Raw genomic sequence first — 72089 nt, forward strand, 5'->3', positions numbered from 1 at the left:
CACTTGGCAAGATACAGATGTCTTGGAATCTATAAGCAAGACCCTCAGCCCACTACTGCAATTCACAGCAGAAGAGTATGTCAGTGTGTCATACATCAATCCCGTTCTCCATCTTTTCAACAACACTGTTCTTGCTGCAGCTGATGATAGTAAATGGACTCCATCTGCATCAGACGCTCAAAGCGCTTTACCGTAATGCCTCACATTCACACCGATATCAGGGTGCTGCCACACAAGGTGCCCACTACACACCAGGAGCAACTAGGGGATTAAGAACCTTGCCCAAGGACCCTTACTGATTTTCCGGTCAGGCTGGGATTTGAACTGAGGATCCTCTGGTCTCAAGCTTAACCAATGCTTAACCACTAGACCATCACCTCCCCTTATGATACAGAGATGACCAAGAACATGAAAAAAGTAATCCTAAAATACTTAAATGAGAAGTACTCAGACCCAGAAACGACTGACCTGATGGATATGACCTTTCTCAACCCACGGTTTAAAGATACTTGTATATAGCTGATGACCACCAGGAGTTCATCAAGACCAGAGTGGCAGCAAAACTTCACTCACTGTTGGAGGTGCAAGATGAAACGATCACAGAGCCACACACGAGCACAGAAGCTGATGGTGCTGAAGTAGCTGTTGAGAAGCAATCCAAGAGGGTGAAACAGATCCGGGGAAGCTTTTTCAAAAAGGCCTCCGATGGCACAGCTGCTCTCACTGACAAAGAGGCCATCGAAGTGGAGCTAAAAAGTTACCTCCAGACAATGCAGGCTGATGGAGAGACTGGTCCACTGGACTGGTGGCTGTTGTACCAAGCTAATTTTCCATGGCTGGCAAGACTGGCCCAAAAATATCTCTGTATGCCAGCTACAAATGCTACTTCAGAAAGAGCATTTAGCAATGGTGACAACATTGTTACATGCCACCGGGCAAACATTTATACTTGAAACATTCTCTTTAGTTGACATGTGCCTTATACTGGAAGTATTTTCTTGATTCAAAACATTTATTGTGCTTTCATTTTGCACTTTATTATGTTTTCATTCAACGTATCTGTGCACTACACTTGGATGAATTTTCTTTATTTATCTATTATTGAATTTTCTGTTTATTTAAAATAAAATAGTAATATTTTAAATAAAGCCTGATACTAGAAGTATTTTCCAAAATCACAGTATCCATTCCTTTATTAACAAAACACCACTTTTCATTTCATTAAGAGAACAAAATGTTTAAAACCAAATGCGTTACATTAGGCTGCAGGTAAGAAACTTTATGTTTTTTTGTTTTTTTAAGTAACAGTGCATTACACAAAATAATTTTCTTTGCCTAATACTGAAAGTATTTTCAGTACAGTGTCTGCTCCTTAACTTAATAAACACCAGTTTTTCCCTTTTCTCTGCATCTTGGATGGCATTTAAGAACCAAAGACTTAAACTAAGTGTAGTGCCTTTTAGAAAGGTTTGTACTTACGGAAAGAAACACAGTATTTTAAGCTTTTTCTTTGTTAAAGTCTCTGCAGCTAGTGTACTTGAATTTTATTCTTCTGCAACATTAAGTTGTGTAATTACAGTTTTGCACAATAAATGTTAAATACATACTACATTTCTTTCTTTATAAAAAATACATTTAGCAGTTTGGCTTTCCTTAGGATCTATATGTAGCCTGTTCTGAAATGGTTCTATTATAATTTCTATATCATGATACACATCATTATCGCAAGAGGCTGCAATGTGTATCGCAATATGGATTTTAGGCCATATCGCTCTAGTCTATCCCTAGTTGGCTCATCCACCAATCCAGTGTCATTCGCTAAATCTCAGCAAGATTACAAAGGTGCTGAAACAGCTAACAGCAGGTAAAGCTACAGGGATCTGTTTTATCAGAGCTGAACTTCTTCAGGTGCATTGAGATGTTTTTCTCAGAACATAGCAAGCAAATTTTGCTTCCATTTGAGAGACAAGTATCATCTTGACAGCCGGGAAGAAAGGTCTTCTCTGGAAATGGTAATCACCAAGATTGGAACAACTACTGGAGTATCGCACTGTGCAGTGCAAAGTACTTGTACTTGCAGGGGTCATTCTCAAATAGCATTCAGTGTTAGCCACATGCTGATCAGTAACCACAGCGGTCAGGTTTTAGTGTCAGTATCTTTGAAGAAGTAGAAAGATCCAACTAATCAGGGCAATGGTGCTTTGGTATGGTTGTGAGGCTGGTATTCTCACCAGTCACTGAAGATGACAACTGGATGTTTTTGGTACCAGATCTCTCCAGAGAATCCTTACATACTGCTGGAGTAACTCTATGTCAAATGAAAATTTGTTTAGAGAAATATACTATTTGTATTGTGAGGGAACATAACCTACATTACAACCATTTGGCATGCTTTCCTCAGCATGATGTAGCATGAAGGTGCTTCATTCGTGAGAACCCCAGCATGTGGAAAAGGTCAAGGTGATGTCCACCTGTCATCTAGATCTGGTAAATAAACTACTTTTGGGAGTAGTTTTGAGAATAGACTGGGGGAAGTCCACTTGAATGGTTGCCAGCCAGGACCCAGGTATATATATGGTGTACTGGATGTTGCAACATCCGGCACCAGCGCTGGCAGACCCAACCTTACCCGTTTTCCACTAAGGTTGGAGTATGGAATTAAGCACCACAGTACATGTTGACAAGCAACTGCTTGCAACAGCCTGAACCAGCATTGTGGAGCATTACCGCTCACACTGCCTCCGATGTTACCATTGCGGGGTACGGATGCGGGACCCACAGAGAATCCACGTCATTAAAAAGATACAAACCTCTCTCAGTGGCCACGGAGCTCTGCAGGTGCGGTTACCGAAACCCTCTGGTGCCTCAGATTTTTCCACAAAAAGTCTATCCTTGCAAGCTGCCGGAGTGCTCTGCATCAAAACAGAAAGTGTTTCCATGGTTGCTCGTGTGGAGTATACGTCATTTCCCTTAACACGGGCTCAAAGGTTAGTGGCAGAGCATCAGTTGGCTCATTTCCAACAATGGATGACGAAAGACTCATCCACGAGGTTGAGAACCATAGTATTCTTTATGATACTTCACATCCTAACTACAAGGATAACACAAAAAAGAAAAGGCATGGAAAGAAATAGCAGCTGCTATGGGAGAGGATGGTGAGTATTTGTTAAAATATTGTAATTGTTATATTGTAATATATATTAAATATACTCAACAAAAATATAAACGCAACACTTTTGGTTTTGCTCCCATTTTGTATGAGATGAACTCAAAGATCTAAAACTTTTTCCACATACACAATATCACCATTTCCCTCAAATATTGTTCACAAACCAGTCTAAATCTGTGATAGTGAGCACTTCTCCTTTGCTGAGATAATCCATCCCACCTCACAGGTGTGCCATATCAAGATGCTGATTAGACACCATGATTAGTGCACAGGTGTGCCTTAGACTGCCCACAATAAAAGGCCACTCTGAAAGGTGCAGTTTTGTTTTATTGGGGGGGGATACCAGTCAGTATCTGGTGTGACCACCATTTGCCTCATGCAGTGCAACACATCTCCTTCACATCATCCGTGAAGAGAACACCTCTCCAACGTGCCAAACGCCAGGGAATGTGAGCATTTGCCCACTCAAGTCGGTTACAACGACGAACTGGAGTCAGGTCGAGACCCCGATGAGGAGGACGAACATGCAGATGAGCTTCCCTGAGACGGTTTCTGATAGTTTGTGCAGAAATTCTTTGGTTATGCAAACCGATTGTTTCAGCAGCTGTCCGAGTGGCTGGTCTCAGACGATCTTGGAGGTGAACATGCTGGATGTGGAGGTCCTGGGCTGGTGTGGTTACACGTGGTCTGCGGTTGTGAGGCTGGTTAGATGTACTGCCAAATTCTCTGAAATGCCTTTGGAGACGGCTTATGGTAGAGAAATGAACATTCAATACACGAGCAAGAGCTCTGGTTGACTTTCCTGCTGTCAGCATGCCAATTGTACGCTCCCTCAAATCTTGCGACATCTGTGGCATTGTGCTGTGTGATAAAACTGCACCTTTCAGAGTGGCCTTTTATTGTGGACAGTCTAAGGCACACCTGTGCACTAATCATGGTGTCTAATCAGCATCTTGGTATGGCACACCTGTGAGGTGGGATGGATTATCTCAGCAAAGGAGAAGTGCTCACTATCACAGATTTAGACTGGTTTGTGAACAATATTTGAGGGAAATGGTGATATTGTGTATGTGGAAAAAGTTTTAGATCTTTGAGTTCATCTCATACAAAATGGGAGCAAAACCAAAAGTGTTGCGTTTATATTTTTGTTGAGTATATTTAGAATATTGTAACTATTTTATTGTCAGTGCATTTTTTTTTCGTTTTAAGTTTTGTTTGTTGTTGTTCTGGTGTGTGTGTGTGCGTGTGTGCGTGCGTGTGCACGCTGCTGAATAAATTCATTCATTCATTCATAAAATAATAACATATTAATTATTACCTGAATTCACAAGTCAGTGTGTATGAAAAGACACGGTTGCTCTTGAACCATAGTGACCAGACAGAACACGTTTCAACCTTTTTTATTAAAAACACACTTTTTAATCAAATCAAAAAATATATACAATATATACAATGATATTTTAGTTTTTTACAGTTTATGACCCACACCCTATATCATCTTATCCTGCTAGGGCACACTTCCAATTGGACTGTTAAAATATGTAGTGTATACCTGCCTGTTCTCATATGCCAGCCTTGCAGCCCTGTGCCCTCCGATGTTCCGGGCCTGTGGCAACTGCCATCCTCTCTCTTCAGCCTCATCTATGAACCTTTGGTTCTCTGATGGGGCTAGCAGGTAGTTGTGGTGGATGATGGTGGCACAACCAGTGTGTCCACATGTTTGGGTCTAAATTAATGTCTCTGAGAATAACTCTCCACCTTACAGTGAGGATTCCAAATGCACACTCCACAACCATGCGAGCACGTGACAGTCTGTAATTAAAAATCCTCTTGTCATGGTCCAGAACTGCAGCAGGGTAGGGCCTCAGCATGTAGGTCTTAAGTGGGAAGGCAGCATCTCCCACCAAGACATGTGGCAGTGGACTGAGTTCTGGTGCACCAGGCAAAGGTGCACTTGGGGGCACGTGACGTTCTCCAGATTTCATGCGGAAAACACACCCCCGTCACTCATCCTCCCAAAGTCTCGAACTTGAGTGGCCCTAAACCTGTGCTCATGGTCCACCACAGCCAAAAGCACAATAGAAAATGTTTTTTTATAGTTAAAGTACTGTGATCCAGAATGAGCTGGTGTGTGTATGTTAATGTGTTTGCCATCAATTGCACCCAGGCAGTTGGGAAAGTTCCATTTTTCCCAGAAGCCACGTGCCACATCAGTCCAGATCTCTTCAGTCAGGCTGGGCAGGAACTCCTCCATCATGTGTTTCTCTATCGCTTCATAGACCATGTGGACTGAACTGACCACTGTGGAGTGGCCTAGCCGATAGCTGAACGCGAGGCTCATTAGGGAGTCACCGGAAGCCAAATATCTGTTGGACATATAAACATTAGTTAATGTTTTTATATTAATATTTTTTTCCCCTCTAGTGCATGCATGAACAGATGGAGGCTACTGAGGGACAGCTTCGTGACGAATGAAAAAAAAAAAAATAGCAAGCGGGGCTGGTTCTGACTGTCCCTCCCCCATATAAATACGCTGAAGTTATGTCCTTCCTACGGCCTCACGTTCAGCACAGAAGGTTTGTAATATAAAATATTAATGCATGTAAAGCCATTGTCATCAATATTGTATTTCAGTTGATTTTTGTATATATGAAATAATACAAAATAACTAATCCAATAACCAATCTTGTTTTTTGCATCCTCTTCTGGCTTTGTATAGCGGCAAATCAAATGTGCGGATCTACAAACCATCCAGCACACCAGCTTGCACACCTGCTAGTGTCATAACATCTTCTGCCACAGCAACTGCCTCGACAGATGTGCATTCAGAACCTGAAGCACGGACCCCCTCATCACTCAGCTCTTCAATTTCTCCTGTTCCCCCTATTCCGGGGACTTCTATTTCAAGTGAAGTGGAAAGGCCTGAGCGGTCCCGAAGCTCCAAGGACACTACACGGCCCACACAGGACACCAGCAGGAGGAAGAAGAGTCCAGATCCACGTGCAGACTTTCAAGACAGACTCTTGAATGTTCTGCAAGAACCACCGCCAAAACCACCAGTTCCAGATGACATAAAGGATGAGGCCTATCACTTGACCCTAAGTTTAGTGCCAATGATGCTCAGGCTGAGCACAAATGGGTTTAGGAAAGCTAATGGGTTTTGGAAAGCTTGAAAATACTCAACGAAATAGAGGACCAGGACAGAGCAGCTCAAGACAGCATCAGGCCATCACCTATAGTATTCCACCCACCACCACTAATGCCAAGTACCTCGACAAGAGTACGGCCACACACCCAACAACTGCAGGAACCTAGGCCATTCGGCACATTCTCAGAGATACTGCATGACACTTCTCTTGTGTTTCAAGACTCACAACAATTCGAGGACCATTAGCACCTTTAAATTTTGTTTGTTTGGTATATTGTGTGAATAGTTTTATTTTATTGATTTTATATACATACGAGGTCTGTGAGAAAAGTATCTGACCTTTTAATTTTATGCAAAAAATATATGGATTTGATTCATATGTTTTTACGTCAGCCAAGCTTGAACCTTCGTGCGCATGCGTGAGTTTTTTCACGCCTGTCGGTTGCGTCATTCGCCTGTGGGCAGGCTTTGAGTGAGCACTGCTCCACCCCTCTCATCGTTGTTTCATTGCGAGGAAATGGCGGAATGATTTGGGCTTTGTTCCATCAGAATTTTTTCAGAAACTGTTAGAGACAGGCAGCTGGAAACCATTCGGAAAATTCACATGGCTTTCGGTGAAAATTTTATGGGCTTCACAGAAATTAAGGAGTGTTACTACCGCTTTAAGGACGGCCCACAATGGCGCATGGCGCGCCGCGATCGACAGGCAGAAACCACCAGATCATTTCTAAACGGATGGCTGTGTCGATCCGGGACCGTCGTGTGCAATTTCTCTGGTTATCACAAGAGCTGGACATCAGCCATTTTCCGGCAGATTTCACTTTTAACAAGAGATTTTGTCATGGAAAGCCGCGCGGAGGCTTCGCGCGTCACGACGAATTTGCTGATGGAGCGAGACAAAGAACACCTCCGTTTTGCTGGCAGTAAGCGCCTTTCTTCTGCTAGCTGAAAGACAAAATGGAGAATGTCAAAGATATTATTTAATGATAAATAAGGTGTAGAAATGTTCGAGCAAAAATAGCATGCATTACAGAGATTAGTCATTTATCTACTGGGTTGTGGTTAATCTTGCACAACTATGTACAAATGTGTTGTTATTATAAAGTCACTATTTCATACTTACTCATGGTAGAAAGCCAAATAGACACCAAAAACAGAGAAGTACAAAACGGGCGTTGCACCTCCAAAAGCGGTCTTTGTTTACAAGGCACTTCCTTATTATTGGCCTTGTTATTGCAAGAAGCAACGTGAACCCATGTGAACTTCTGCTCTCGCAAGCATAGTCTCTGGAACTGCTGCCAGAGTCAGCCGCAGCTCCACACAGCAGACAGAGGGGCGGTGTGAGTGGCCTGCTGTGGCGATTACCGAGCCCGCATACTCGGTAAGCGCACCGGAGGCAGTGTGAGCAAGGGGTTAATGGAGTCTGACGACCTCACCGGGTCATTGTAAATAGAAACCTTTTCAAGAATGAACATAACAATATTAACCAGTTACCATTATTTTAAATAAACGGTTCTGTTCCGGAACATAAAAAATACGTAGATTCTGGTTTTGTTTTTTGTTCCTAGCAAAATACCAAAAGTTTCTGGCTTTTGTTTTTGTCCAACAAACCGGTTGAGCACCTTGCTTGTAACTAGCCAAGTCTCATGTTATTTTTCATGCCACTGTCACGAAAAGTGCCTGTTTTTCGTGACGTTTTTTTTTATTTTGATATTCATAATCTTTCCCTTCTCTTAACTTAACCATAGCATAAGTGTGTACCCTCCCCAAATGTTAACCATGGCCATCCCAGATGCCCCGTTTCATCCCAGATTTTGTGTCCCGATGAATTTGTGCCCCATTACGAAAAATGCCCCATTTTCGTACCCCCGTCACGAACCCATTGATTAATGTACTTTTCGTAACCCAGTCCCACAAACTGCCGTGAGACTGGGTTGGTGTAACAGATGGAGATCAAGGTGCTTTTTGATGAGGTCACAAGCTGCTGTTTAGTTCACACACAGGGGTCTTTTGTAGGTGTTGACACAAATGAAACTACATATCTAACTAACTAGACATAATTACTAACTGTGTACTTTTTAATTTGAGGAAATCAAGAACATATGTGGATGAGGTTGCATGCTGCGACGGCATCGCTTTTGTAGTTGTAGTTTCTCTGTTCTACCACTAGATGCTGTGCATATATTTCCACACATTTATAAGTAGAAGTTGTTAAATTTCAAACTTTGCAAAGAAGTGTTCATACTCAGCATATGCGCAAATCTGTATATACAAATGGTTGACAAATGAGGGCCCTGGTCTGTCGCTATGTTCCAACTGAACCCAACAAATAAATACAAAAAAAAAAAAAAAAAATCTGGTACCGCCAGTGTTGTGGTGTTTGTATTTATTAGTATTATGCAAATCTAGTTCAAGAAACAAGTGTATGACTGTGAGGTGATAAGGCTGTGACTTTACAGTGTGGTAAAATTTAGTTTAGTTGTGTCAGTGGAATTGGATCGGACATTCTGTGGATGGTAAAAGGTTGACTTTTCCTAAGCTGCTCTTGTGGTTGACTCAACTGGGATTTAGAAATGGTTAAAATCCAAGAAAAACTACACCAAATAGTCTGTGTTCAACATTTTTTGGAGTGAACCAGAATCTTTTTACTGTATATCATGGATATTTAAATTTATGTTCAATTTGGAAGAGTATGCACCTTCTGCCAAACTTCATGTAACATTTTATAAATTAAATTGCATTTACATCTTTTTGTTTTTACACACAATAAGCCAGTCTGCACAGACTTTTATAATCCATTATTGTGTCTTGTTTCTCCAGCCGGTTTTCACAAGCATCAATCTTCAAATATTATATACTGCCTGTACGACATCAAGTGGAGCAAATTAAATGAGCTCATTCTGAAAATGTGAGCGTTGACGATTAAAGAGTGAGCTTTGATCATTTTTCAGAGGCCATGACTGTTATGCTTAAAGAGGCACTCTCTATGATTCTTGGCCCAAGCCTTATTTTCTGTATAAATTACATACAAAGAAAGCTTAAGAGGTTTTTCTCAAGGGCTCAACATTTTTTACGCTTATTGGCAAATTCAGTATGGAAAACCTGCACTATACTGCAAGTGCTGTGTTTAGTGTGGTCGGAGCTGAGGTGGGAATCAATTGCTTGGTTTCTGCAGCAGCATCCGAGAAAGCCTCAGAGGAATCTACTGAAGGGCAGACAGGGAGCCACACTGCCACCTCAAACCACTGTCACCAGGGCAGCGTGAGACCGGCGGTGGTCAAATCTGTGCATGTGAGGGTGTGATTTTGTGCCACATAACTCTTCCTAATATTACCCCAGGAAGAAAGTGGTGGCTGTCATTTTTAGTGCCTGGTCTAATTCTACTACTTGCTCATGTTGACATGAAAACCTCAAACAGCTTGAACCATATTTCTGTTCTGTTGAATGCTGCCCTCTACTGTTGCAAAGGCAGATTTCACCTAAACAGCCTGTAACATTAACATTGTAACGTTATGTTAAAAAAAAAAAAAAAAAAACCTTAAAGGGGAACTCCAGAACTTTCAACCTGGACTCTATTTTTAAGTATTTTGGGGTTAATCTTTTCATACAGGATAAAAACATTTGGGTAAGTATAACTTTAGAACAGCGACACCATCACTGGCTAAACAGTGACATAAAACACAGTAAACTGCTTCTGGGCCCCATATAAATATTCTACTGAACAGCAGTTTTTGTTAACGTCTAAGACAGACAAAGCCACAACTATAGACTGTACGGTGCATCTGGAAAGTATTCACACCGCTTCTTTTTTCCACATTTTGTTATGTTACCTTATTCCAAAATGAATGAAATTATTTTTTTCCCTCGAAATTCTACACACAAAACCCCATAATGACAATGTGAAAAGTTTTTTTTTTTTGACATGTTGTAAATTCATTAAAAACTAGCCAAGTTACCTGTTCTACACACAGGTAATAGAGATTAATTTTAGCCATGTCATTGTATATTTCATGTCACTTTAGTTAAGGTGTAATAAGTTGCATTGCATTGTGTGTACGTTGTCGTCATTCATTTTCATACAGCAATTTGTGACATTCATGAGACTCATAGTTGGGTCATCTATAGCAGCTCCGTCACCGTGGAGAGTGAAGGTTCTTTTCTCACTGGATTTGTCCTCTAGAAAGGTTAAATAAAAAATTCAGCTGAGGTGCCCTTCGCAAAAACGTGGGGAAATTTTGTGAGAGCCCTAAATCCAAAATGGCTACTGTCAGCCAAGCTGGAAATTATCTTTTTAATGGTTTGGCCCACAGTGTTGCATAACACATGGTTTTCTGAGAGTATTTGGGTCAATAAATTTATAAATGATGTAGATTTATTAATCTGACTTTTTTTTTACCTTTAAATTCAAGATGGCCACCAATTTTTGGCTCTTTAAATGTCAGTTTTTCAAAGTCGTCATAGAGCCTCAATATTAGGCTGAAATGAAAACAAAACGTGCACCAAACATGACCATAATGTTCATAAAAAAAAGCATGGCGTAAATGGTTAATCATGATTCTAGTTTTACTAGGCTTATCAATGGAATTTAAAAGCTGATATATAGTTTGAAGTCCATACTTTCAACATACATTCAAACACAGACTCAGACTGTGGTGTATTTGATGGCACGTAATCTTAATTTGGTCATGTGACTTTGATGCATTGCCATGTCAGTCAACTCCAGAGGGTTACATACCACAAGAACTTTACTCATTGTGAATATTGCAGCAGAGATGTCTTGGGATGTTTCTCCACACAACAAGCCATATTATCAGGTGTTTGTAAGTCCTGGAATAATATAACTCCATATGTACATGAAACAGACAACCTCCACAACAACTAGTAGCTGCTGCCAGCAGACAATGAGTTATGGTGAGATGATACAAGAGGCAGGGATGCTCAGCTGAGCTGCTGTCACTCAAACCAACCATGCTCTTAATTATACAGAACTTTATGGCTTAAAACTTCTTAAACTGGGAAGTCAGGGAGGGAACACTCTCAGTACAAATGTCATGGAGGAAGAAATTATCTATTGACTCCAAAACTGTTTTTGTACCAGCCTGTAAACATGTTTGGACATTTTAACGTGGACTCCTATAGGACTGTGCTCTGTTTTGGAGCCAGCCTCAAGCACTCAGTCAAAGAACTGCAACTTCTTCTAACAGTAGAGCTTCATCTGAGGCCATCGAAGTTTACTGTTTGACCACAACACACAGATACATAATCAGTTGAAAGAGGCCTAACAAGATATTGACAGCTGATTGTGTTATGTTTACCTCACTATATGGTTAAGAAAGAATTTTTTTTTACTTTTCAAACAACCCATCATACAGTTATCCACTAACATTAGTCTCCTGCCTAGTTGTTAAAATTGTGAATTTGAGCGGGGTTTTATTGTTATTGTGAAACTGAGAATAACAAACAAGAGAGGAAAAAAAAATCACTGACAAAGGCTGTTGCATTCACATTTATTACAATTACTAAAAGAATCCAGATTAGTTACATGAAATATAACAACAATGAAACATAGTAATCGCAATTACTTTTGCAAATTGAACTTGTTCCCATAATTTATTTGCAAAAAAAAACCCTCGGACTTTTGTCAGTTATGTTCAAAATCCATTATATGTATGTAACGAATTAGTTACAGCCAGGAGACACCATACGATATACAGGGAATCCCCAGCACCATATTAGGCTTTTCCTTGTTTAAAAGCCTGACCTTGAATCGTGACTTGCGTCATTTAATGACCGGGTCAAAACTTCAGCTGAAAAAAAGAGACGCCTGCCTTAAATAAGCGCCGGTGTCGCAGACCGAACAGTCCGCCCCTAAAAATCAACCCACCTTTTGCATCTGCACATGCATCGTTTCAGACCACAGCAGCTCGTCTGAGATGGAGTCTCTTCACCCAAAGCAATCAAATGGATTAATGGGATTATTAACCATCAGATGATAAAGGTAAAACCTCTTAAATCATTCTAAAGTCAGTTTTAAGCAGAAATGAGGCAGTTTTAAGCAGAAATCAGGCAAAATTCCGTGATGCTTTGAAATGTCTGATGCGCAGTGAATGCATCAGCAAGCAGCTCGTTTAGCCATGGGGCTCTGATCACTCCCGCCGCCTTTTATGATGAAATAATGCTGAATTTATGTGGAAATGATTGTTGTACAAAAGCTTCAGATATCTGTCGCTGAGATAGATGATGACTGGAGTGCAGTTTGAAGCAGAAATGAGGTGATAATCTGTGAACCGCGTCATCGGGGGAACGATTTTTAGGGGGACCGTTCGGTCTCCGACACCGGATATTATGTGCATTAAAAAGATTACATTTGGGCACTCTTTGCTGAGTTGAACCTTAAAATCCTAAACCCTGATGTATGCTTCTCCAACTCTGTGGCCATGCAATGACGTTGACGTGCGTGTGACCACGGGAACAGTGGCTTTTTCTGGATTAATTTCAGAGTTCTCCCCAGAAATTTGTAGTATAGCGGTGCTGTTGGGAACTATCACCGCGCGCAATGTTTCCACTCGGGGTCCTCTCTGACCTTGCGTTCTGAAGCCCTAAGACAAAAATGAAAATCTTTTAGTACTGTTTCTGGTCTGATTCTGTGCTGAACTGTTGATTAGTTAAATTAATCTAAAATGTTTCTGTTTCATTGACACACTGTATGTTACAAATGTGCAATAAACTTATTTGAAACAAAAAAAAAAGAATGTACAGAAAAACTATTTAAAATGTGGGAGATTCTAGACTTTTTTTCACACATTTCCCCTGCATAATTTTCAATTTGAAAACTATGAATTCCCAAGTCACAATATCACAAGGCTGGGGGCATTCGCTGTGAAAATCTCACCTTGTCCTTGTGATTCAGATTTTGACACCCGTCTATACTGTCAAAGGGTCCCTGTGTGCCCTGATAATAAACATAAATATTGAGGAAAACTGACCAATAATTTTAATCTTTAAATTAAGGACATTTGTACATTAAAAGGAAATAAAAAATAAAAATACTTGCTGGGGACTGTGTGGATGCCTTGAAGCAAACCATTTTCACATATTTTGGTCCTGTGCATCATTGGTTCCATTTTGGCAGAAAGTATATAAAGTTTTGCAAAGTGTTTTTCAGTTGGACATCAAATTTAAATTTGAGTCATTATACTTGGGGGCCATTACAACAGAAAATGCTTCCTCTAATGTCAAATACTTATTTCAGATCCTAAGTGCTGCTAGCAGAAAAGCTCTTACCAGAAGGTAGTTAAAACCTGAAATACCTACTGCAGAAGAATGGATCGACATAACCTATGATATGTTTAAGATGGAGAGGATTACCTTTTCTTTAAGACTACAACAAGAAAGTTTTTTGAAAAGATGGGAAAGATGAATAATGTATGTCACGCCAATATGACCATCGCTTGTTTAAAAGTGGATCTTTCAGTCCTTTTTCTGCTTTATTTTATATTCCCCTGTAGAGGGCTTTATGTGTCATTGTGGTTTATCCCAACATTTTACACATTTGTTTGTTTATCAATATTTTTGTTCTTATGTTATGTTAAAAAATGGTTATAGGTAGAAATTAATAGATGTCTGAATGCCTAATGGGTCCCTACTTGTTTTTGTACTGCTTATGAAGTCTAGGACATTTTACTATAGGCTACAGTGATACAATTACAGATGACTAAATGATGAGTATGTTATGCATATTCATGGACTGTATGGACTGTATGTACCCATTGCCACTAATGCTGTCAACCCAGAGGTTCAACTCTTCCCACTCACGTCTGTACATTTGCAAACGTTTTTTGCTTCTTTGGATGTGGTGGGGTTTCGGGTGTAGACATGCCAGGCAACCAGCAACCTGTGACAGGACCAGAAAGGTGGGCACACGGAGATGCAGATGTGAATGTGTGAGGTCTATCAGCTGTACCTCGCGGATCCTCGCTACAGACCCAAGGCGAGGTACAGAGATGACATTGGCAACCCTTAATATTTCCTGTGTTTTATTTTGTTCATTATTCAGTTTTGATGAGTGTGTGTTTGTGGGGCATTTATGAAAATATGGAACAATTTGCGTCCCGTATTGAATCAATATGGCACGCAACAATTAACTGCCAAAAAATGGACAATTCTGTATTTTAAGGGATGGGTAGCAACCCTACCCACACCAGACAGGTTTGATCGAGTTGGCTGTGCACCTGCCTCCGTACATTTGGAGCTGGCATGCATCCTCCCCAGACGGCGCGGCGATTGCTGCGCCCTGCATGGGCTGTGGTCCTGCCAAGAGGAAACAAAAAATGCAGAGATCATCCTCTGATCATGTGGCTTCTTGTAACGCTTGCATTTTGTCATGGTTTGTGTCATCTGGATGTATACAGGATAAAATAAAGAGCTGAAATTTATGTGAAATTTCCCGCAAAAGCGGGTTTGCATGTTGTTAAGTTTCCCCCTAAAACATCATGAGATGACACCACACTATAGCGGTGCTAGATGGCAGTAAAACAGAGTGGCGCCGTTGTTCCATTGTCTGGGGAGAACCCTGAATTTGTACCTCATAGAGCGCCACTTCTTTACACAATCATCAGCCTCCAAACCAAGGATATGGTATGTACAATTTCCTCTATGAATTGGTCATTTGAGCGTCTTTTTCCATCTCCATGTTGTAAAGTTGGTCAAATTTGCCGACTTTTCTGCGAAATGTATTTGATCCATGATCGAAATGTAACTGGCGGGCACACTGCATCTCACGCACAGCTGATCACACTGAGTTTTCTATTTTCATATGTCACACCTCTGTGGATCAAAGCTGTTCACATGTGAATGTCCACTGCTGCTGGAGGTTTTTTCCACACTTGGCTCAAAGTCCCGCTTCTGTAAACTGCCGCCTGGACGACACGAGTCGGCCCTCAGCGCCACGGAAAAAAACAAGGCTGATTGCGCTCCTGCAAATCCCCCCCACCGCTGCATACAAATACACAGTGATCAAGTATTACTTCCTCAAAACCTTTGAACCAGCTCTGCAGCTCCTCCACAAAAGCGCCCACAAACCAGCTTCTGTACTGTGGTTGAACGAAGTCGAACTAAACGCTAACGTTACAAAAACTAAGCAAACGATTAAAAAACAGTCAAGAACTACAGCAAAATGAAATACGGGTGAACTGAGGTTTTCAGCGGCATTCATTCAAGTTTTTCAACAGTTTAAAAATCCTGATGAAGCGCCACCTGCAGGAACAAAGCTGCGCAAAGGTTAAACAATGCCAACGAAAGTCATTGAAAGTCCAGATTTCTTGTTTCGTTTGTGCTTCGTTGCCCTTCGTTAAGTGCCGTGTGACCTGGCCTTTAAGCGGTTTGGTTTGTCACACCCAGGGATATGTGTGAAAATTAACATCATATTACAGTGCAGGCAGCAAGCACAATTTTAATAATCACCGGCCCTGAATTATGGCCTGCCTCGTTTAGGTCCCATGCCTGAGTACTGTTTGAAAAAAATAAATGTCCGGTCTTTCAATCAAAGAAATACAGTACCCACTTTCATCGAATCGGCAAGTGTCAGTGCTGAACCTCATTTCGTACCTCTGATACAGGGCACATCCAGACTGCTCTGTCCGGTACATGCAAGGGGTTTTTAATAAAAATGCATTGCAATCAGACAGGATGTTTTGTCCGATGTGAAAACCATACAAAAGCATTGAGACTTTTGCTTTTGTCCGGTGAGTGAGAATATTGGGTTTGACGGTTTAGGCGAGTTTTAAATGGCAAATGGACTGCATTTATATAGCGCTTTTCCATCTGCAAAGCGCTTTACAATGATGCCTCACATTCACCTCGATGTCAGGGTGCTGCCACACAAGGCGCTCACTACACCACGGGAGCAACCCAACTATGGGTTTGAGACCAGAGACTCCTTGGTTCAAATCCCAGCCTGACCGGAAAATCACTAAGGGCCCTTGGGCAAGGTCCTTTATCCCATAGTTGCTCCCGTGGTGTAGTGAGCGCCTTGTGTGGCAGCACCCTGACATCGAGGTAAATGTGAGGCATTATTGTAAAGCGCTTTGCAGATGGAAAAACGCTATATAAATGCAGTCCATTTGCCATTTAAAACTTTTTGTGCAAAAGTAGCAGGGGTGGTGGCCAAATGGTTAATGCGCTTGGTTTCAGTTCGGAAGGTTCTGGGTTCAAATCCCACCCCTGCCACATTTCTCCATGTAATGTGGAGTTGCGTCAGGAAGGGCATCTGGCGTAAAACCTGTGCCAAATCAACATACAGATCCACCTTGGATTTGCTGTGGCGACCCCGAGTGCAAACAAGGGAGCAGCCGAAGGGACTTACTATTTTTTGTGCAAAAGTGAAATTAATAATCTCAACATTATTTACCATCTACTTAAAGGCAAAAACACACACAAAACATTTTTTTATATACAGCTATATAAATTCAGGCGTTAAGGCGTTAAAGCGAGTTCAGTCTGCAGTTACAAACCTTCGGCCACCATCGTGTGGCTGCTTAAAAATCCTTTCCGACGCCATTATTTAAACGCATTGGAACCGGCTACGAACTAACATGTTTATTTATTTATTTATTTGAACCAAAATCTTGAAAAAATGTTAGTAAAGACAATGTTAGTAAAGGCGCTGTGATGTATGCAAAGCTGTTGTCTAAACCCATAAAACATCTGCCTGCAGCTGTCAGTTTCTTTGTCACTGTCGCCTGTTTGCGCCTCACTGACGGTAAACCAATCAGGTTGCGGCTTATTGGAGTCGTCGTACCAATAGCATGCTTCGTTGTTTTTCGGCCCTGTTGCGACCGCGGACAGACAGAAGCAAGCGGGCCGGTTGGAAGCTAAGCTAATTCAAATATTTTTCAAGATTTCACGCTTTTGCATCAGTTCTGTTTCTAAAGTACCTACGTATTTGATTCGGTTAAGACTAAACTCTCTGTGAGTAATTTAGCTTTAAGGCTAACACGCAGAAGAAGCTGTTTTTATTTACTTCAATCGTTTTTGACCTGCTAGCAGGGAGTAGGCGCCAGTCGTGTTTGACAACAGCGCTCGTCGTCACATTCTGTTGTTTGAAGCTGGTGAGCTAACCAGCTAATTTAAAAATAAAAATACTTCACATTATCCTTATTAAAAATAAACATGTCAGACTTCCTTGAAGACCCGTCTATTCTTACGAAAGATAAACTGAGGAATGCGCTTATAGCGAACAATGTGCCGCTTCCGAGCGGCGAGCATAAGAAAGAAGTGTACGTTCAGCTGTACTTACAGAACCTGACCGTCCTCAACGCCAAGAAGAATCCACCTGCAGACACCTTCTCCAGTGACGAAGACCTACCTGCGCCTGTGGTGGCCAACAAAAGCCGATCTGGAAGGGTAAGTCTTGGTTTGGAACCAAACCGCTCAGAAAACCAAGGAAATGTTAATACGTACGACGGCGTTTTAGGGCCACATTTGAGTGTTGTTGTATAAAGTTACAATTTTATGAGATAAAAAAAACGTAATTTCATAAGTTGAAAAAAAAAACGTAATATTACGAGAATAAAGTCGTAATATTACGAGAGTAAAGTCGTAATTTTATGAGAGGAAAAACTGCATCTCAAAATGAGCTATGTGGAGTGCTTTGTAAGTTGTATTTCAGTATAGGTTTTACAAATAAGGGAATACATCTTTTGGCCCATCTGCACCACATTATCATTAGTATCAGAACTTTGAAAAGAATATGCAGGAAAATGTGTCTATTCCGGAGGAGGAACCACACGGACTTCGCCTGTAATTCCGGCAATTAGTAGCTCCTGAAATCACCTCTTCTGTGGAGGAAGAGATGGCTGGCACTGGCAGTCTGCAGCGTTATCGCTTCTTGTATAAACTACTTTATTCTCATAATATTATTGAATTTTTTTCCTCATAAAATTACAACTTTATTCCCATAATATTACGACTTTATTCTTGAAGTCTTAAAAAAAACTCAATTTATTCAATTTATTGTCTGGCGGTCCGTGGCTCACGCGAGGGGTCAGTTTCAACAGAGTTCCGTGTCAGGAGCTCAACACTCACGGTGTAAACACATCTCCTGAAGTATGGACAATAAGACAAAATCGGGGCACAGCAGTCCATCACAGGTGCTACACCTCATCTAGATAACCCTCTCAACTTGGGAGAGCGTATAATTATCATAATCGCCCGTGAACTTGCTAAATTAACGCCATTCACATCCTCGATTTGCCATTGTTTACATGTGCTGTGAAACAGCGGAACTCTGCAGGCACTGCGGTGCATTCTGGGAAGCACAAGGGGCCACCAGGGGCATTATGGGAAATGCTGAAACACCGAATGTGGCCCTAAAAAGCTGTCATAAATACATGACACGCACAAAGCTCAAATTAAGTAACATTTAGGATAACTTATTGTGTTTTACCTTTTCGAGAGCTTAATTTACATTTTAATTACAGTCTTACAATTTTTAAGTCCCTTGTATGGAAATATTTTTAAGTCCCTTGTATGGAAATATCTCCAGATCGGCTTCTTTTTTGAAAGAAGCATTAACCGCTGAAATTTATAACTATCATGTTGTGGTAAATGGTTATCTTGTTTTTGATTGGGAATGTAAATATGATTTTGTTGTTTTGTAAGGGGTTTTGTTGGTTTTGTTTGTTTAGAATAAGTAGTAGTAGCAGTAGTAGTAGTATTTTGTGAAATTGCTTTGAATGTGGTGTTTAGCTAATTTTCTTTTTTAAAGAATTTATAAAGGAAAAGTATAATTCAGGAACTGATATCAAAGTATGAATACTGCTACCTGTATTGCTTCCAAAACATAAGGTCACCGGTTCAAGGCCACCTATGCTCTATTCTCCATGTACACTTGGAGTTGCTTCAGGAAGGACATCTGGTGTAAAACCTGTGCCATATCAACATGTGGATCCATATCTGATCCACTGTGGCAGCGCTGTGCAAAAATAAATCATTTATATATGAAATGGTTGTCGTGACAAGTTAGAGTTAAGGTTTCAGACATTTTAAATGATCATACAAGATGTATAAGTAAGTTGCTCGGCTGCTGTTCCTTCTTTGTTTTTCACTTGGGGTCACCACAGCAGAGCCATGGTGGATCTGCATGTTGATTTGTCACAAGTTTTATGCTGGATGTCCTTCTTGATACAACTCCAGTTTGAACCGGGAACCTTCTGCACTGAAACCAAGCGCAATAAACACTTAGCCACCACCCCTGCTATCATCACACAAAGGTTTTCTGATTAGTTGAAATGTATGTAGAGACGTCTTAAATTATAGTTGTTACTCATCACATTGTTGTCGTAGATGTTGTAAACTGTCTCTTTTCGGTCACGACTAGTTCAAATGTGTTTGTTAATATCACAAATATAATAATGGCTAGTGAAGTAAAATCCTTTATATATTAAAATACATTTTTTATAATTATTTTTATTTAACTTGAGACATAATAAAGAGAGGCATCTTTATCCACCCCACCCCCCCCCCCCCCCACAAAAAAAAAAAAAACTGGGAGTTGCAGGGTGTGATACAAGCAGTGTTATTAAAAAAAAATGAAAATTACATACATGTAAAGAATAAAAATTTCTGTAATAAATGCATATCTTCCATTTATGAATGGCTTTTTAATCCTTTTGTGTTAATACAGTGTTATTTTCCCCACAGAAAGCTACTAAAAAGACAGACAAACCTCGCACAGAAGAGGTGGAAGTGACATATCTGACTGATGAAGATTTGAAACAGCAACTGGCAAAGTATGGTGTGGAATCAGGACCTATTGTGGGTGAGTTCTTTTTGGAAAGAGTCTCAAGTAAGGAGTCATCCATATCATTGTCCACTGTGTAGAGCTGAAGCAAATAATTAGATTCTAAAACTTCCATGGTTTATCATTCACAGATCCAGCTTCTCAAATATGACATTTGGTGAATTTTGCTAGTTTGGTATATAAAACATGTTTAGTAAATGTTATAAAGGCTGTAACAGTTTGCAGAGCCCAAAATGTTTTGTCCAACAAAAGGTCTAAAATAAACAGAAGACCCGGTGTCGCAGACCAAACAGTCCCCCCTAAAAATCAGTCTGCCCTGTCTTCACTGTGCTTGCGTCATCTCGGAGCGTCGGCAGTATTTCACCGATTATCGGCTCGTTTCTGCTTAAAATTGCCTATCTCAGCGACATATCTGAAGCTTTTGTACAATAATCATTTCCATATAAATTCAGCATTATTTCATAATAAAAGATGGAGGAAGTGATCAGAGCGCAGCAGTCATGACGAGTTGCTCCGGCTGTGTTCACTGCACCTCCGTCTTTTCAAAGGGTCAACGATTATCGCCTCATTTCTGTTTAAAACGGCTTGTTTCTGTTTAAAACTGACTTTAGAATGATTTAAGAGGTTTTACTTTGTCATATGATGGTTAATAATCCCATTAATCCATTTGATCGCTTTGGGTGAAGAGACTCCGCCTCAAACGAGCTGCTACGCTGCCAAATGACGCGTGCGCAGTGCAGGCAGGACAGACCAATTTTTAATGGGGGACCGTTCGGTCTGCGACACTGGCAAATCGTCACTTTGGATGTTTTATTGCCCATAGAAAGCTTGTATTTCCTGTCTAAATTAATTGAGTTGTTAGTAAAATTGCAATAGTGGCTGATTAATTTCAAGTGTTAAAGTAAGAATTTTAGCTCTACACGTTTTATGTGTGGTGCTCCAATAAGATGATGTTTATTGTCAAATGTGGCAAAAATAAGTGGTTACATTGAAATACATTATTTTGACCATTGAAATTAGCTTTTGTTCAACATGGTAATGTAGTAAAAACACATTCATGCATAATCTTCACTAATGAAACACCACATTGTTAAAAATACATACAAGGTCTGTCCAAAAAGTAACGGACCTTTTTATTTTTTTCAAAAACTATATGGATTTGAAATCTATAAAGTTTTTGAAAAAAATAAAAAGGTCCATTACTTTTTGGACAGACCTCATATGGAAAATAACTATGCATATATTTCCTCTTTTTGCTTTCTTCAGCCTCCACCCGTAGGCTGTACGAGAAGAAGCTTCAGAAGCTTTTGGACCAGCCTGCAGTTGAACCTGAAGCTCCTACAGATCTCACAGTTCTGCCAAAAGTGGACAGCAATCAGAATGGCAACACAAATTCTGACCAGTACAGCGACAAGGAAGATGGTGAGCTATGACAACAGATAACTAGTCACAACTATTTTTGCTGGACGGTTTGTTGTCTTAGCAGTAATTTCAGTAAACAATATTCTCTTCATTGTAGACTGTTTTATGCAACTGATAATGCAATTACACCACCCACAGTGAAACTCCAACATAGAGAGCAGACAACAACCAAAAATTGTAACAGAAATCATCCTAATTATTAAAATTTGTCATTATCTCGTGCACTTTGTCTGTTAACTCGGACAGCCCTTATTAGAGCACATACTGCTTCTAAATGCCAATGGTCTACTGACACTAAGAAGTAAAACAAAAACCCTTAACGTTTTCACACAATGTACAGTGACCTCTGTCCAAAAATATATGCACATCCATGATTGAGGAATCTAGTTGTGTCTAGACCAATGAACCGTGGACACTCATTCAGGTGACACACATTCATAACAAATTTATCACAATATCAGGGCTCAACAGTAATGCTTGTCTGCTCAACATTGGCCAGTGAATGGTGCTATCGGACGAGTGCTCCATACCCCTCTGTTGCCCGACATGGCAAGTTAATTTTTAGACGTATTCAGAATGAATGTTGTTCCAAAGTCAATGTATTTTTGTGATGTTCTTGGGGCAGTAAAGACATTTTTCAGGTCAATTGATTTAGGATAAATGAAACCCAATGTTCTAAATCTGCACATTTCCTCCCTCATCTAGTCTCATATGTACAGTGTCATTGGAGTGAGCAGGCACAGCTCAGCATTCAGCACAGAGCGCAAATGATTTATTTGCACATTGTCACACTACTTCACAGTAAATACGCAACACACCTCCATTTTAATCACACACATCATCAGAAATGCAGTTGGTGTGTCAGAGTGCAATGCCAGTGCAAAAATAATAGGTGAGATGGTTATCAGAATAACTCTGTAAAACCTTTTTTTTGCAACAGGCTGTGGGTGATTTTGTTTAGTTTTTTGACAACTATAGGAATGACTGATTCCAATTTCTAATTCCTTTTCTCTCGATTTTGTCTTGTTTGTTTTTTATCAGATGACATTGCTGCCCCAGAGCTGGAGCCAATTCCTGTAGTGGAGAAGCCCGTGCGAAGCAGAGGGAAAACTCCTGTCACTGTTAGGACCAGCAGCAGGCGACACACAAAGGTGATTGGCACTTCCTTCCATACGTAGCCAAGTAATGGCAGTAGTAGTCCTTTTTTTTTAATATGTTTATAGGATGATTATTGTTAGTTACTATTGCTGTTGCTTCATTAACAGCTGGTGGAGAATCTTACCGAAGAGACCTCGAAGAAGACAGGGGAGAGTGTTGTTGAAGATATCCTTGCCAATGAAATTAGTACACCAACAGGCATCAGGTAATAACATTACCCCCTCCCTCTGCTTGTTTTAATGTGTCATTGAGTAGAGTATAGACTTGGGCTGCAGCAAATGATTGTTTTCATAATTGTGCCGATTATCATAACAAATAATCAATTAGTTGGGTGATTAATGCAGTGATTACTTTATTCTCTGGACTATAAGTTGCACTGGAGTATTAATTAAGGTGCAGTGACACGAGCATGTCCTTGATTCACGCATTGCACGACCTGCATCGTGCTGGAGAGTAAACTCATCTTTAACTGGTGTAGACTGAACGTGAGAGGGGTGCCGGTGCGTGCTATTGCGTACAGAATTTTAAAATGTTAAAAAAAAAAAATCTTTCACGCACAAATGTCGTGCTACGTGGCACGATCTAATCACCAACACGATGTGCAGCTCGTCAAGTGGAGTAAAGAAGTGAACAGAGCTGGTGATGTCAGCGCATCACATCACAGCGCAGCTCATCTGAACGATTATAACAAGAAGTTAAATCTGTTATAAACATACTTTAACAGCTGCACACAAGAAGGAAAGAACACACAACTGACAGTATAAACATGACAAATAATTACCTTTTTAGACGGCTCAAAATGCTTTATCCAGCTCATTCGCACGCGTACGGCACCAGCTGAAGCTTCCTCTGTGATTCAGGAAGCGATTCGAGCCGTTTTTACCGGCCAATTTGCAGAGAAAATGATTAATCCGCCACAAAATAATTATTTTATGTACACAGCATCCAGCACAGAGCATGTGGCAGCCACTAGAACAAAGAACTGTGTCCAGCTGTGATCACAGTGGGTGAGATCATCACAACGACGTGCGTGCTAGTGCGTGAATCAAAGACATGCTTGTCACTGCACCTATAGTTGCATCTGTCCAAAAAATGAAAGGGGGGAGGTGGGGGGTTGTTAAAAAATAAATATATATTTAGTCTACATGAAATATAAACTTCCCAGCTTTCCAATATTCTGTTTATGCAAATCTCAATATGGTAGTGTGGTTAGGTCAGCAACACTACTGGTTGTTTTTGGTGGTAAATACTATATCAAAAGAAGCAGTTCAATGAATATCTCCGGACTTTTGTCTACCCAAGTGATGAAGCCACAACTAAAACAGTTGTATGCCATGGTACGAATTACCAACATGGGATGCTCAGTGCACCAGTGTGCCTTCTTGATATTTAAGTTAGACATTTATGTCTTGTCTTTAATCAGTAGTATGTTGAAGAAAGTACTAGCTTTTCAGTTTCATGAAAACCTGATTACTTTGTCAAGTTAGAATCTACAAAGTTTGTTTATTTTTATCCTCAACATGTTTGCTTTGTGGAATTGTTTAGGTCTGAAGTGGGGGAACTGATTGGGGAAACGAGGCCTTCTGCATATTAGTCATCCTTGTTTTTCATTGTTGCAGGTCTCACAGTTATACTCAAAAATTGCAGCTAACTAGATGACTGCTTTTAGAACACTAGCTGTGGCATTTCCTCGAAGCTTCATTTAACATTGTAGTACATATGCCAGGCCTGTGTGTGGCGCTGTAACATCCCCAGAAAAAGAAACAGAAGAAGACTAGAGCATGCATAAGCCATGTAAGCACACTCTCACAAGCACCACGAGCTTAGCTTATGGCAAGCTAAAAGTGGATGCTCTCGTTATGGCCGAACAACTGTCCAGTTTCTGGGTATTCTGTGTTAGTACACACCTGCAGCCGACATGCTTGATGAATTCCTGCGCAAAAAGTAGTTCCCAAACAATGCTGTACTTGATATGACAGTGCATTTTCATGGGTAACAAAAACATCAGGACTATATTTGGCACAAGAACTTGTGTATCACGTGTCGTTTTACGCCCAAATCATTGTAAGTCAATATACTAACACTCATCCAGCAACATCTTCTCATGTCGGCATATCACAAGCTAGTGGCGTTCATGAGAGTGTGGCGAAAGTAGTCCGGCAAGTTCAGTCTGTGGGCGCGAGCTATCCCACAATTCCAAAATAGCAGAGATGTTGGTCCAGTGAGAGCGGCACTCTGAGCAGGGTGCCGTGTAAGCGCTAATCAAATTAGCACAATAGCTACAGCTAACACCGTTTCGTCCGCTGCCTGCTCTCTGCTCTACGTGGGGGTGGCTCCCTCTCTCTGCCCAATGTGAACAGTTCAGCACTGCCCTCACAGCTCCGTCCCCAGCCACACTCCACTCTTGCTTTTGTGTTTTGCTCAGACTCGCACTGAGTGTTTCGCTGTTTATTTTCGCTTTTTTTGGGTAACACACAACGCTTCATAAACACGGTAACTCAAATAAAATAATAATAATAAACTGACTGTGAGGCTTGCATGTTCAACCTCCAGCTGAAATGCATTGACTGAATCGCAAAGAAAGAGGGCTAAAAAAAAATTACACAGGGACCCAGTTCACCAACCTTAAAAAAAAAAAAAAAAATTTAAATGGATAAATTTTACAAGTTGGGAAAACAAAAAACAGAAAGCCACATCACATCGCCATTTCAGCAAAATGTCAAGACTTTGGCTGAACTCCTGACACCAGGAAAGATCCAAAACTTATAAAGATGTGTAAAAATAATTACCCCGGAAAACAAAGGGATACACTAAATTTGACAGTCTGCATGATGATGCATCAACATTGTGCCATTGCTTAGGGAGGGGCCTGGTTTGTTGATGATGTTTAAAACGCAAAGGTACTTTTTATCCTATTACTCGAATAATCGATTACTAAAATAATCGATAGCTGCAGCCCTAGTGACGTTACAGTAAATTGAATTATTTATTTTTTCTTTCTAGTGCAACCTGCAGGCGGCCAATACGAGGGGCAGCTGGTCGGCCATTAAAACCCACTGATTACTGGCTGGAAAAGTCCCGCCTTCAGCACAGAGTTCAAATGGAGAGTCGCACTTACTCAGAGACTTTCTCCAGAGGGGGCAGCACTGTCTCTTCCAGCAAAGTGCCCGCCAGGCGAGGCTACTTGTCCATGTTGCTGAAGCTTCTGTTCCTTGTCGTGGTGGTTGGTTCTCTCTACTATGTTTACCAGAACCTTGATGCCGATCAGATCAGCGCACTTAAAAGCCTCCTGGACAGCGTCGTCGTCCCCATCCAGGGCGCTGTGGACCGCGCAGCCACCTACCTGGGTTTCAGCAACAGCAGCACTGCTGTGAAGAGCACCAGCAAATAAAAACCCTCAGTAATCCCTCGCCATGCCCACATCACGTCAATGCCATCTGGGACAGCACAACACAACCCAAGCAGTAAACCCAGCTCACCTGTGCTTTCTTTTCTTATAACATTGGACATTTGTGGAAACAGTTTTCAGTGGGAACGATGGACACACTCCTGTCTTGATTCCATTATTCCTCCCAACACAAGGGGGAAGCATTGTCAAACAGCTGCTTCTGCTGACACTCTTTAGTGGTAGCCAGAAGAGACCCATTTTAATGTTTATTTTAATCTGTGAATTGTTTGTGTCTTTGTGTGTGTATTTAGCCCTTATACGTAGAAGTGAGAGCAGAATGGAGCGTTTTCATGTATGGCTATAGTTTTTGGAAGTCATATTGTAGGTTTTCATCGCTGTGAAGGGTGTCTTTCGGATGGTGACGTGCCTCGATGCCCTGGGCCCTTTACATCCTTCCAGTTTTGCAGCACAAACTCTGAATAACAGAATGTTCTATTTTCCTCTGTAGTTCTAACGTTACGTAGACTGACTAGTTATTTTTGGTGCTCAAGTTTATTCAGCTCGAACCTGGTCCGTTCATGGAGGCGGCATGCGGTGTTATCAGGTCATTTCACCAAATGAGGAAAATTGGCTTATTAAGTGACTGACAGTTGCATAAATCCCAGTATAATCATGGCTGAAATGCTAATTGTGGTTATTTTGCTTTTTCTTGCTTTTAATGTTGATCGACTGACACTCATTACTGTATTTTTGCCATCTTGTATCAGCATCTTTATGGTTTAATATTCAGCTAACATGCACCTCGAAACTGTTTTTAGTACTAATGCGCTGTCATTTATTTTATAATTACTTCCCAAGCAATGAAATGCATCTTACAACAATTATATGTTGTTGATTCCCCCCGCCGCCAGTGTGTCCATGAGTTCACATGCTTTGGGTTTTAGTGCTCGGTTGTGTTCATTGTTTTTAATTAGACATATGCAGGACTGGCATTGCAGTGCACCCACATAGCCCCATCATGACTGCATGTGTCCACACATGGCAGAGCTGCACGGAAGATGCATGGAGAACGTTTACTTTTTTGGGACACTTAATCCAGGTGTAATGTTCTTTTTTTCTGTCCTAAGGACTGTTTCTCTGCAAATTACCAAAAGTGATGGTGCAGGTTCGTCTGAAGGGGGTCATCTGCCCAAAGAGGCCCACTGAAGACACTTTCTCTGCATGTGGCGGAGGGGGTAGTTGGTAGGGGGCTGAATCTGTGGTATCAATGTTTGTATTTTGATATTTTTCTAATGTGGTTTCTTCTACTTTTTATAGTGTGTTTCAAGGTATCATTGGAAAGCAATATGTCATATGATCTTAATCTGAAACTTGCTGACTCAGCAGAAGTGAACGTCATCGGGCAGCTCTCCCTCAGTGGACAAAAATTCTTCGGGCTTATGTGGGGAATCTGTTTAATGATGATAATGTAGCCAGTGTATCATGAAATAAACTTGGTTCTTACCAAATGCCTTCTTGTTTGTGTTTTTGCTGTATACCCAGGGGCCCAAAACAGATCCCCACCCATCAGAAGGTAGACAGTGTGCTGTAAAAAGTAAGGCCCCTACTAATCACATCTTCGTCTAGAAACATTGATGGGGGACAACACTGAACAAGCTGCTGAAAGTTTTACCTCTGCCAACTAACTTGGAGGAGGTTATGTTTTTGCCTCTGAACAGTGTGGAGTCCACAATTTTTCATATATCATGAAATTTTTGCTGAAGATTCATATCCTAATAGGCAAAAACTGATTCAATTCCCAAGGTCAAAAGTCAGGAAAATCCCTCCAACATTGAATTTTCAAAAATTCATCTCTGTCAAAAAAAAGATTATATATTTATAATATTTGAGAGTGTCCTTTATCGACTGACAAAATTTGATCCAGGTCTGGCCCAGATTACATATTTTGTGGCCATTTAGATTTAACATTGAAAACCCCATTTAATGTATATTTTACATTATATATTAAACATGCCCCAATCATTAATATTTGAAAGTGAAGTGAAGACTGGCACTATCACCTGACAAAGTTTGATCCGGATTGTGGATTTTGTGGACATTTGAATTTAATATTGAAAAGCCCATTTGATGTGCATTTTTCATTATATCTCAATCAAAAGTGCATCAGTCATTCTCATTTTTTGGTTATGAATTTACCTACACCACCAAAATTGGATGGAGGTTCCAATTTTATGCCTGTTTGTTTTCAGGTTAGTCGGAAACCAAGTGCTAAAAAGCAGTGACAAATTGTGCATAGCAGAGATAACCAATGTTCTGTGAAAAGTATCTGAAAAAGAATTCAGAAACCAAAAAAGAAGCCTGACAACATTGCCATTATGCGCTGTCTTGCTTGTGGAACATCAGCGGCACCCTATGAAACACCATAGTCAGTCTGCCTGTCTACTGGGACGGAATGTGGTTGGAATGGGACCACTGGGACTTGGGCCACGATGGCAGCCTGCACTGCTCCTTCTACAAGGCCCTCATATCTCTGGTAGCTTTCACGCGTGTTGAGCGCTCATCATGGCTGCCATTGGAGCTGTGGTGATGGGCTCAGCTGGGACCCTGTTCTTCCACAACTGGGACCAGGTCAAAATGCTTTCTGGTGCTCTGTTGTGTCTGCAATCCTGCTGCTGGTTCCCTTGGTGTGGATGTGCCATCACACCAATCAGCCACCAGGGAGTGCTGTTCTGCTGCGGCGAACCTGGGGCCCAGTGCTATACCTCCTCGGCTGGATGTCCTTTGCCCTGATGCTTATCGGGGGCACGTTTCTGGCCTCCAGTTGCCTCACTTTTGAGAAGGAAGTGCAGCTGGATGTTTAGGAGGTTCACCAGGTCAACAGGACGACCTTCACAAAACCTCTCTGATGTGGAACTCAAGAATTGGAGTATTTTATTTCTGTAATAGAAGAACTGCACTGTAAAAAGGACTTGTAGTTAGATCATAATTTTACAAATCTGACTAAGTGAGAGAGTCTTTGAAACATCTTGTTTTGAATCATATATGAGATTAAACTTTTTTTTTTTTGATTCACCAAAAGATTTTCATGCTGTTTTGTTATTTGAAAAAGATGTAACTTTGTCATACTAGTAAAATTCTCTCATTTCAAGAAATCTCTCTTTAATTTTCATTTGTTCCATTGGTAGATTTTTTTTTTTCTTACTTCTTACAAGCCAAAACCTTTTGTAACTCACATAAAAACTGAGTTATACAGTTGATTAAATGATCCATAAAAACATTTTTCTTGTTACAGAAAAAAATCTCAGTGACTGTAAGACTCTTGTGCACGTTCACATGCATGATCTCCACCATCACAATTTAATATAAATGGTCAGAGACACGTCTTTAATAACAGCGGAGCCAAAAGGTTTTGTTTTCTTGGTGGGAAGTGGGGGCGGGGCATGATTATTTAATGGTGTAGACTGACTGATGTTATAATAAATATGAATAATAAAATTGTTTAGGTGCCTGCATCACACCAGAAAACTCATTAAATCTGTGCTTGGGTCTCCCATGTGCCTTCTTTTAGAAAATTCTCTGAGCCACTTCACCATGGAGCTGGATTTACTTTGTCCAAATACTTATGGCTTCTGAAAATGAAAGAACTAAGGCGAGGCTTATGCAGTACAAATTTCATGGCAAGAAACTGCTTGTAAGGTGATTGTCCAATTACATATGCCCTCAGAAAATGTAAATGATGGATAAAAGTGGCCATATTTGCTAAATTGTTAAAAAAAAAGAAAAGAAAAGAAAATAGGTGTGCTAAAATCCAACATAGGCAGGTGTGTTTTATTAGTTCAAGTTAGTGATACACTTCTTCACTGGTTTGCAGTCACTGTGTCACATGAAAAAGAAAGTATTGAAAAAGAGGTTCTTTGTTCATGTTAAATTTGTCTTTGTTAGGCAGGTCTGCAATAACATTCAGCAGCACAGAGGTCATCTCAGCTTCACTGAAGTCCTGCTATGTACTGTTTCTCTCTGTGCACTTAAAACAAGTGATTTCACTGATTAGCTCGTCTACCTGCCTGAAGAGTTGAACTAATTAGAATCAGCTGGTTTAGTGAGTGGATGGAACAAATATGTGGCGGTTGGACTTTTACTCACTGAAGCTGATTATCTATCGACTGCATACTCACGTCTAAATAAGTAAGTCCCTTCGGCTGCTCCCTTGGTTGCACTCAGGGTCGCCACAGCAAACCCAAGGTGGATCTGCATGTTGAATTGGCACAGGTTTTACACCGGAAGCCCTTCCTGACAAAACTCCACATTACATGGAGAAATGTGGCAGGGGTGGGGTTTGAACTGGAAACATTCCACACTAACCCACATCTGAATTCTGCATTTGATGGATTCAGTAGGTCACATGGAAGCTCCCTGACTCACTCATTCATTGTCAACCATTAACTCCAGTTAAGGGTCACGGGGGCTGGGGCCTGCAGCAGTCATAGGGCGTGAGGCGGAGTACACCTTGAGCAGGATGCCAGTCTGTTGCAAGGCCACATGTAGACACACACATCCACACACGCACCTATGGACAATTTAAAGTTTCCAGTTCACCTAACCTGCATGTCTTTGGATGTGGGAGAAAGCTGGATTGGATTGGTGAGAACATACAAACTCCACACAGAAAGGCCACATGTGGGAATTGATCCCATGACCTTCTTGCTGTGAGGCGTGCTGCCCGTAACATAGAAGCTATTTTTTTTTTTTAAAAAGAAAGAAAGAAAATGCAGTGTTTTTTTTTTTGTTGTTGTTGTTGTTTTTAAATGTTAAAAATTAATGTAAAATAGAAGGTGGGCTAAAATCAGTAAAAACCAAACTGATGTGTCTTATGTAAAATAAAGTGACACGTTAATAATCAAAATAGATGTGCTCTTTAAAGCGTGTTTGTAGCATATGTTAGTACGCAAAAGATGGTGTTGGAAAATAACACTGATTTTGTCACTGAATCTGTAAATTATTGATGGTCCCTAAACTCCTGTGATTCAGAGTTCATTATTATTATTATTATTATTATCATGGGGCCTTAAGTGGAGCAGCCGAAAGAAGAAGAAAAGGATTGGGGTTTTATTTTTTTATTTATTGGTGGACTTTGTAGCAGCTGAGCTCGGTGGCCGGAGGGGATTATGTGGTTTAAATCCAGCAGTCTGCAGGCACAGCGAGCAGAAAGACCGCTGAAAGGACGAGGATCACACTGACACCCAACAGGTACTGTTCCAACCCGGTCTCACAGCAAGTCGTGATTCTGCAGCACGAAATATACATTAATCTGTTGGTTTGTCATATTGTCACGAAAAGTGCAACATTTTCGTCATAGGAGCAGGAATTTATTCTAATTCATTCCGTGACTGCTGCACGTAATTAAAAGTGGATTGGGGGGGGGGGTATGGTTAGGGTTGGGGGAAGGAGTAGGGTTAGTAACAGTGAGTTTAAAAAAAAAAAGTCACGAATATTTGAATCATTTCGTGACGGGAGGACGAAAAAAAGTGTGTCTGAGGCCTGGAGCACGAGATCCGGTTTTTTGTCTCTCAGCGTGTTTAAATCTGAACATTAGGCTTCCTGTACAATGAAGCGGGTATTTCTCATTTTCAGTTTTTGTGGACATCAAGTGTGTTTTCGTAGAATGTAGAAATCATATATTTGTTGTCTGAATTCTGGGTCAGTGTGTGTCTGGATACAGATCATTTCCAATTTTCACTTCATGTCATGTTTTAACAGCTCTTACTATATCAGGGGAGATTCATATTAAGACACTTTTCTCTTAAAAAAAAACTGTGATTCATTATCTGATAATCCATGGTTGAGTAACATTTGTGTACGAGAGTTGCTGTGCTGCAGGTTGCTCTCGGAAAAGATCTTTTTAATCTCAGTCGTGTACCCATTTAAATAAACGAGATCTACTGGCTGCCTTTGTGGAAACGTGCACTGCAGGGCTGGTATGTTTTTTGTTTTTTTTAATCAGTACTTAAAATATCACCAAAATATGAAATCGGTACCATTAATTAATGGTACATGTTGTATGTGTACCTTTTTGTTTTAACATGTCAATAAAGATTATATATATTATTTGTACAAGTCTCAGAAGAGTAAAATGAATAAAAAAAATTAAAAAGTCTTTAAATCAATCAAAGTCAATGTAAATCGAAAAAATCAAATCATGACTTTTTAGGTAAAGGTTATTTTTAAAAAAATAACCAGTGCTGGGCCACAAACATACAAAATAATCATGTTTTTATTTGTATGAGAAGGTCAATTAGATTATGTAATAAAATTCAGCACTTCCTTTTTAAATTGTTTAATTTTTTTAACTTTATTGAGAATTAGCATTTGTACATACTAACAAACAAATGTCATAATCTATATTTATATCAAAACATGGGGCACTTAATTTTTTATACAGTGTTGTATGTTTGTAAATTACTTGAAGAACTATACTAAGGAAATGGGGTGATGTATTGTTCATATTCACAAAATAACTACCAAATACTCTAATTTGGCGCAGTGTATAGCTTTGTTCCTATTGTCCAGAAACTAAGGTTAACTAGGTTCAAGACATCTAACCAACTTTAGATTATAGCCTTTAAAATGCTTCAATTGAGTGCGTGTAAGACATGGGGGGGATTATTTGGTTTGAAAAGGTCTGTAGGTGTGTATTGAAATAGACATACAAGTTCATACACCCCAGATTAACATGACTCAAAAAACCTGTACATGCAATTATCTTGTAAATCTCCAAATAAGAGCATATAATGACGACAAGTGTTAAAATTTGGTGAGGATTGATACAACTGAGTTTTTTTGTTGTTTTGTTTTTTTTAACCCTCACAACTTTGTTGGTCAAGAAAACTACAGACTGGATGTTTCTAATGCACATGCCAATAGTGTTCCCAACACAAATGGCTGAAACTGCTAAACTGCCTAACTTTACCATCTACTCAATTGCCATAAAGAATGTAATCATTATTGAGCATTATTGAACATTTCATTATTGATAAATTACTGAGGTGCTACCTAGATTCACGGATTTTAACAGTATCTCACAAGGTGTGCTGACAAAACTCGTGATGTCTACTAGAAGCACAATCTGTTTATTTGATCCTATAACAACAAAATTGTTTAAGGATCTTTGGCCCATTCTTGGGCCGACTGTGCTGGACCCTTTCTTTAAACTTTGGATCTGTTCCAAATTGTTTTAAATCTGCCGTGGTTAAACCACTATTCAAGAAATCTAATCTTGATCCTGGTGTATTGAAAAATTATAGGCCGATATCAAATCTATCATTCTGCTCTAAAATTCTGGAAAAGGTGGTTTCACGGCAGCTTGTGGACTATCTTACTGAGAATGACCTTTTTGAGCCACTGCAGTCTGCTTTTAGAAGACGTCACTCCACAGAAACAGCACTTATTAAAGTAGTTCATGATCTTCTGCGAGCAATGGACTCGGATACTACTACAGTATTGGTGTTGTTGGATCTCAGTGCTGCGTTTGACACAGTTGATCATCATATTCTACTTGATAGGCTAGAAAACTGTTTCGGGATTACTGGAACTGCTCTTGCGTGGCTGACGTCTTATTTGTCTGGTCGTTCTCACTGTGTTTTGTGCAACGACACTACCTCTGACTTTAAGGGCATGAAGTTTGGGGTTCCGCAGGGATCCGTTCTGGGTCCCCTGCTTTTTTCCCTGTATATGGCACCCCTTGGGAACATTTTGCGGCGTTTTGGGGTTGCTTTTCATTGCTATGCTGATGATACTCAGTTGTATATGCCGATAGCTGCTGGAAAACCTGTCCACATAAAATCTTTACAGGATTGTCTCGCAGCAGTGAGAAGTTGGATGTCTAGCAAGTTTCTACTTTTGAACTCTGATAAGACCAGCAAGACATCGGCATCAATTTGATCAGCTGGCGCTTAGCCTAGGTTCATGTGTTATACATCATACTGACAAAGTGAGGAACCTTGGGGTAATTTTTGATCCTACGTTGTACTTTGACCTCCACATTAGGGACATTACGAGGACTGCTTTCTTTCATTTAAGAAATATAGCAAAGATTCATCCCATTCTGTCTATGGCTGATGCTGAGACTCTGATTCATGCGTTTGTCTCTTCTAGATTGGACTACTGTAATGCTTTGTTTTCTGGTTTACCACAGTCCAGCATCAGGGGTCTTCAGCTGGTTCAAAATGCTGCTGCCAGACTTCTGACGCGAAGCAGAAGGTTTGAGCATATTACCCGGTTCTGGAATCCCTTCACTGGCTTCAGGTCTCCTTGAGATCGGATTTTAAGGTATTACTATTGGCCTATAAAATTTTTCACGGACTGGCACCCCCCTATCTGGCCAGCCTGGTTGAGTCCTATGTGCCGGCAAGGGCTCTGCATTCACAGGGTGCAGGACTATTGTGTGTCCCGAGGGTGAAGAAAAGGTCAGCGGGTTACAGAGCTTTTCATCACCGCGCTCCAGCTCTGTGGAATGATCTGCCTGCACAAATACAACAGTCTGACTCTGTGGAGACTTTTAAAGCCAGGTTGAAGACACATCTCTTCTCCCTGTTTTATCATTAGTATTTTATTGTCTTTTATATATATATATATATATATATATATATATATATATATATATATATATATATATATATATATATATATATATATATATATATGTTTTATTTATTTTACTTCTTTTAATTTTTATGGTTACATTTTTTTATTGTATTTTAATCTTAATTTTATTCTGCTTTTAAATGCTTGTGAAGTGCCTTGAGGCGATTAGTCGTGATTTGGCGCTATATAAATTAATAAATTATTATAATTATTATTATTGACCCGACTGTGCCATTGGCAGAGAACCTTTCCAATGCTTATGCCAGAAAGATATCAAGAACTGCCAGAAAGATATCAAGTACAATGTGACAGCAGAGGTCAGACTGCATTCTAATTTCCAGGTGAAATGGGAAGCAGGGACATCTACAACAAATGCCTGGTTTCCATAGGAAAACCAAATGGAAAAAGAAAAGCCGCCTTGGTTACAGTATCAAACTGCTTTGAGAGTTGACTACGTCATCTGACTTCACAGAAATGCAAAGAAATTATTCCAACTCATGCCAAAAACAGAATTTGCCCATAGGGGAAAGGTGACTGTTGAGCACTCAGAACTGGTTTAACCTGCCATGGCTGGTCCACAGTCCAGAGACCTCTGGCGCCTCAGTTGAGAAACAGAAAATTCTGTAACAGTCATATTTTCCTCAAGTCACCTTTGTAGACCAACCAATCTAAAGGCGTGCAACTGGCTCCCTCGAGGTGTCTTGTGTGGGCGTGCTGCTTGAATATGGGGTATGGAACTGCTGCAATGCATGAGGCAGTAGGAGCTGTGTTCACATTCTCAGCATTACATTAGACCTGTTCCTGGGTGGGGGTTGGACTTCACCAGGGCTTGTCAATAATCCTGTCTGTGATGTTCATGGACAGGATTTCAAGGCGCAGTCAGAGATTGGAGGGTGTCCAGTTTGGTGACCTCAGAATTACATCTCTGCTTTTTCTGAAGGATGTGGTGCCATTGGCTTCATCAGACAGTGACTGCCGATTTGCACTGGGCAGGTTTGAAGCAAAGTGTGAAGCAACTGGGATGAGGATCAGGACCTCCATATCTGAGACCATGATGCTCTGTCAGAAAAGAGTGGCTTGTCCTCTCTGGGTGAGGGGAGAGTTATTGCCCCAAGTGAAGTTGTTTAAATATCTGTCTTGTTCATAAGTGGGGAGTAAGTTGGACTGTGAGATCGATGGACTGATTGGGATTGCATTTGGTGTCTTTCGGATGCTGTACCAGACAGTCGTAGTGAAGAAAGACCTGAGCCAGAAGGCCAGACTCTCTGCTTGCACTTCTAGCCTCGTCTATAGCTATGAACTTTGGGTAATGACCTAAAGAAGAAGGCTATGGATACAAGTGACGGATATGAAATTCCTTCATGGTGTATCTGGACTTATACTCCAGGACAGGGTGAGAAGCTCAAATTATCTGGGAGGAACTGTGCAAAGAAGCAGCAGCACTATTCATCAAAAGGAACCAGCTCAGGTCGTTGGGACATCTGGTGATTATGCCCCTTGGTCATCCCTTGGGAAAATCCAACTGGGAGGAGGCCCCTGGGAAAAATTAATCTTCAAAGGGAACAAAATTAGGTGTGCCAATCTTAAAGTATGAAAAGAAGAGTCTGAAGATGACTGCTGGTGGTTTACCAAAGAATTATTCCTCCCTTCCAGCCAACATGTGATGGCCTTTGAATGTTAATGCTAGACATCCATACCAGATCAATTAGTAATGAAGTGAAGAAAATAATGTGGGTGGATGCTACACTCAATTTTGATGTTCAAGGTCAAAATAGGTAAAAATGTCTGTTATTAAAAATAAAAATAAAAAAATTATATATAAAAGCCACCAGGAAACATATGAAGCACGACCTTAAGATTAACATAACCTTTCATGTTATGTTATGTTCAACATAATCTTACATAAACTGTTAACTGTACATATAAATGTAAACACTAAAATGTACGCATTTCTGTTCTTAATCATTTGTACTTTAACAAGGAATAACATGTTGTTCATTCGGCTGCTCCTGGTTTTGTTCGGGGTCACCACAGTAGATAACAGCCAGATCTGCATTGGTAATTGGCACAAGTTTTACGCCGGATGCCCTTCCTGACGTAACTCCGCTTTACAATTGCTACAGGATCCATTGCTATAATTACCTACTCTGTGGAATACTTCTACTGTACATGCCTGCAAAGAAATAAAATGAAACATGGTTATGGGGAGGTGATGGTCTAGGTGTTAAAGCGTTGGGCTTGAGACCAGAGGATCCTCTGTTCAAATCCCAGCCTGACTGGAAAAATCGCTAAGGGCCGTTGGGCAAGGTCCTTAAGCCCCTAGTTGCTCCCAGTGTGTAGTGGGCTGCCTTGCATGGCAGCAGCCTGACATCGGGGTGAATGCGAGGCATTAGTGTAAAGCGCTTTGAGTGTCTGATGCAGATGGGAAAGCGCTATATAAATGCAGTCCTTTTACCATTTAGTTATACTTCCACTGATCATAACGCAAATAGGCAAGCTTCATGTTGTTTGTACAGATAGTATATGCTAGCAACAGGACTACATACCTTTTAACTGGAACAAAACAATAATTATAAAATTAATTGCATTTTGGGGGTTTTAGAAACGGCTGCAAATAACTTGGAATACCAAGAACATGCATGTCATCACGTGACAAGATTGGACTAGGTGGCAGCATAAAAAGGCCTCCTACAGAGTCTAAGGCTTCAAACTTACCACAATTTTGATTTAAAACATTCATAACTTTTTTTGTTAGTGTTTTTTTTTCTGAAGGTAATTATCCATTTCAGCCTGCAAAATGTATAGTGAAATTTAAAAAATTGGGGTTTTGACCTTTATGGCTTTGAAAATAACCTTAATATTATAGATTGACATTAGCATCCACCCACATCTTTGTTTTAGGATGATTGAATGATCCAGAACAGATGCTGTGCATTAACAAGAAAATGCCACCAAAAACAATTCTAGACTAGTTTCCCATGTTTGGCTGGTGTACTAATATATCTCTCTGCCACCTGCTGAACAGTACTGTCTGCTGGATGGTTAATGGGAATTAGGAGCAGGTGTTAAATTGCATGTAGTTTGAGATAACTTTCTTTCATTGCCACAGCTAGTTGTTTACAAATGCATACACTTACATCTTTTCATGGTTTACTATGACAGACTGCAGGGCAGGTAGCTCTTTGGGATAGGAGTTGGGTTATCAATATGCAGACCTGGGTTCTTTTCTTGGTCACACTACCTCATTATACTACTGTCCCAGTCCATCCAGCTGTAAATAGGTGCCAGCCTGTGATGGGCTGGTGTCGACCAGGGGAAGTCCTAGAATGTCATCCAATTCAGGTTACAGAACCCAGCGATAAGTACCAGTGAGTCTTGGGGTTTATATAAGATGGGCCTGTAGAATTTGACAGCTTGTGACCTTTGTTAAATATATAACTATTAGCTGGTAGATAAAAGATGTGCTATAATTTCATGATTTTCATATGAAAAGGCCAAATATTTAATGTGGTATTCAATAGCCACTGTTTATTAAAAAACAATTCTTATTATCCTCCACAGGGTTCGAAGAACTAATGCATTTTGTTGCACATAGAACAGAGATGGAATTGCTGTAATACTTCTGGACATAATTTCTTATTTTTGAAACATAATATGGGATATAAGATAAGATTCTGTCTCAAGCACAAGTGCAGCAGATGGAGGAGGCGTTAATGGATTACAGTAACTCCTTTAACTACCCACGGTATGTCCAACATGCCATCCGATTATAATGTCCTGTCCTCCATTTATAGAGGAGGGCGGAGCTCTGCACAGCACCCGCCTTGCCAGTCACATCACATGGGCTTTGTCCTGAAGCTGACATCTGCTGCTGGCTGGGACTGTCGAGCACAAAAGGAGCGTATGTGGGAGGAGCCGTTAATGCAGGGGTCACAGATTTCTGTAGAAACGCATCTTAGGGGTTATTTCAGTTTGCCATGCTGATCACGTGGTGGTATTTATACATCGCAGCTCGGAGCATCGCTGAACAAAGCAAGTATTTCTGCAGCTGAGTGGTGGTGTTTGGGACTGAGCATTTATGATGTGTGAGGATGCAGGCATGTTTGTCACTAATCTATATTTTGACTGTTCAGAAACACTATCTTTTTTTTTTTTTTTTTTTAATTCAGCACTGAAAATGGCCTCAGTTCTGCAAAAGCTGATCACACCACTGGTCAGCGGTCCTGCTGAACCTCCCAGGAACAAGGTGACTGTGGTGGGTGTAGGCCAGGTCGGCATGGCCTGTGCTGTCAGCATCCTCCTCAGGGTAAGAGACACGCTGGGTTTGGGTCCTGATGAGATAATCTGCACAAGATCCACAACAGAGTATGTGAGACTGACACAGATTACTGATCTCTTGATCTGCATCTTCTCTTCAATGTTCACTGGCTTTATTCTGAAGCTGCACAACGAAATGTTAATTTTCAGATTTAAGGCTTATTTCAGCAGCCAGGTTGTTATGATGCTGTTATCAGCACACCTGTCTGTTTTTGGGATATGCAGGCAAGCACATAAACACACATAATTTGTGATAAGGCTGTGCCATCATTTTTTGTGTCAGTTTATCCTGCATGTCGGTGCAGCAGAATATTTATTCTAATCACTTGTCTGAATGTATGTATAAAATGACTTGGACACAGATGAGCAGTTTACAGTGAACTTGGTCGGAATACTCATTGGGTAGCTTTTCCTAGATTAATTTTATTGGAGCAAATCGGTCAAGGTCATTAAAAAATAATTAGATAAGCATTTTTCCAGGAGAAATCCTCAAGCAGTAATGCTAGAAAGGAGATCAAAGCTTATAGCAATCAATAAATCTGTAATTAAAGGTATGACTGCTATGAAATCACACACATCATGAAACTGCGTAGTTATGGTCTGAAAGACATTTTCTGGATATCTGCAACCACTTCAGCTTGCTGAGTTGACACCGTACTGTGATGCCTTCCAACCATTTTCTATACCTACTTACTCTAGTTAAGAGTCACAGAGGTGTTGGAGCCTATCCCAGCAGTCATAGGGCAAGAGGCAGGGTACACTCTGGACAGGACGCCAGTCTGGCACAGGGCCACAAATACATTCACACCTACGGGCAATTTAAAGTTTCCAATTCACCTAACTTGCATGTCTCTGGATGTAGGAGGAAGTTGACGCACCCAGAGGGAACCCACAGGAAGTATATGCAAACTCTACACAGAAAGGCCATACTGTGATGCATTAGTGGGTAATTTGTTTGTGCCAGTGGCCAACCTTTGTGCAGTGGTTGTATGCATTCTTATCTTCAACAGATGGGTTACCTTTCACCTGCAATACACCTGCCATACATACTGACAAGAGCCCCCAGACTTAGTTGCATATTCTCTTCCTGTCATGTAACTGTTGTTTACAAGAACATTTTTCACCCAGCTGCTGTTCATGAGCTTGTGGTGATTTTTATTGTTTTTAAACTATTGCAAGGTTGAACCTGGCAACATGGTGGCTAGGTGGTTAGCACACATGGCTCACAGCAAGAAGGTCCTGTGATTGTTTACTCACTGCTTCCCCACCCTTGGCCCATTTCTCCAGCTTCTTTCCTACTTCCAAAAACAAGTTATACAAACTGGTAGCCCCAAACAGACCGTAGGTGTGAATGTGTTTGTCTATATGTAGACATTTATATATGACATTTGTAGTCTTACACACCTCTCTGCAGCTTCTCTCCCCCTGCCATCCCCTCATTACCCCATCCCCGTAGAGACGGTGCCTGCTCCCAGACCACCAATAACCAGTAAAAATCTATTTAAGCATAAAAATTCAAAAAGAAAAAATAATATAGCACCTTCAACTGCACCACAGACTAAAACAGTTAAATGTGGTCTATTAAACATTAGGTCTCTCTCTTCTAAGTCCCTGTTGGTAAATGATATAATAATTGATCAACATATTGATTTATTCTGCCTTACAGAAACCTGGTTACAGCATGATGAATATGTTAGTTTAAATGAGTCAACACCCCCGAGTCACACTAACTGTCAGAATGCTCGTAGCACGGGCCGAGGCGGAGGATTAGCAGCAATCTTCCATTCCAGCTTATTAATTAATCAAAAACCCAGACAGAGCTTTAATTCATTTGAAAGCTTGACTCTTAGTCTTGTCCATCCAAATTGGAAGTCCCAAAAACCAGTTTTATTTGTTATTATCTATCGTCCACCTGGTCGTTACTGTGAGTTTCTCTGTGAATTTTCAGACCTTTTGTCTGACTTAGTGCTTAGCTCAGATAAGATAATTATAGTGGGTGATTTTAACATCCACACAGATGCTGAGAATGACAGCCTCAACACTGCATTTAATCTATTATTAGACTCTATTGGCTTTGCTCAAAATGTAAATGAGTCCACCCACCACTTTAATCATATCTTAGATCTTGTTCTGACTTATGGTATGGAAATAGAAGACTTAACAGTATTCCCTGAAAACTCCCTTCTGTCTGATCATTTCTTAATAACATTTACATTTACTCTGATGGACTACCCAGCAGTGGGGAATAAGTTTCATTACACTAGAAGTCTTTCAGAAAGCGCTGTAACTAGGTTTAAGGATATGATTCCTTCTTTATGTTCTCTAATGCCATATACCAACACAGTGCAGAGTAGCTACCTAAACTCTGTAAGTGAGATAGAGTATCTCGTCAATAGTTTTACATCCTCATTGAAGACAACTTTGGATGCTGTAGCTCCTCTGAAAAAGAGAGCTTTAAATCAGAAGTGCCTGACTCCGTGGTATAACTCACAAACTCGCAGCTTAAAGCAGATAACCCGTAAGTTGGAGAGGAAATGGCATCTCACTAATTTAGAAGATCTTCATTTAGCCTGGAAAAAGAGTCTGTTGCTCTATAAGAAAGCCCTCCATAAAGCTAGGACATCTTTCTACTCATTACTAATTGAAGAAAATAAGAACAACCCCAGGTTTCTTTTCAGCACTGTAGCCAGGCTGACAAAGAGTCAGAGCTCTATTGAGCTGAGTATTCCATTAACTTTAACTAGTAATGACTTCATGACTTTGCTAACAAAATTTTAACTATTAGAGAAAAAATTACTCATAACCATCCCAAAGACGTATCGTTATCTTTGGCTGCTTTCAGTGATGCCGGTATTTGGTTAGACTCTTTCTCTCAGATTGTTCTGTCTGAGTTATTTTCATTAGTTACTTCATCCAAACCATCAACATGTCTATTAGACCCCATTCCTACCAGGCTGCTCAAGGAAGCCCTACCATTATTTAATGCTTCGATCTTAAATATGATCAATCTATCTTTATTAGTTGGCTATGTACCACAGGCTTTTAAGGTGGCAGTAATTAAACCATTACTTAAAAAGCCATCACTTGACCCAGCTATCTTAGCTAATTATAGGCCAATCTCCAACCTTCCTTTTCTCTCAAAAATTCTTGAAAGGGTAGTTGTAAAACAGCTAACTGATCATCTGCAGAGGAATGGTCTATTTGAAAAGTTTCAGTCAGGTTTTAGAATTCATCATAGTACAGAAACAGCATTAGTGAAGGTTACAAATGATCTTCTTATGGCCTCAGACAGTGGACTTATCTCTGTGCTTGTTCTGTTAGACCTCAGTGCTGCTTTTGATACTGTTGACCATAAAATTTTATTACAGAGATTAGAGCATGCCATAGGTATTAAAGGCACTGCGCTGCGGTGGTTTGAATCATATTTGTCTAATAGATTACAATTTGTTCATGTAAATGGGGAATCTTCTTCACAGACTAAGGTTAATTATGGAGTTCCACAAGGTTCTGTGCTAGGACCAATTTTATTCACTTTATACATGCTTCCCTTAGGCAGTATTATTAGACGGTATTGCTTAAATTTTCATTGTTACGCAGATGATACCCAGCTTTATCTATCCATGAAGCCAGAGGACACACACCAATTAGCTAAACTGCAGGATTATCTTACAGACATAAAGACATGGATGACCTCTAATTTCCTGCTTTTAAACTCAGATAAAACTGAAGTTATTGTACTTGGCCCCACAAATCTTAGAAACATGGTGTCTAACCAGATCCTTACTCTGGATGGCATTACCCTGACCTCTAGTAATACTGTGAGAAATCTTGGAGTCATTTTTGATCAGGATATGTCATTCAAAGCGCATATTAAACAAATATGTAGGACTGCTTTTTTGCATTTACGCAATATCTCTAAAATTAGAAAGGTCTTGTCTCAGAGTGATGCTGAAAAACTAATTCATGCATTTATTTCCTCTAGGCTGGACTATTGTAATTCATTATTATCAGGTTGTCCTAAAAGTTCCCTGAAAAGCCTTCAGTTAATTCAAAATGCTGCAGCTAGAGTACTAACGGGGACTAGAAGGAGAGAGCATATCTCACCCATATTGGCCTCTCTTCATTGGCTTCCTGTTAATTCTAGAATAGAATTTAAAATTCTTCTTCTTACTTATAAGGTTTTGAATAATCAGGTCCCATCTTATCTTAGGGACCTCGTAGTACCATATCACCCCAATAGAGCGCTTCGCTCTCAGACTGCAGGCTTACTTGTAGTTCCTAGGGTTTGTAAGAGTAGAATGGGAGGCAGAGCCTTCAGCTTTCAGGCTCCTCTCCTGTGGAACCAGCTCCCAATTCAGATCAGGGAGACAGACACCCTCTCTACTTTTAAGATTAGGCTTAAAACTTTCCTTTTTGCTAAAGCTTATAGTTAGGGCTGGATCAGGTGACCCTGAACCATCCCTTAGTTATGCTGCTATAGACTTAGACTGCTGGAGGGTTCCCATGATGCACTGTTTCTTTCTCTTTTTGCTCTGTATGCACCACTCTGCATTTAATCATTAGTGATCGATCTCTGCTCCCCTCCACAGCATGTCTTTTTCCTGGTTCTCTCCCTCAGCCCCAACCAGTCCCAGCAGAAGACTGCCCCTCCCTGAGCCTGGTTCTGCTGGAGGTTTCTTCCTGTTAAAAGGGAGTTTTTCCTTCCCACTGTAGCCAAGTGCTTGCTCACAGGGGGTCGTTTTGACCGTTGGGGTTTTACATAATTATTGTATGGCCTTGCCTTACAATATAAAGCGCCTTGGGGCAACTGTTTGTTGTGATTTGGCGCTATATAAAAAAAAATTGATTGATTGATTGATATGTGGCCCTGCGGTAGACTGGCATTCTGTGCAGGGTGTTCCCTACCTCTCATCCTATGACCGTTGGGATAGGCTACCCTGCCACCCTTAAATGGAATAAGTGGGTATAGAGTGAAAGTGTAAGACAAAAATGTCTAGGTATGTAAGAGGGGGTAATGTGTTGGTCTTTCATCCATGCTCGAGCATGTTCAGGTCACATGGTACTTGTTACTGATCCCTGCAAGTTTTTGAAAATACTGCTACTTGGCACTGACATTTAACATCTCCTGGTAGGATCCCCCCCCCCCCCCCCCCCCCAATCCAATATCCTATTCTTAATTCATATGAAAACTGTTGCTCCAACTGAGTTGGAAATCACATTGGGAACAGATCAATCTCATGACCAAAAATGGCGGCACCTTCCCTATACATGATGTGAAACTCTTCCTAAAGCTTGAAATTATTATATATTGTAATATTTCAGTGCAGTATTTTGTGGGTGTGTGTTGCACCTCAGATGCCTTTTAATTGCAGAAAAATGTCGAGTCATCTGGTCTGTGACTGTAGCAAAACAATCTTGACGTAAAGTGAGAAATGTTTTGACCCATTTAACAATTGACAATGAACTGATTTAAATCATTTTTAAGCCACTTTAACTCATATTGCAGCTCATCTTCCTCACCGTGCAAGTGTTACTATGACATTTGTCATTGTTGTTGCTGGGCATATTTGTCTTAAAATGAGATGTGGTCAGTCAGAGACCGTGCAGGTGCATTGCTACCATGAGGCAACAAAGATTATACCATTGCCAAACAAAATCTGTTCAAGAGTTTTTCTGTTATTTATGCAAAGGAGGAGGTGCTTAAATGCCTCACCACAGGAAGCAGCGGTGGAAGACTGTTGCTCGGAGCAACAGTCTTCCACCGCGATGGAATGAGAGCATCATTTAATGGAGTAACTTGCTCCATTAAATGATGCTCTCACGCACTAGTTCCAAGAAGTTACTTCCTCACCAGAAAACCTTGCACTTTAGTTCACCATATTAGAGAAGCTTGAATCTTCGACTGGACTGGGTTGCTTGACGCGAGGATGTTTCGCTTCAAATTGCAGAAGCTTCCTCAGCTAAAATTCTTGCTCTGGTAGTCTGACTTCTGTCTTGACTCTTGTAGAGAAGAATAAACAGAAGCCACAAAAGCTGGAGTTTTAAACCTGACCAGACCCCTCCTACCGAGAGGCAGACTGCTATAGGCTGGTGACTAAACAATAGCTCTAATTAGCACCTATTGTGCTCTAGTTAGCACCCTCCTAATGACAGGGCAGCTGTCCCTCCTAATGATGGGACGGAAGCCTCTCCTGATGGCTCCCTTGACGACTCTCCTGATGATGTGAATGACTCATTACCATGAACAAAAGACTGAAAATGCTTTGACCTGAGTACCCCATTGTAAACAGGGGACAAAGCGTGTCTCAGACCCCCTCCCCAGTTAAGGCTGGGTTTCAACTGTTTCACATAGAATGCCTCTTTGACCCCTCTCTCAAACCATTTCTTCTCTCTGGCTAAGATTTTAACTTCCTTGTCCTCAAACGTGTGGTTAGTGTCTTTAAGGTGGAGATGAACTGCAGACTGAGGTCCACTGGCGCCCTCTCTGCGGTGCTGGTATAGCCTTTTGTGTAAAGGTTGCTTAGTCTCACCTATGTAGTGTTCATTACAGTTTTCCTGACATCTGATAGAATACACTACATTGCTCTGTTTGTAACTAGGGATCCTGTCCTTAGGGTGAACTAATTTTTGTCTCAAGGTGTTAACCGGTTTAAAGTAAACTGGGATTTTGTGCTGTCTGAAGATCCTCTGTAGTTTTTCCCCTACTCCTGCTAAATAAGGGAGAGACACTCCTCTTCTTCTTGTCTCCGTCTCCTGTCTATCTGGTCTCTTTGTTTTCTGGGACTTCTGCACTTTGTCCAGGGACCATCGTGGGTACCCACATACTGTGAGGGCTTTCCATACAAGTTGTTGTTCTTTAGCCCTTCCCTCTGCAGTTATGGGCACCTGTAGGGCTCTGTGTTGAAGAGTCCTGATCACGTCGAGCTTGTGTTCAAGGGGGTGGTTTGAGCCAAAGAGCAGATATTGGTCAGTGTGAGTGGGTTTTTTGTAAACCCCTGTCTGGAGCTGCCTGTTCTCTCCAATCGTAACATCACAGTCCAAGAAGGCTAAATGGTTGTTTCTGGCATCCTCACATGTGAACTTGATATTGGAATCCAGTTCACCATGTTAAACAACAATGCACTAGATGCTGTCCAGACCCACTTGCAATGTAAAGGGAATGACAGATGATAATCTGATCAGTTTAAATCCTCCTACACCCAGAACTAATTCATTAAATGCGCTGCCATTATGTGCCACGTGAATAGTGAGGTGGAGTTTGATGCTCCCCAAATGCTTTTGCGCTGTGGGCTTTACTCTTTGGTCAAATGTTTTGCACGCAACAGTGGCAAAGTGACCAGATGTGGTTCATTTTCAATCTGTGTGCGTGTGCTCACGTGCGCTACAGCAACATGAGACAAGTGGTCTCTATCTTGCCAGCTACTGGAGCCAAAATGAATGCGTAGCCTATTTTGTGACTACTAAGTGACGTGACACGGCAAATGCCGGTCCAAGTGAAGGCAGCGTGACATTGGTTGCTCGTGCAAACAAAAAATAATCCAGGATGGTGGGCACATGCCAGCAGGTTTCTCTGTCCTTAATGTATCATTAAACATTGTGCACAGTAGCCACAAGCTGGGCACACTCGAACTGCAACTGTTTGTCACCTTGATTTCTTGGTAACCTGACCTTTAGAGTTAGACAGTGCACCATATTTTGTCAAAGTTTTTTTTTTGTAATCATTGCATTTTTCACCTTTAACTCGCTGTGCAGCACAGTTTACATTGCAGACTGTTGCAACTTCACATATAGGAGCCCTAGCAAGGTACCTTTCAGCACACAAAAGGGTCAAGGTCAAACACTCAATTCAACAAAAAATTTCCCTGGTCGCAATTTTTGAAATTTTGCCTCAAAAAATTGGCATGAACATAGGAATAGGCCTTGCCCATAAGCATTACCTGGGATAAGTGATTGACCTTGCCCTTCAGGGTTTTGCTTGAGGTCAAAGGTCACCTAAATTAGGTCAAACTTGAGATTACAGTAAAACATTTTGTGTAATACACAAAATTAAAGGGTGTAATGAGAGGATCCAGAATATATCAAAGGTTTTAGGTTATGACATTTGATGACATCATCACAATATAACCTACAATTGTTGTTGTGGGTTTTTTTTTAAGGGTGTGACAAAGCGTGTAAATCATCATTCATTGCAGACTCTTATAAGTTCACATAGCAGTCCCATTGACATACCTTCCGGCACACTAAAGGATGAAGGTCAAACACTAAATTCAACAAAACAACTTTCCTGGTTGCAATTTTTGAAAGTTTACCTCTAAATTTGGCATGAAAAAAGTGACTGGAATTGCCCATAAGCCATTACCTGGGATAAGCGACCGACCTTGACCTTCAAGGTTTACCTTGAGGTCAAACGTGAGCTAGGTCAAGTAGGTCAAATTTCTGATTTAAGTAAAACATGTTATGTACTACACCAAATTAAAGTTAACAAAAAAGTTAACGTCAAAGTCACAGGAAGGTCGAACACTACAATCACCAAAAAAAAAAAAAAAAACTTTGCTGATCACAATTTTTGCTTTTATGCATCCAAATTTTGCATAAATATAGTAGTACATTCCCATGCCCACCAGTCCCTCTTCGTGGTGCTTGGTCCTCGTGGTAGTTTGTTGTTCACCTTTTGGCAAGATATGGGTTACTCTCAGGGTGACAGTTTTTCATTTTGAGCTGGTTTCAAAACAACCCTAAGCCTGTGATAAAGCTGATTTCACCAGCTAGTTTTGACACAACTGTAAACTGTTTCTAAATCAAACATTAACGGCTTTGAAGCTGCTTTTTAAATGTCCATAAACTTATTAAACCTGTATGTCAGATATTTGGACTTTGGAAAAGAAATGTGACACAATGTATTTGGGCTTGCGTACACTGATGCATCATAGGAAATAATGAATATCATTGTAGGTGTGGCCTCAGGTTGCCAGAGTAATGATGCTATGACATGCAGTCGGTGTGTAATATGAACTGAAAAGCCTTCAGTTAATTCAAAATGCTGCAGCTTGAGTACTGACAGGGACTAGAAGGAGAGAGCATATCTCACCCATATTGGCCTCTCTTCACTGGCTTCCTGTTAATTCTAGAATATAATTTAAAATTCTTCTTCTTACTTATAAGGTTTTGAATAATCAGGTCCCATCTTATCTTAGGGACCTCATAGTACCATATCACCCCAATAGAGCGCTTCACTCTGACTGCAGGCTTACTTGTAGTTCCTAGGGTTTGTAAGAGTAGAATGGGAGGCAGAGCCTTCAGCTTTCAGGCTCCTCTCCTGTGGAACCAGCTCCCAATTCAGATCAGGGAGACAGACACCCTCTCTACTTTTAAGATTAGGCTTAAAACTTTCCTTTTTGCTAAAGCTTATAGTTAGGGCTGGATCAGGTGACCCTGAACCATCGCTTAGTTATGCTGCTATAGACTTAGACTGCTGGGGGTTTCCCATGATGCACTGAGTGTTTCTTTCTCTTTTTGCTCTGTATGCACCACTCTGCATTTAATCATTAGTGATTGATCTCTGCTCCCCTCCACAGCATGTCTTTTTCCTGGTTCTCTCCCTCAGCCCCAACCAGTCCCAGCAGAAGACTGCCCCTCCCTGAGCCTGGTTCTGCTGGAGGTTTCTTCCTGTTAAAAGGGAGTTTTTCCTTCCCACTGTCGCCAAGTGCTTGCTCACAGGGGGTCATTTTGACAGTTGGGGTTTTTCTGTAATTATTGTATGGCTTTGCCTTGCAATATGAAGCGCCTTGGGGCAACTGTTTGTTGTGATTTGGCGCTATATAAATAAAATTGATTTGATTTGATTTTGATTTAATATGGCCCTAAAAAGACGAAACAAAGAAACACACATATAAACTGTTTTTGTGTGAAGACATTTGTAAGCAACACGTGTGTGTGTGTGTGTGTGTGTGTGTGTGTGTGTGTGTGTGTGTGTGTGTGTGTGTGTGTGTGTGTGTGTGTGTGTGTGTGTGTGTGTGTGTGTGTGTGTGTGTGTGTGTGTGTTCAGGAGATGGCTGATGAGCTGGCCCTGGTGGATGTGATCGAGGACAAGCTGAAAGGAGAGATGATGGACCTGCAGCATGGCAGCCTCTTCCTCAAAACGCCTAAAATAGTGGCAGACAAAGGTGTGTGGACAGTGAGTTTGAGAATTGGCAAATTTATCTGCACAGTGAAGGTGTCTGGTTTACCAGGCGAAAGTAAACTGCACCAAAACTACAAATGTTGCTGTGCAGCATTAAATATGGTGTTGTCATATTGCCTAGACCAGGGGTGGGCAGCGAGGGCAGAGACACTGCAGGTTTTCCTTGCAACCAATCACCTCAGCAGGTGGATTGCTGATGGGCTTCTCCCCTGAACATAGACACCTGATCATTAATGGAATTACCTGCTGAGGTGACTGGTTGTAAGGAAAACCTGCAGTGTCTCGGCCCTTCATGGCACATGATTGCCCACCCCTGGCCTAGACTCTCTCAGCACCCCCAGCTCTGACTGACGTCCTGCGTCCCCATGTCTGTCAGATTATTCTGTTACAGCTAACTCCCGTATCGTGGTGGTGACAGCCGGAGTGCGTCAGCAGGAGGGGGAGAGCCGGCTGAACCTTGTGCAGAGAAACGTCAACATCTTCAAGCACATCATTCCGCAGATCGTCAGATACAGCCCAGACTGCATCATCATTGTAGTTTCTAACCCAGGTGCTGTTACACACAACGCATCCATCCCCCGTCTTTCCTTTTACATCCAAACAGCTCTGACACTTTCCAACAGTTGATGTGTTGACTTATGTCACTTGGAAACTGAGCGGCCTTCCCATGCACCGCGTGATCGGCAGCGGCACCAACTTGGATTCTGCACGGTTCCGCTTCCTGATGGCTGACAGACTGGGAATCCACCCCAGCAGCTTCAACGGCTGGATCCTGGGAGAACACGGAGACACCAGTGGTGAGCATCTGCGAGACCCAAGCAGTGACAACTTCGCTTTTTTTGGAAGCAGTGTTATTGTGTGTGTGTGTGTGTGTGTGTGTGTGTGTGTGTGTGTGTGTGTGTGTGTGTGTGTGTGTGTGTGTGTGTGTGTGTGTGTGTGTGTGTGTGTGGTGTGTGTGTGTGTGTGTGTGTGTGTGTGTGTGTGTGTGTGTGTTTCAGTGCCTGTGTGGAGCGGAACAAACGTCGCTGGAGTCAGCTTGCAGACATTAAACCCAAACATTGGGACAGATGGCGACAGTGAGAACTGGAAGGAGACTCACAAAATGGTGGTGAACAGGTCGGCGTGTCCTCATGCTCACAGTTCAGAACTACTGAGTGTTTGACCTCTGTGTAATAGTATTCTGCCAAAGTACTGTAGTTCACAACAAAAACAAAAATGACAGCATCTACAGTCATTGTCAATTATAATGTTGATCAAAGCAGCAGGACTCTGATTAGTAACAAGGCTTCATAAATAACACGCAAACATAAATCCTTTATGCATGTCTGCCTGAACACATCCCACTGTGCCAACACACCGATTTAAAATAAAAAAAAATGTAAAAGAATAACACATTCTGTGGAAAGATGTCACATAGCCCAAATTTGCTAGACTGTGCCCCCCCCCCTATATCTTATGCTTTGATGTGTCTGTCAGTGCCTATGAGGTGATCAGACTGAAGGGTTACACCAACTGGGCCATCGGTCTGAGTGTAGCTGACCTGACTGAGAGCCTCCTCAAGAACATGAACAGGATTCATCCCGTCTCCACCATGGTGAAGGTGAGACACAAACACACTTTTCCAGAAACAGTTAATTCATCCAGACACACAAACCCTCTTTCTATGAAATATTGGTTTCAAAGTACCACTCTGAAGGCCAAATCCAGTTAAGAGGGATATTTATTATCCCCCACCCCTCAATTCTGTTTTTGAAATTGCATTCATATTTTGTAATGTTTGTCTAAAGGGAATTCAAATCTTATTACTATTATTTGATATTGGTAGTGGCAAGTTTTACTGGGGGTGGTAGTAGTATAACTGTGTTAGCGTGCATCCCAAAAGTATTCACAGCGCTTCAGTTTCTCCACATTTTATGTTACAGCCTTATTCCAAAATGAAGTAAATGCCCCATAATGACAGTGTGAAAAGTTTTTGAAATCTTTGCATATACTTAAACAAAAACACAACAAAGAACTAACACATACATAAGTATTCACACCTCAATACTTTGTTGATACACCTTTAACAGTAATTACAGCCTCAGGTCTTCTTGAATATGATGCCACCTATCTTTGGACAGTTTTGCCCATTCCTCTTTGCAGCACCTCTCAAGCTCCATCAGGTTGGATGGGGAGCGTCGGTGCACAGCCATTTTCAGATCTCTCCAGAGATGTTCAGTCAGATTCAGGTCTGGTCTCTGCCTGGGCCACTTAAGGACATTCACAGTTTTCCTCAAGCCACTCCTTTGATATCTTGGCTGTGTGTTTAGGATCATTGTCTTGCTGAGAGATGAACAGTCGCCCCAGTCTGAGGTCAAGAGCACTCTGGAGCAGGTTTTCATCCAGGATGTCTCTGTACATTGCTGCATTCAACTTTCCCTCAATCCTGACTAGTCTCCCAGTTCCTGCTACTGAAAAACATCCCCACAGCATGATGCTGCCACCACCATCCGAACTTCTTTCATTTACAGATGATGGAGGCCACTGTACTTACTGTAACCTTCAAAGCAGCAGAAATGTTTCTGTACCCTTCCTCAGATATGTGTCTCAAGACAACCTTCTTGGAGGTGTACAGCCAATTCCTTTGACTTTAGGCTTGGTTTGTGCTCTGACATACACCGTCAACTGTGGCACCTTATATGTAGACAGGTGTTTGTCTTTCCAAATAATGTCCAGTCAATTGAATTTACCAGGCTTGGGGAGTAACGGAATACATGTAATGGCGTTACGTAATTAGGATACAAAAAAAAGGTAACTGTATTCCGCTACAGTTACAGAAAAAAAGACGGATTACAGATTACAGGTATATTTAGTAAAAATGGGGATTAGTTCGCAGGATTACAGTTTTAATGCATTTCATGATATTATCTGTATATAATATATTTTTTTCTTTGAAACGAAAACGTCCCTTCATGGACAGCGACATGACGTCTCCTAACCGGGCAAAATATTGATGAAGTACCCGGATATTAATGCATTTTCAATGGAGATTCGCAACTGAACACACTCAGAAAAATGCTCGCAAAATACGTGTTAAAATGCCATTTTGACCTGGATATCGAGCCAGTAAAATTAAATAACATTAAATTATGTCAGGAAAGTATTAAACTTACTCTGACACATACTCTGGATCTGCTCTGTTCAAGCTGCTGAGCTGAGGCGTCCTGCTGCAGCAGCTGCTGTTCAGCGCAGCACAGCTCCTAAAACCATTACAATACACACATACACATATATATATATATAATATTTTTACACAATTATCCTTTATTGACCGAGTTTCATTCATGAAGTCAGTGGTGTGGGTACACATCTCTATGTGTGGGTGTGACTGTGAGCAGCACAGTGCGGGTCATTATAATCTCATTATTTTAAGGTGCAAATTAAAAAAAAAATCCCCAGTCTTGTCGAACAATTTTAATCACGAACGAAAGTATTTTAACTAGACACTGGTCTAGCAGTTGAAAATATCAACTAGACATAAGTGAAGAGTTAATGGTCCTTGTCATCGGGCGACACAGGTACGGCAGGAGACATACAGCTGTTTATCATCCAAATATCACAAAGTGACAAGAAGAAGCAAAACCGCTTACTTATGGAAGGAAATATTGTCTCCCTTGTTCCTCTGTTTGTGGCTTTGCCAACATGCTCAGCTTTCCGGCATATTCCACCTGTTTCTTGAACTTCTATGCACGCAAATCACTAACTTACCCGGAATTAAAATGGTGATCACGCCTCCTTACTGACAGTATTTACTTAATGGTTTTCATTATGCTTTGGTTCTTATTTTGAAAGTTCAATAAGTGGACTGATATTTTAAACATGGTGTGAATGCTATGTGAAAGACTAAAGTAAGATAATTTTATGTTTACTGAACAAGTAGCAGACTTTTTTTTTTTTGGTTCGTATATTGTTCTGCAAGCCACTTTTAATTACAAATTCATCCGCACACCACCTGAGTTTTCATTATCCTTCATTTGTTTGGCATTTTTTGTTGAAAATTTAGCAGGTGAACACTGGGTGTGTTTAAAACAATATTGTGGGTGCTCTTAATTCATAATGTGAAGTAAAACAGAGCATGCCATGTAAAAGAAACAGTTTTATTTTTGCTTAATAAACTGTACTATGTGGTCAAGACTACTTATATTTAGTTTCTTTTGTCTGTATTAGCATATTTGATATTGGAGTAATCCAGAAGTAATTAAAAGTAATCAAATTACATTACTTTAATATTATGGTACTTGGATTACATTACTGACTACATTTTTCAACAGGTAACTAGTAACTGTATCGGAATACATTTTTAAAGTAACCCTCCCAACCCTGGAATTTACCCCAGGTGGACTCCAATTAAGCTGTAGAAACATCTCAAGGATGATCAGTGGAAACAGGATGCACATGAAGTGAAGTGAATACTTTTAAAGATGTGATTTTAGTGTGGTGTTGTTGTTGTTTTAGTCTTTAATAAACCTGCAAAAATAAACTTTTCATATTGTCATTATGGGGTATTTTGTGAATTTGGAGGAAAAAAAATTATTTAGTCCATTTTTGGAATAAGGCTGTAACAAAACCAAATGTGGAAAACGTGAAGCACTGTAAATACTTTCTGGATGCACCATAAGTAACTATTTGAGTTTTGTTTGTTTAATGCAAGTGAACTTGTTTTTCTCAACAAGCAGTTTTCGTAACTTTTTCCCCACCCCAGTGGTGCTTTGTTAATCCAGTATGACCTGCGATTCCTGCTTCAAAACTAAGAAACTGTATATAGACATGCTACATTTTTCATAATCTTAAAATAAAGTTAATGTGCAGTTACATTTTCTGAATTTGTTGGTGATATTTAGGGATTGTTGCTGCACTCGACCTCTGTAGAGATGCGTGACTTTCATTAACACTGTGCTGCCTTTGATTGACAGGGCATGTATGGGATCAGTGACGAGGTGTATCTGAGCCTGCCCTGTGTGCTGAACGGTGGGGGCGTGGCCAGTGTCATCAATATGACCCTCACTGATGATGAGGCTGCCCAACTCCAGGCCAGTGCCAACACACTGTGGGACATACAAAAAGAGCTGCAGGACATCTAACTGACCTGCAGGTGGCGACACAGACGTCTCCCTGCTGCTCAACTTCCATCGGTAGCATCCCAGGAGGGTCAGGGTTTTATCCCACCACATGTAGGTGTCAAACTTTGGGCACAGCTGAAGAGGAGCTCAAATGTCACACCACTCGAAACTACGCGCTGCTCTGACGTGTAATAAAATGTTGCTTCTGCTTGAATAGGACGTGCATGCATTTATTCTCTACTAAAGGGGAAACTATGTACATGCACTATACCTGAGATATTGTATCTTATGTTTCAGTCAAGTTTTCATGAGAAATTATGGTTATTTTTACAATCTGTTTCTGCACTTTTCAGTTGAAGGCTTTTTTTTTTTTTTCTCCTCAGTGAAATTACTCCAACATTTAAAACCTAGGTTAAGTTAAGCTCAGTCCTTTTGTGATTTACTTCCTTCCAGGCAACAAGTGCCAAACTTGTCTGTACAACATCTTATAGGGAAAAACCAGCAGGCAGTTTTAGCAGATTTGGTCATGTCATAATGAAGAATCTATTCTAACGTCAAACATTCCGGAAGAATGATGTTTTTAAATAAACAGACGTGCACCTTTCTAATTCACATAGTCCAGACTATCTTAACCTAGCCCTGATCTTTGAACTGAGTACTTTTTAGGGGCAGCAAAAACAAAGAATCATTTTGTCATGGAACATAATCACAAAAACTCAAAACTCTGGTCTTCTGCCTCACCTGCTACACCACAGAAACACTGAGTACTACAGATTTTATCTATAAATACTGCACTTTGTGCATGTCTCTCTTTGTAATGCACATGCAGGGTTTTCAAGTCTTGTCTAGAGGTCAGATCTTGGCTAAAGAAGGCTTGTTGGTGTCCGTCCTGATGGATATATTTTGGCTGCAATGTCAGCGAGAAGTCTTGAAGGATATCACTGTTATTCTATAAGCTTCAATGATTCAACATGCATCGGCTTTTTATTCACTGCCTGAGACGGCATTCCCACTCAATGATGACGCCACTTGTCTCTCAACCTGGTATCTAAGATATATGAATGAAAGGTGTTGCCTGAAACGGTCTGAGGTTTCTTCCTCAATATTATCAGAGGGAGTTTTTCCTTCCTACTGTCACCTGTGTGCTCGCTCTGGGGGTTGGTAAGGTTAGACCAGGGGTGGGCAAGGAATTTTTACAAGGGGCCACATGGGGAACCTGAATTATGTCCGAACCAATATAACTTTTGGTCCTAGCCTTTTTTTGGATCCAACATAACTTTCTGGCTCCAAGCATGCCATAATACAGGTAAATGATGGACAGAAAGGCTAATCTGTGATTGGCTATTGCAATCTGAGTGGAGAACATAAATATATATACACAGATTTTACTCAAAATAATCACAGTGCATTGAGGATACAAAAAAAAAAAAAAAACCTGACAGTTTCACAATCACACATCATAAAGGTTCTTTGCTCGTACGTCTAGGTAACCCGGCTCATCTTCGCCTGCAACAACAAAAAAAAAAAGTCTGACTGTGGATTCAGATGTTTCAGTTTTGGGTTGTATGGTCCTAACATAGACACAAAAAAGCAGCACAAACCACGTTACTGCTAATTACCAACTGACATGATTGTTTTAACGCCCAGCAACCACAGTGTTTTAATAGTAAATGTACTTGCTTTCATTTGTGCACCTGTTTAAAAAAAAAAAAACAAATTCTCCCATTTTGCTCAGGGTCTCCACAGTGGAGCAGATGTGGATCCTTGTGTTGCTTTGGCAGAGGTGTGGCCTTAAAATGAACCTGGTCTAAAGTTGATTGTAGTTATTTTATTACTTATACAATATTCAGATATGCCTTAAATGTGGAGGTTATATACTCGCATATACATAGGGATGCACATTAGCGATCATCCTCACCACTACAATAAAAATGAAAACAAAGATTAAAAATAGTTAAACTATAACTGTGGTTTGCACCCTACTTTCACATTGTTTTTTTTTTTCTGCCCCCGCTAAGCGCCAAGATGGCACTCGCCACAGGAGTGTGCAGGTGCAGCAGGATGAGGAGGAAGTGTCTGAGGAAAGAGGCACTCAACTGCTTCACCTCAGGGAGCTTTGGCAGCACAGCCAGCTGTCACGCACTTTTCATGCACACCTGTTCCTTTGCCAGAAAACCTCTTTCATTCTGAGTTTGACATCTGAAGAACAATACACCAGACTCAAACTCGCAGAACTCTTCAAGGGAATGACAGTCTGATTGGTCTAATTCATGCTACACCAAAAACGCACCAGTTAATTGACTAAATATAAGCTCTCCATGTCCTGCACCTCACTTTATGCTCAGAGTACATGCAATGTAAAAAGAAAAGTGGAGTTGGACACATGGCAAATGTACATGCACTTTCTAAAGTGCACTACTGTATGGATCATCAAAATATCTGTAGTATTTTACCTCCTGTTACAGTTTGCTGCAGTATCCCCATTAGTATAGATGAAAAAGATCTTCCAAGACCATCACTGCTCCTGCTGTGAGCCTCTGCAAAGAAATTAGACATAAAATAGAATTTAACTGTGTAACCAGCTGACATACAGTATGTTACAAAATAATACAAATATATATGACATTATGCTTCTGTCAAGATCATTAAATGCCAACCTTTGTACAATAAAATGATACAGTCTGCAAAGCAGAGTTGGTGCACCACGGCAGCACAACAGTGATACAGGAGTCCTGGTGCCTCATGTATCAAATGTATCAAAGTGTGTGTACGCATGGATCCAAGCACTTTCCTTTTGTACATCCCAATCAACGTAGAATTGAGCGCACATGCAGATGTACCAAACTCCTCCCTGTCCATCCACACCCTCATCTAAATATACAAGTTTATTTAAATTGGACCTGGGACTCCCCTCTCTGACCAATCATTGAACATGAACAAAGGAAAGAAAAGAAACTTTAATAAGTCTGAGCTAGAGATGAAGTGGAGCCACGCAGGGATATTGTATTTGGTATCCTGTCAACCGGGATAAATATTGTAGCAATTGCCGGGCTAGTCGCTCAGAGTGTAAATTGTGCTGCAATGCACCATGGGAGTTTGGGGTTTTGAGGTTTTAAATGTTGTTATTGTGGTTCATGTTGGTTTAACAGTGTTGTTTGTGTTGTTGATTTGTTGTGTTTTGTAGTTCAATTGGTTTAGTGGGTTTGACTGTGTCATGTTGCCATTGTGTTTGATGACACCCGCCATTGTCTGTGTGTTGTCGTGTGTAAAAATTAAAGCACTTGTAGAGGCAAAGTGCAGAAAAGACAAAAGCTGTGGCTCAGTTTTCGTTTTCCCATGCATCTCACCACAATGTGAAACAAAAAAGAAGTGAGTGCGTGTGTCAGGCTATAAATGCTGAGGCTCAGAGCAGCTCACACACTGATGTAAAAAAAAATAAATAAAAGGTCAGACAGAGGATTTTTGCCTGCTGCCAAAGCGTGACCACAACAAGTGCAGGGACATTGTGGAGAAATTCAACTCCTTTGACAAAAAAGTGGCCGCAATAGTGGGTGACAGCTCTCACTGGAGTGGTGGGAGCCCATGAAGGTAACACAGATCATCCCCAAGGTAATTATGAGGAACTCTGAATGTTGCCATTATACTGTTCATACAATAGGCTGCTCACAATACACATAACTCGTACGTAAAGGTGCCAGGATATTAAACACTTTGACTCATGTTTAATGACTTCATTTTTTTTTTTAAATTAATGAGCCAGGAGAGGACACAAACTCCTCCACCGGTTTCACCAGCCCCGCTGTTCCCCCGTGTCTCCACAGCAGCTGCTGACATCCACCCAACTGACTTTGTTCCAGTTGCCCTCTCGACTACTATCCGAGTGCATGAATGGAGTTCATTGTCTTGGTTGGTGTTGGGGTTTGTGAGGAAGCTCTGCCGCTCTAGCTTCACCAGCAAAACACAAAACAAAAATAAATAAATGAAAAAACATATTTGAATGCACATATGCCCAAATGTGCCCACATTGGTTTTCATTCAAGACAATTAAACGAATAAACTATTTACTCACTGATGTGCACATCACTCTGATGACTTGTTGTTTTCACATTTCCCAGCATCACCTCTACGTGTTATCAGATCAATAATCAATTTGATCCATCTGAACGTTAGCGTGGAGAAGGACATACGTCACGTTTTTGTGCTTACGCAAACTTTGTACATGAGGCCCCTGGTGTCCAAAGTTCTGAATGGGTGAGATAGTTCTACAGAATTGGACACGTGGATTATTGGAATATACACTAAACAACAATAGAAATGCAACACTTGTTTTTGCTCCCATTTTTCATGAGCTGACCTCAAAGGTCTAAAGCATTTTCTATGTACACAAAAGACCTATTTCTCTCAAATATTGCACACAAAGTTGACTAAATCTGTCAGTGTGCAGTTCTTTGTTGAGATAATCCATCCCACCTCACAGGTGTGGCATATCAAGATGCTGATTAGACAGCATGATTATTGCACAGGTGTGCCTTAGGTTGGCCACAATAAAAGACCACTCTAAAATGTGCAGTTTTACTTTACTGGGGAGTCTGGTTCTGACTGGTCAGAAAACCAGTCAGTATCTGTTGTGACCACCATTTGCCTCATGCAGTGCAACACATCTCCTTCCCATAGAGTTGATCAGGTTGTTGATTGTGGCCTGTGGAATGTTGTTCTCGTTCAAGCGCATTAGCATCACCAACAGGTCAACATTGCAGGTCTGTTTATGCATGTAACTTTTGAACTGTATGTCCAGTTTTCAAAAACAAGGTACCATTGGAATCCTTAGGTCAACCTTAGTTCAACGCACACTATGACCTAATTTTTCACAATATCTATTTTTCTGCCAATCTGTATTGTATTGAAATATCTCAAGAACCAGTTGACCGATTTCATTCATATTTAGCATAAGGGTGTACTTGGATGATCCCTGACACCAGTCAATTATGGTGACCTTGGGATCAATTTCAAGATGTTCAAGATATTGTCATTGCCATCCTTGTTAGCATGATATCTCAAGAACCAGATGACCAATTTCATTCATATTTAGCATAAGCATGTACTTGGGTGATCACTGACACCTTGTATTACTGATATATGGGGACCGAGGGGGTATGTCATCTCTCAGTCTCTGATGACTCTTGATTTATTTCTAACATGATTTTATTTCATGGTTGATCAATTTGTTTATTAATTGATTATAATTAAAACCTCAAATTATAATATCACTCATGCATTCATTTTCAACCGCCTACTTCAATTAAGGGTCAATGGGGGCTGGAGCATATCCCAGCAGTCATAGTGCATGAGGCGGGGTACACCCCGGACAGGTCGCCAGTCTGTCGCAGGGCCACATATAGACAAAAAAACAAATTCAAACCTGCACGCACAACTACAGACAATTTAAAGTTGCCAATACACCTAACCTGTCTATCTTTGGATGTGGGAGGAAGCTGGAGCACCCAGAGGGAACCCATGCAAACATGGGGAGAACATGCAAACTCTGTACAGAAGGATCAGAGGTGGGAACCAATACCATGACCTTCTTGCTATGAGGCAACAGTGCTAACCACTAATCCACTGTGCTGCCCCCAAATTATAATACTCAATTCATTAACTCATCTTCAACCGCTTATCCGGGATCGGGTCGCGGGGGCAACAGCTCCAGCAAGGGACCCCAAATGTCCCTTTTCTGGTCCACATTAACCACCTCTGACTGGGGGATACTGAGGAGTTTCCAGGCCAGTGTGAAAAAATAATTTCTCCACCTAGTCAAGGGTCATCCCCAGGGTTCTCCAGCCAATCTCACGCTCCATTGTCCCCTCACTCGTGAACAAGACCCCGAGGTACTAGAACTGCTTCACTGAGGGAAAGACTTAATTCCCTAGGCAATCTTTTGGGTTCCTGCTGAGAACCATGGCCTCAGATTTAGAAGTGCTAATCCTCATTCCAGCTGGTTCACACTCGGCCGCAAACCAAACAAATGAGTTCTGGAGGTCACAGGCGGATGAAGCCAACAGGACCACATCATCTGCAAAAAGTAGTGGTAAGACCCTGAGCCCACCAAAATTAAGTTTGTTATTAACTTAAAATGTCAAATTTGGTCTTCTCCCAGAAGTCAAATGACACCCCCTCACACACACACACACACACACACACACACACACACACACACACACACACACACACACACACACACACACACTTATGCAGAAGCACGATGCTGCTTAAGACTTTGTACAGTAACGGATCTTATTTATGACGAGACATTATAAGCACTTACGGAAGTTGAATACATCCCCTTCTTCTCTGCTGCTGCGCTCCAGTGCTAAATGATGTCCCTCTGCAAAAAGCCACCATTCAATTTGAACAAATTAGAAATATATGTGTTTAATTTAATAATGCAGTTACAAAATAATGTGAATGCACACACTATGAAAATTCCTTACGTGCTCCTTTTAGGTACAACATTGCCTGGGGTGACCAGATTCTACGCTAAAATGAGAGAAACCTCTGTTAAATATCATGATTGTCTATAAGCACTTTGTAGAATTATTTTTTACAGTTTTCTGATTCTGTTGTGCACACCAGGTTTGGCACACCAATGTCAGCAACAGCAAACTCACTGTAAGAGCCATTGTTGAACTCTGAAATGACATTTTGATTCAAATACGATATTAGCAGTTATCTAGAAAAAGAAAAGAATCTCACCTGTATGTGTTCTTATGCAGTCCTGCAGACAGCAGCTTTTAACGAAATGTTTATGTCAATTTCTGCTGGTGCAACAATGCAAAGCACATTATTATATAGATGACGCTGATAGGGGACTGACATCACAAGTAATATTTCTGCTGACAAGAGTGACAAGTGCTTCTCAAACTGCCACTGCACATTAATCTCACACATGTAGACGCATGATGAGATCTCGCATAATTAAAGGAGCCAATTAGAGCCTTCACAGGTCACCATGTCACAGGTGGCGTTTTTCTGAATGAAGGCGATGTGATGACAGCATGTCGCAGTGTGTGAAGATTTGGATCGGCTCAGACATCAGCAGGAGGCTCAGGGTGCAAAAGTACTTTCGCCACTTTAATGTTTATTCATAAGCAACAATTTACTTTTGGTGTGATTGAGGCTCATAATGTTGTCCACTAACCAAATGCTCAGTACAATCAAATTTGGGCCTCAGGTTACTCCACTCCTGGAGCAAGACACCAAAACCCAAATCCAGTGCCCACGCTAGCAGGTTTTCCCACCTACAAACAGAGACAGAATTTAAAAAATCTGAAAATCACACAGTATGATTTTTTAAATAATTAATTTGCTTTTTATTGCATGAAATAAGTATTTGATCACCTACCATAAACAAGAATTCTGGCTCTCACAGACCTGTTTGAACTCATTACCTGTGTAAAAGACACCTGTTCACACACTCAATCAATCACACACCAACCTGTCCACCATGGCCAAGACCAAAGAGCTGTCTAAGGACACCAGGGACAAAACTGTAGACCTGCACAAGGCTGGGATGGGCTACAGGACAATAGGCAAACAGCTTGGAGAGAAGCAACAACTGTTGGCGTAATTATTAGAAAATGGAAGCAACACAACATGACTGTCAATCTTCCACAGTCTGGGACTTAATGCAAGCTAGAAAGGTCAGAACTACACGAGAGGACCTGGTCAATGACCTGAAGATAGCTGGGACCACAGTCACAAAGATTACATTCGTAACACACGACGCCGTCATGGTTTAAAATCCTGCAGGTCATGCAAATTCCCCCTGCTCACATCAGCACATATCCAGGCCTGTTTGAAGTTCACCAGTGACCATCTGGATGATCCAGAGGAGGCATGGGAGAAGGTCATGTGGTCAGATGAGACCAAAATACATTTTTTTTTGTATCAAGTCTGCTCTCCATGTTTGGAGGAAGAAGAAGGATGAGTACAACCCCAAGAACACCATCCCAACCATGAAGCATGGGGGTGGAGACATCATACTTTGGGGGTGCTTTTCTGAAAAGGGGACAGGACAACTGCATCATGTTGAAGGGAGGATGGATGGGGTCATATATCGTGAGATTTTGGCAAACAACCTCCTTCCCTCAGTAACAGCACTGAAGATGGGTCGTGGCTGGGTCTTCCAGCATGACAGTGACCCAAAAACACACATCCAGGGCAACTAAGGAGGGGCTCCGTAAGAAGCATTTCAAGGTCCTGGAATGGCCTGGCCAGTCTCCAGAACTGAACTCAATAGAAAATCTTTGGAGGGAACTGAAACTTGAAACCTGAAAGATCTGGAGAAGATCTGTATGAAGGAGTGGACCAAAATCCCTGCTGCAGTGTTTGCAAACTTGGTCAAGAACTACAGGAAACCTCTGTAACTGCAAAGGTTTCTGTACCAAATATGAAGTTCTGTTTTTCTATTGTATCAAATATGTATTTCATGCAATAAAATGCAAATTAATGCCTACAATGTGATTTTCCGGATTGTTCTTTTAGATTCTGTCTCACAGTTGAAGGGTCCCTACGATAGATATTACAGACCTCTCCATTCTTTGTCAGTGGAAAAATTTGCAAAATCAACACTGTACACACACACACACACACACACACACACACACACACACACACACACACACATATATATATATATATATATATATATATATATATATATATATATAATCCCCATCTTTTAATAAATGTACAGATGCTGTGATGTTGAACATTAAACAGCAAACAGATGTAAATGTAAATGGCAGATAAAAAGTGACCCTAACCCTTTAATAATTGACTCATTTGATCAAGATTAATTTCATTTTAAAATCTGCTCCTTAAACATTAAACCCTGGGTAAAAAAAAAAAAACCTCTGCAAAATCAACATTAGGTCACAAAGATGGACACAGAGAGGTCATATGACCTCGCCGGAAAGATCAACATTGATTAATTCTCTCTGGTCCCGTCCCTCTCTGGGAAATGATGAGGTTTACCGCAGGCTGACATCCTTAAACAGTTGGCAGGCAAAGTTCTGTAGACAAATTATGTAGATTTAAATTGATCAATACCTGGCCCTCTCTCTGGGGTCACCGTGGCTTGCTCATGCCGGATGGCCTTCACCCTGCTGGGGAAGGTGCTGCCATCTTATCTGCAAACATATGAAAGATAGTAGATAGATTCATAAAGGGATCGTAACATTAGGAATCTACAGCGGGCCATGGAGCAGGTGATTGGAGAACCTGCAGGGCCTACTATTAATGCGGTCTGGAATCCACTAGTTTAGTGGGGAAATGATAGGGCAGGAAAACATTATGGTGATACTGTATTCTACACGTCAGGGAGGGAAATTTTTCAGAGACTGTGGCCTGTTTCCATCGATGAACCCATAAAGGATATACAGATTCATACTATGCAAATTTAGTCCCATTAATATTTTTGATTAAAACTGGAGATATCCCAGCTGATTCTGTAACATCTCAGAAAAGTCCACTTTTATTACCTTCAGCCCATGTGGACCTCCGTGGGACAAAACCACTCTCAAACTCTTGTTCTACTTCTTTTCTAGATTGGATTAATGTAGTATCTTATTCTCTGGTTTACCCCAGTCCACCATTAGAGGCCTCCAACTGGTTCAATATTCTGCTGCTTGAACTTTGACTAGGAGCAGAAAGTTTGACCATATTACCCTGATTTTGACTTCTCTTCACTGGCTTCCTGTCCCTGCGAGGTCAGATTTTAGGGTTTTGTTATTAACACATAAAATCTTTAAGGACTAGTGCCTCCGACTGGCCGACCTAATTGATCCTTGTGTACCAGCCCGTGTTCTGTGTTTTCAGGATGCAGGATTACTGTATATTTCCCAAAAGGTTAAAAAGAAGTCACCAGGCCGCAGAGCTTCTCTTATTGTGCACCTGTTCTTTGGAACAATCTGCCTGCTGAGATAACACCGTCTGATTCTCCAGAGCCACTGAAGTCCACACTTAAGATCCATCTGTTTTCCTGCTGAAACCTTTGCCTTCTTCCCTGGCTTTTAGATTATCAGGTCAGAGGTTGCGGATGGCCCCAAACATTCATTTAAAAATTTGTTTCAAGCAGTCACACCAAGACCCTGGAATGCTCTTCCTCTGTTTTTACACTGCACAGACTCCTTTCACAAAGCAGCTGAAGACACTTTTATAAAGACAAGCTGTTGGTGAGATGCTGTTTTTTTTTTATACTCTTTTCTATTTTTTATTGTTTTATATAGTTTAATATGTTATTTTATTTTTACTGTTTCTTGTGAAGAGCACTTTGTGATTTTTATCTGTAAGTGCCATATAAATAAATTTTAATGACTCACTCAGTTTTCCTTTTCATATGACTGACATACTAGTGTTGTACTGAACCATTTTTCCTCTCCATTCTTTATAGGTGGGAAAACTTGCAAAATCGACAGTGGATCAAATACTTATTTGCCTCACTGTAAGCGTTTTCACTTTCTTGCGTCATCCATGTGGTTTTAATGTATTTACATTTATATTATGTACTTACATTGAGCTTACCAAATAAAATCACACACGCTTTTAATATATAGATGATTTACTGCCCCCTGCTGGAATGGTGTGAGTCCAGAATGTAATTATCAAAGCCCATTGTTCAGTGTTGTTAGCTAGTATCTGTAGTTTCTCCAAAAATATTAGTCCTACAACCCCTGGCAAAAATATTGAATCACCGGCCTCGGAGGATGTTCATTCAGTTGTTTAATTTTGTAGAAAAAAAGCAGATCACAGACATGACACAAAACTAAAGTCTGTGACCGAACTGTAAGAAACCGCCTTAAGGAAATGGGATTTACATACAGAAAAGCTAAACGAAAGCCACATTAACACCTAAACAGAAAAAAACAAGGTTACAATGGGCTAAGGAAAAGCAATCGTGGACTGTGGATGACTGGATGAAAGTCATATTCAGTGATGAATCTCGAATCTGCATTGGGCAAGGTGATGATGCTGGAACTTTTGTTTGGTGCCGTTCCAATGAGATTTATAAAGATGACTGCCTGATGAGAACATGTAAATTTCCACAGTCATTGATGATATGGGGCTGCATGTCAGGTAAAGGCACTGGGGAGATGGCTGTCATTACATCATCAATAAATGCACAAGTTTACGTTGATATTTTGGACACTTTTCTTATCCCATCAATTGAAAGGATGTTTGGGGATGATGAAATCATTTTTTCAAGATGATAATGCATCTTGCGATAGAGCAAAAAATGTGAAAACATTCCTTGCAAAAAGAGACATAGGGTCAATGTCATGGCCTGCAAATAGTCCGGATCTTAATCCAATTGAAATTCTTTGGTGGAAGTTGAAGAAAATGGTCCATGACAAGGCTCCAACCTGCAAAGCTGATCTGGCAACAGCAATCACAGAAAGTTGGAGCCATTTTGATGAAGAGTACTGTTTGTCACTCATTAAGTCCATGCCTCAGAGACTGCAAGCTGTTATAAAAGCCAGAGGTGGTGCAACAAAATACTAGTGATGTGTTGGAGCGTTCTTTTGTTTTTCATGATTCCATAATTTTTTCCTCAGAATTGAGTGATTCCATATTTTTTTTTTCCCTCTGCTTGGTCTAAAAAAGTAACCGTTACTGACTGCCACAATTTTTTTTCCTGATTTCTTATAGTGTTTCTTAAAGCCAGAAAGTTGCCATTTGAAATGACTTTAGTTTTGTGTCATGTCTGTGATCTGCTTTTTTTCTACAAAATTAAACAACTGAATGAACATCCTCCGAGGCCGGTGATTCCATAATTTTTGCCAGGGGTTGTATCAACGTTCCATTTTGGTGGCATTCATCCTAGACCCAAGATACATAACCATACCAAAAGGTCGGTTCTCCAGTTTGTCCATGATCAAAGTTTTATATATACACACACACAGAGCTTTTTTGTCTTTTCTGCATTCTGCTGCAGGCAGGTGCTTTTACTTTTACACACCCCCAAACAGACATGGTGGCAGAAGACATCAAACACACAATTCCCACTCATGGTAATGGCAACATGACACTTAACTAAACCAACTGAACTACAAAAACACCAAAAAATCAGTAACACTAGCAACACTATTAATGTAACATGAACAATAACATTTTTGAAACCCCAAACTCCCGTAGTGCACTGCAGCACAACATCCATTTTTCACTGTTGCTAGCTAATATCACTAATTTCTCCAAAAAAAATTAGTCCTGCCAACTTTCCATTTTTTGCAGTGTTCATCCTTGACCTATAACCAGTGCTTAATTTGTAAAGTGGGAGGTCCCGGAGCGCAGAGGATGGGTGGCTCCGGTGCAGAAGAAAAAAAAAAGGGGGGGGCTTGCGAACAACGCTGTGCGCCACACCGAAAATAAACTGGGCATGTATTGTAGGCCTAATAACACTAGTCACACCAAAGCCGGATAGAGTACAAATTCCTGTTTAATGATGTAGTCAGGGGGCCAATTCTGAAAAGTGCTTCCGTTAAGACTTTTGCGGACATGTCAGGGTACAAGATGACAACCTATTTTTTTAGTCAGAAGGGACACACAGGTGAAATTCTAGAGTGGTTGTCAGGCTGAAAAAATGTTTTTGTGACTTTTAGGAGCTATTTTAGGGGAAAAAATTGTTATTTTGTGTAACACGACATAACTACAGAAAATGGTGATTTTATATATATATATATATATATATATATATATATATATATATATATATGTGTGTGTGTGTGTGTGTGTGTGTGTGTGTGTGTGTGTGCGTACGTGCGTGCGCCTATATAGGCCTATATGCAATAGAAAACATTAAGTCAACGTATTCATGTTTTGACCAAAAACACTGTTTAATAAAAAATAAACACACTTTACAAACTTAAAGGAACTTGGACTTCTTTAGGGCTTCAGAACTTTCATTAGCAGCATGGTAATGTCCATCAATGCCTGCTGGTAGAATTAGATTGGTTTGTTGTACTCTGAATAAAGTAGAAATTGTATGTTGACATCAGAAGCCACCTACGAGCCATGTCCACATTTTCAGTCAGAGTCCTGAACAGGGATTTAACAGAAGAGTTTGCGGTTTAATTTTGTTAAAAGATGCATCACATGAACAAGAAAATTATTATTTTGAACATAATATGATAAACATATGATAATGTGATGTGGTTACCTGAGTATTCTTGCACCAAGCTGCTGAAGCACAACCACATGCCCCACAGCAAAACACCCCACCTCTTCAACATCGGCACTGCCTAGTGCTGCACTGCGTTCCACTCTCCTTGCATCCACAGGTCGTCAGCTCCAAAGATCTTGCCTGTAATGGTTCTTTGGTTAAAAGCTTGGGTACCAGCACACCATCCTTCATATGCCAACCACAACTAGTTGGTGAGGGAAGCTGTGGATGAGACACTAGTGATTGTTTCCAAATCTTTGTTTGATAGTGTGCCCTCATGAGGTGCAGAGACAAGGCATCCTTTGTTGAAGGTAAAGTATCCACATTGGCTTTCACCTTCTGAAACAGGGCACATCGAACCTCATGGATTGATTCACTGCTTGATTTTGGGTCATACAAGTACAATTTGCATACAAATTGTTCAGCCATCCGTAGAGTGTCTGGACTTGGCATTTCTTCCTCACCAAAGTTTTGAAGATGATGAGGATACTGCTGGAACACTTTCCATGCAGTCCTTTTTCCAATACCAGTGAACTGGCTAGTTGTATCACATCCGGTGATGGCATGAAATGCCAATAAACCATTACTAATATTATGTGGTAATTTGATGTCATGCACTTTGATGAAGCGGGATTTCTTGGCTGTTCCTGCCTTCATCCAAACCTCAGGACTCAAATGTTGCGCAAAGACAAGCAGCAACACCAGAACATCTGTGTCTCTGCACTGAATGATGAGCCGCTGAAACCCCTTGACTGTTGCATCAACTGCATGTGCGTGTATCCGCTTCCTCATGAACAGCCTGCAGTTGGGAAACATCAAAGTCAGCTGTAGATGCCACTTTTTCAGGGTCAGGAAATCCCCCACTGATCACAATTTCCCAACCATACTGATGAATTTGCCTTTCGAGCTCCTCTGACAGGAAATGGGTCAGGCTGGCTTTGTTTTCGTCCAGGTCAATAAAGGTATTCCAGTCAGCGGGTACCTTCACATCCCTTCTGACAATGGTCCGAATCTTTCGTTGTGTTGTGCTGCGTTTTGCTCTAGCTCCATTCTTTATTGAGTTTTGTTTGTATTGATCAAACACTAGGTCAACTCTTGTGATCCCACCATGTAGATGACCAGTGACTTTATGCATGAAAATGTCAGCGTACTCTCCAAATGTTGATGCATCAGGATGTTTTCCTAATGCTCTCACCAGGGCCATCCCATCAATTATAGTACACATGCTCACAGGAGATGGAGTGAGGTCTGTCGCCATTGCACCAGCTTGTAGTATGGTGGCAAGGTCAGCTTTGCTGGTTGGTCTGAGCAACACATCTGCTGTGGCAAGTGAGAGGGGTACTGCACACAGTTCTTTTTGAAGGAGCTCATCAATGTTGACCTCTCTACCGCTGTCCATGGATACAATTATGCGATGAAAAATATCCCTGTCAGGCTTCACACACTTGGACTTTTCACGTTTCTTATCTTTGCTGTAGTACAAATCTGAGAATGTATTGGGGTTTCTCTTGGTGAGGCTACTGTGAAAGTCAACACTCATTGTGCTCAACCATTTTGTCACAAACTCTTTAACAATTGTTTCCCACTCTTTAACATTTGTTTCTACCTTTTCTGACATTTCGTGATGAGATCTGGTTTGTTGTTGTACACAATTGGAAATGAGTGAGATGTTGTTCTTGTTGTAGACAATTAGAAATGAGTGAAACTAATCAATGAATTCTTGTGAAAACACCTTCTGCGATGATCTCCATTGAATCTCTTTCTTCAGGCATCATGGCACAGATGTGGTAACAAAACAGTGCCCCTGTGGTGCAATACTCCTTTGGTATGCTTATTATTAATTTTAATCAAAGGTTATATTTGCACATAAGATGGATTATATTGGAAGTATGTTCAAGAGTACAGTAGTGGTTAAGAAGAGAAGGAAACATTTAGGGATAAATTCCGATTTTGCCACTTTTAAAGATGTAGTCATAAAATGGACAAAATCTCATTTTCCAAGATGACAACCAGTCTAGATTACATCACTAGGGTTCAAATAATAATATTTTATAGGTTGTCAGCGTGTACCTTGAGATGTCCGCATCAGTTACCATGTCAGTTTTGGCCCCCTGACTAATGTACAGTGGTCCCTCGTTTATCCGGGCGCGACGCGAGCGACTGTAGCCACAGGTTGCCATGTAATCCCTATGTAAGGACACGTTTTGGCGCCAAACCGCGCAGCGCAAAGCGAGTGAAGCGACGCGAGTGAAGCGATTTTGAGCGTTTTGCGCGTTTGTGGTGCGATATTGCGTCGTGTCACGTCGTGATGCCCTCCTCCCCAAGTTGGAAAATCTGAACTTTTTTGTCTCGTCGCGCCGCGATGACCAATCAGGGACTGAATATGTAGTGACGTGGAGATATCTGGAGTTTGACTGAAGATGTGAACATGTCCTGTATCTGGTAGCAGCCTGTGAGCAAGACTTATGTCTCTTTTGTCCTTTATTTCACAATTATGAGAGAGTTTTTGGAGCGAGCAGCAGCACCACAGCAGCTAGAGCGGAGTTTTTATTTTTATTTTACATGCGCGCGAGGGAATCATCCATGGAGATTATTTTACTTATTAACTACACAGATGTATAATAAAGCAAATGGTGACTGGTTTCTAAAGACAATTATGACAGAGTTTTTTGGGGAAAGAGCAAGGAGCAGCCTCACAGCAAGCCGCGGAGTTTCGTTTTTTTTTTTACGTGCGCGTGCGAGCAAATGTCTGTGTGGAGAATATTTTATTAATTAACTACACATGTATAATAAAACAAGTGGTGACTGGTTTCTAAACACAATTATGACAGAGTTTTTGGGGGGAAGAGCGAGCTGCAGCAAGCAGCGGAGTTTCTTTTTTATTATTATTATTGTTGTGTGTTGGGGGGTGTGGCTGGATGGTTTGGTGTTCTTTTCTTTTCTTTGCTCCTCAGGTGGCATGGAAACTGATTTGTCTGTGGAGAAGGTGCTGGCTGAAGAATCCTCACCCTCATCAACATCATGTGAAGCACCTGTGACTGGTGCTCACATGCAACCTTAAAGACTTTCAGCTGAAGCAGATAATTGGATGGCGTTCTGCTTTTAAGGCATGTGTGATTCAAGCAGAACTGCCGGGAACTCTACCTTGTGATGTTCGTTTGTGAGACGCTGAGGACCGCACCTGGGTTTGACACATCGAGCCGTGAAGCAAGGAAGGGTGAGGACACATGCTGTCAGCACACATTAAAGGTAATTAAGTATTTGACTAATTGTTGATAGTAACTTGGTGTTTTGTTACACAGTATACTTGAATTGTGATGAGAATTGTGCAGCTTGCTTCTCACTGCTGTGGCGTGCAGGATAAGTGATCCTCCACTTGTTGTGAGAAGCTGCTCATTTGCATAAAGATAAAAAGTACAGACCTGAATGTGTTGCTGATAGCGTGTGTCTTTTGAAAGATATTGTTGTAACTGCTGACTTACCTCACATCTTCTTTGCTTCACAGAGAGTCAGTTTGTCGTGTCCACCTGGGGGGTGTTTGTCTGGTGGTAGTGGGTCCAGGAGCGCCGGACTTCTCTCCTTGCGGGCGCTGGAGAGCGTGCCAGCAGTCACTCCTCCAGAAGGACGTTGGTTTTGGTTTTGTACATTTTATTTAGGCACAGGTGAAAAATAAATTGTTTTTGTTGTTGGAACCGCTTTCTGGTTATTTTAGCGCTGGGTTCTGTCTGACGCAGGTTCGCTCCTCAATCCGCGTCGACACATAACAGTAGTTCCCGGCCATTCCATAATGGACCCAGCGGCAGAAGCGGTTCCTTTTGTCGAAAAAGTTCAAGAACACTTGGAGAACATACGGGAGCAATTACAGCATCTCGCGAACCAAATTAAACAAACAGACGCCCGTGTTACGGAGCTTGCAGCGCAAGCCGTTCTGCTTCCTGCTGCTCCAGCTGCGGCACTATCGATACCGGTGCCGATAACTCCGTCACCCACAGGTTGGAACGCCGCAGTTTTACGAGGCGTATTTGTAGATGGGTTGGGTGAGTCATTGAAAGACGAGCTGGTAGTCCGTGACGAGCCAAACGAATTAGATGAGCTAATATCGTTGGTGATTCGTCTAGATGATCGGATGAAGGAGCGTGGACGCAAGAGAGGACGCCCATCAGAGCGGGTTTTTTTGTCTCGGGGCTTTCCCCGACACAGATCTGGGCCGCCTCTTCTTTGCCCCACTGAGGCTCCTCCGACGGGACCTCTGGCTCCTCCTGTTGACGAGCCCATGCAGCTCGGACGAGCAGAGATTACTGTATTGCCCCGACATGTAAACGTCAAGAGAAATAATGGTGACGTGTCTCCAAGTGTTCCGGGACAGGCAACATAACACACATAAAAAAAAAATTAAAAAAAATCTAGCACGGGTAAATGTTTTTTCCTTAAATAGGGGTTATAATTGTATGGGGAGTCAGAGGCGTATCTGGTGGAGTGACTGTTAGGCGGTTGGAAGTCCACCTGAGCTCACGTCATTATTAATTTTTTATGTGTTTTTAGGTATTTTCT

The 72089-nt window shown here is 41.0% G+C and overlaps 2 protein-coding genes across 2 annotated transcripts; both read left to right on the forward strand.

Moving 5' to 3' along the window:
* Positions 1-17127: 17127 nt before the first annotated feature.
* Positions 17128-27597, forward strand: tmpob (thymopoietin b). The gene is made up of 6 exons (XM_034176140.1): positions 17128-17720; positions 20019-20136; positions 21385-21540; positions 22582-22691; positions 22806-22903; positions 25702-27597. Exons 1-6 carry the CDS (start codon positions 17487-17489, stop codon positions 26087-26089), a joined length of 1104 nt encoding a protein of 367 aa, XP_034032031.1. The 5' UTR covers positions 17128-17486; the 3' UTR covers positions 26090-27597.
* Positions 27598-38526: 10929 nt separating this feature from the next.
* ldhbb (lactate dehydrogenase Bb) lies at positions 38527-54378 on the forward strand. The gene is made up of 8 exons (XM_034176141.1): positions 38527-38758; positions 38896-39032; positions 49089-49206; positions 49600-49773; positions 49847-50020; positions 50222-50339; positions 50700-50823; positions 54176-54378. Exons 1-8 carry the CDS (start codon positions 38704-38706, stop codon positions 54341-54343), a joined length of 1068 nt encoding a protein of 355 aa, XP_034032032.1. The 5' UTR covers positions 38527-38703; the 3' UTR covers positions 54344-54378.
* Positions 54379-72089: the final 17711 nt, after the last annotated feature.

This window comes from Thalassophryne amazonica, chromosome 8 (genome assembly GCF_902500255.1).
Source record: "Thalassophryne amazonica chromosome 8, fThaAma1.1, whole genome shotgun sequence".
Taxonomy (NCBI): Eukaryota; Metazoa; Chordata; class Actinopteri; order Batrachoidiformes; family Batrachoididae; genus Thalassophryne; species Thalassophryne amazonica.

Bases quoted from the DNA above. Each gene is read 5' to 3' on its own strand.
- tmpob (XM_034176140.1), top strand. From the start codon at position 17,487: ATGTCAGACTTCCTTGAAGACCCGTCTATTCTTACGAAAGATAAACTG. The intron at 17,721-20,018 runs GTAAGTCTTGGT...TTTTCCCCACAG, and splicing joins ACAAAAGCCGATCTGGAAGG to AAAGCTACTAAAAAGACAGA. The intron at 21,541-22,581 runs GTGAGCTATGAC...GTTTTTTATCAG, and splicing joins GTACAGCGACAAGGAAGATG to ATGACATTGCTGCCCCAGAG.
- ldhbb (XM_034176141.1), top strand. From the start codon at position 38,704: ATGCTGATCACGTGGTGGTATTTATACATCGCAGCTCGGAGCATCGCT. The intron at 38,759-38,895 runs GCAAGTATTTCT...TTTTTAATTCAG, and splicing joins TCGGAGCATCGCTGAACAAA to CACTGAAAATGGCCTCAGTT. The intron at 39,033-49,088 runs GTAAGAGACACG...GTGTGTGTTCAG, and splicing joins CTGTCAGCATCCTCCTCAGG to GAGATGGCTGATGAGCTGGC.